At 42.8% G+C, this 70,920-nt stretch overlaps 2 protein-coding genes across 8 annotated transcripts; both read right to left on the bottom strand.

Moving 5' to 3' along the window:
- Positions 1 to 13,695: 13,695 nt before the first annotated feature.
- VEZF1 (vascular endothelial zinc finger 1) lies at positions 13,696 to 30,473 on the bottom strand. Of its 6 annotated transcripts, none has more exons than XM_054535660.2 (7): positions 30,028 to 30,153; positions 26,815 to 27,573; positions 24,803 to 25,497; positions 23,958 to 24,021; positions 22,690 to 22,873; positions 21,289 to 21,435; positions 13,696 to 17,057 (listed from the first exon to the last, which is right to left on the bottom strand). In XM_054535660.2, exons 2-7 carry the CDS (start codon positions 26,839 to 26,841, stop codon positions 16,630 to 16,632), a joined length of 1,545 nt encoding a protein of 514 aa, XP_054391635.1. In that variant the 5' UTR covers positions 26,842 to 27,573; positions 30,028 to 30,153; the 3' UTR covers positions 13,696 to 16,629. The 6 variants fall into 6 exon arrangements, with proteins under 6 accessions (XP_054391635.1, XP_054391636.1, XP_063574884.1 ...); XM_054535661.2 differs by having other exon boundaries at positions 22,690 to 22,891; positions 27,362 to 27,573; XM_063718814.1 differs by having other exon boundaries at positions 27,362 to 27,573.
- A 15,191-nt stretch (positions 30,474 to 45,664) lies between these two features.
- On the bottom strand, positions 45,665 to 51,567 carry SRSF1 (serine and arginine rich splicing factor 1). Of its 2 annotated transcripts, XR_002911928.3 has the most exons (5): positions 49,113 to 51,567; positions 48,512 to 48,696; positions 47,976 to 48,148; positions 47,098 to 47,775; positions 45,665 to 46,176 (listed from the first exon to the last, which is right to left on the bottom strand). XR_002911928.3 is itself a non-coding variant. In NM_001132865.1 (4 exon segments), coding segments are annotated over 4 exon segments (747 nt in total). In that variant the 5' UTR covers positions 49,307 to 49,415; the 3' UTR covers positions 45,667 to 47,580.
- Between the last annotated feature and the right edge of the window lie 19,353 nt (positions 51,568 to 70,920).

Here is a 70,920-nt window from a genome sequence, read left to right as displayed (position 1 = left end):
ATTAGCTAGAACTACAGGTGCACACCACCATGCCCAGCTAATTTTTTTATTTTTAGTAGAAACGGGGTTTTACCATGTTGGCCAAGCTGGTCTCAAACTCCCGACCTCTGCCCACCATGGCCTACCAAAGTGCTGGAATTACAGGCGTGAGCCACCGCACCCGGCTGTTTTTTTTTTTTTTGGTTGTTGTCTGTTTTGTTTTGTTTTGTTTTTGAGACGTAGTTTCACTCTTGTTGCCCAGGCTGGAGTGCAATGGCGTGATCTTGGCTCACTGCAACCTCCACCTCCCAGATTCAAGCGATTCTCCTGCCTCAGCCTCCCGAGTAGCTGGGATTACAGGCATGCACCACCACGCCCAGCTAATTTTGTATTTTTTATAGAGACGGGGTTTCTCCATGTTGGTCAGGCTGGTCTCAAACTCCCGACCTCAGGTGATCTGCCCACCTCGGCCTCCCAAAGTGCTGGGATTACAGGCGTGAGCCACCGTGCCCAGCCAAATTTTATTAATAACATTACCCCCTCTGCTCCTAGTGGAGTGTGCTGATGACCTGTCCGAGCACCCTACTCCCTCTCTCAAGCCCCTGACTGGCATGTGTTACTGCCATTGGACAAGCTGTCCCACAGCCACTGCACCTTCAGCACAGGGAGCCTGGAGTCCATCATCTCCACATCCTTTGCAAGAATTCTCTGTCCTGGATAAGGAGCACCTCCCATTCACTCAAGCTGCAGATGTTACATGCTGCCTTCCTCCCCTCGCACATTCAACCCCCTCAGTAAACTCAGGGCTTTCTGCTTCTGAGTTTCTCTGGAATCTGCCCCTTCTCTTCTGCCCTGGCTCAGGGCCTGCTGCCAGGGCTCTGCCTTTCAATCCATCCTCTTCAGTGCCAGCAGTTACTTTTCTAATGTACAAACCGGTGATGTCTCTGCACTGCTGAGCAGGATGGATGACTTCCCATTGCTTGGAGACGAAATTTAAACTCCTGAGAGAGGCCCTTCCCAGGCTGCCCTTAACTTCCATTCCAGCTCCTCCCATTTTCTGTCCTCATGCCACCCACCCACTCCCAGGCTAGAACCAGCCAAGAACAGGGCAGGCACCGTGGATCACATCTGTAGTCCCAGCACTTTCGGAGGCCTAGGCGGGTGAATCACTCGAGGCCAGGAGTTCGAGACCAGCCTGGCCAACATGGTAAAACCCTATCTCTACTAAAAATACAAAAATTAGCCAGGCGTGGTGGCAGGCGCTTTTGGTCCCAGCTACTTGGGAGGCTGAGGCAGGAAAATTGCTTGAACCTGGGAGGTGGAGGTTGCAGTGAGCCAAGATGGTGCTTGACTCCAGCCTGGGTTACAGAGCGAGACTCAATCTCAAACAAAGAAACAGAAGCAGCCAAGAACACTTGCTGTTTCCACAGACTGAATGTGAAGGTGATGGAAGCCTTTTGCTAAGTCTGTGGCTGTATGAAGCTCAGATCCCTGGAGCATATGACATTATCTACTGTGAGAATGAGGCTGATGGAGAGCCACTGGGCTCAGGCTTAGAAATGGTGAACTCTGATCAGACCGTGGGGAAAACAGCACATTTCCCTTCTGAAGTTCCCCCAGCCCAGGGCAAATGTCAGGGCATGAATGGTTGATAAGGAGAGCAGATAGTTGCGGCTTTGCAACCAACCACATTGTCCCTGCCACCGTGAGACCCACTCCTCCTCCTAGGACTACCAAAGACAGCTTAAGTAGGCTGGAGGTAGAAAAGCAAGTGGTGTAAACTTCCAAATAATTTGGATAATCCTGACCCTTTCTCCTCTGACAAATTTAATCAAGGAACTCAGAGGAAACTTGCCACCTCGAACTCCTGGGCTCAAGAGATTCTCATGTCTCAGTTTCCTGAGTAGCTGGGGCTACAAGCCTGTACCACCGCACCCGGCTATTTAAAGAAAAAAAATTTTTGTAAAGGTGAGGTTTTGCCATCTTGCCCAGGCTGGTCTCGAGCTCCTGGGCTCAAGCCATCCTTTCGCCTCGGCCTCCCAAAGTGCTGGGATTACAGGCATGAGCCACTGCGCCCGGCCCAGCCCAGGAAACTTTTAAGGAACTGGTAACATCACTTGGGGATTTGAAAGAACACACAGGTGAACCGTGGAAGCAGTCGCAAAAAATAAATAAATAAATAAGCAAACAACTCCGTTGTGAGATAATAGCTAGACGGATGCCTGTGGGCTTGCCAATTTGATGCCTATCTGAAAGGATTCCTGAGGACTTTCACCCCTTCCCCAGGGTGCCAGCACCAACATCATGTCTGTAAGCCCTTCTTCCTTTGCATGAGTAATTGCTCCCTTGCAGTCCCTGTGTCCATCCCGCCAGCCTATAGAGAGAGAGTGCGTGCCATTATAGTTGGTCTCTTCATGAACTCCTGGGAGGTAAGGGATGTTTTCCATCTATCTCAGTGTCTGCACCCCGCGAGATTGAGTAAATATTTGCCAAAGGCCTAAATTCTAACAAGTGGGTGAGACATGCCCTGTTTGCCTTTATAAAAACCACTGTCTTCCCCTTGATTGGTAACAGTTTGTGAGGCTCCAGGGATCTTGCCCCCCTTGTACAGAGGCTGCCAGCTTGTCCACTACAAGGCCGTGGGGTGGAGATTAGACCTAGATAAATGGAATCCCATGTAATAATTAAAATTGTTCTTAAAGAATAGTGAGGCCGGGCGCGGTGGCTCACACCTGTAATCCCAGCACTTTGGGAGGCCGAGGTGGGTAGATCACGAGGTCAGGAGTTCAAGACCAGCCAACATGGTGAAACCCTGTCTCTACTAAAAATACAAAAATTAGCCGGGCGTGGTGATGCGCACCTGTAGTCCTAGCTACTCGGGAGGCTGAGGCAGGAGAATTGCTTGAATCCAGGAGGCAGAGGTTTCAGTGAGCCGAGATCGCGCCACTGCACTCCAGCCTGGGTGACAGAGGGAGACTCTGTCTCCAAAAAAAAAGAAAGAAAAAAGAAAGGAACAGTTAGTGAATGTAAAAAATGTTCATGATACAATGTTGGGGGAAAGCAATGCTACAAAACAAAATGCAATTATCCCATTTATTTTTATTTGGTAAAAATAAAATTTTTTTTGTAAAAATAAAAATATAAACATAAAAGACTTGAAGAAAATATACCAAAACGTTAACATCGTTAGATGAGGGTTTAAAGATAACTTTTATTTTGTTATCAGTATTTTTCTGGATTTTCTGAATTTCCTACATTATACATACATTGGCTTTATTATTGATTATGTATATATGTCTGTATTTAGCCTTCAAAATCATTATAATTGGAAGGAGGAAAGTTAAACATAAATGACTTTCCTCCATAATTATTCTTAACTTAAGCTATTTCCTTTTTTTTTTTTTAGATGGAGTCTCACTCTGTCACCCAGGCTGGAGTGCAGTGACACAATCTTGGCTCACTGCAACCTCTGCCTCCTGTTGCCCAGGCTGCCCTCAAATTGCTGGGCTCAAGTGATCCCCCCACCTCAAGCCTCCCAAGTAGCTGGGGCTACAGGTGTGCACCAGCATCACCTTGACTTGTTCCTCATCATTCTAATACTGAATGAATGATGCCTGTTTTTCTTATTGTCGTTCTTCCAATTCCAAGAAGGGATACCTGAGATCAATTTGGTCTAGATGCTCAGATCTGGTTCTTCCCAGAAATGAAGCTCCCTAGAGGAGGTTGTGAGGTGGAGCAGGATGAATATTCCTGTGTGGGACTTGGGGAGCAGGTGCTGCAGGTGGAGGAGCCGCATGGCCCTGGTGTCCTGGGGAAGGATCCTCCCTTCTTGGGAGGGAGGGAACCTCTGCTGGGCCAGCAAATGGTCAGGGAAGGAGGAGAGAGGAAGCTGGCACTAAATCATTGACCCCTGAACAGGGTTCTGGGCACTAGCTGAAATGTCAAAAATGTTTTACTCTTTGGAGGAAGAGCCTCACTTGGGTTGCACAGCAAAGTGGTGGGTGGAGGACCCTATAGAGGGCTGACTGATGTCTTCAGAGTAGCTTGTTTCTTAAAAAGAGAAAAGAGAAACCTCCTCCTGGAGGCAGGGCTGAGCCTCTGGGGCAAGAGGACCCTGAAGCTACCGCAGGACTGAGTTCTTAGGAGCCAGACCCTCAGCCTCAGGCTTCACACTCCAGTCTATAGAGCCTGCTCCCTTTAGGGTAGGGAAGGTAGAGCCCAGGGCTCAGTTCGGCTCCGTTCTACAGTCAGGAAAGTGTCACATTATCGTGCCAGGTTGAGAAGCACAACAGGAGATGGTAGCATAGACAGGCACATCTCCCACTGAGGCACAAGAAGGCTGAACTGAGATTTAAGGGAGCAGGAGGATGTAGTCACCCGTTTCTTTATGAATTCATGGATTATTATTTTCCTTCGATGGTGTATAATTTGTTATTATCATTATCTATTTTGGCTTAGATTGTTTCAGACTTGGCCATGTGCCAACTCCTGGAATTCTGCTGCTGCATCCTCATCTTCTTTCAGCACTTCCGTACTTTCTTGTGCAAAGAGACATTTCAACCATCGTGGTAAAGACTTAATTAGATCATCAATGAATGCTAAATCTAAGATGAAATTTTGTTGAGGAGTAGGATACATAGATGGTCTTCAAATGTCTCCCCACAGACTACTTATTAGTTGCAAGGGAAGGGGAAAGTAATTACGTGATAGAGAAAATGGGTAACACCTTGCCCAGTGATCAAAGTTAACATCATGTATGAAGGACAGAGGCACATTGTGCGTCTCCAGATGTGATATCCTGAGGACACGTGGCCTATGCAGTATTCCCGCTGAAAATGTAGAACTTCATCTCTCTCTCTCTCTCTCTTTTTTTTTTTTTTTTTTTTTTTGAGACATTCTCACTCTGTCGCCAGGCTGGAGTACAGTGGCACGATCTCAGCTCACTGCAACCTCTGCCTCCTAGGTTCAAGTGATTCCCCTGCCTCAGCCTCCTGAGTAGCTGGGACTACAGGCACGTGCCACCACACCCAGCTAATTTTTGTAGTTTTAGTAGAGACAGGGTTTCACCATGTTGGCCACGATACTCCTGATCTCTTGACCTTGTGATCAGCCCACCTCCGCCTCCCAAAGTGCTGAGATTACAGGCGTGAGCCACCATGCCTGGCCGGAACTTCATCTTAATTGTGAGGAAAAACCAGACAAATACAAAATGGAGAATGTTCCATTAAAAAAAAAATAAGGCGGGGTCTGTATTTTTTTTAATGCCAGTTATGTACATGTTCCAGATTTATGGAGGCTAGACAGACATGACAACTCAAGAGTGAGCAGTCTAGAAGGATTTGAACTTCTCTCCCTCATCCTACTGGGTAGGTGGCAGTGCCCCTTTTCTTCTTAGGAAGGAAAGAGGAGGTCAGGCCTGTGCCAGGCTTGCAGCTAGAGAAGAATGAACTCTTTGATTGTTGGGATGATGAGATTATAAGGGGAAGCTGTACAGATGCCTTCTCTGGATGTAGTGAATATGGGGAATGAAGGAGATGGAATAACCTGATCCTAGACTAGATCTTTTACTGGAATGGAGAAAATGCTGTAAAAGACATAATTAGGGCCAGGCTCAGTGGCTCACCCCTGTAATCCCAGCATGTTGGGAGGCCAAGGCGGGCAGATCATGAGGTCAAGAGATCGAGACGATCCTGGCTCACAGTGAAACCCCGTCTCTACTAAAAATACAAAAATTAGCTGGGCGTGGTGGCACACACCTGTAATCCCACCTACTCGGGAGGCTGAGGCAAGAGAATAGCTTGAACCCAGGAGGCGGAGGTTGCAGTGAGCCAAGGTCATGCCTCTGCACTCCAGCCTGGGCGACAGAGCAAGACTCCATCTCAAAAAAAAAAAAAAAAAGAAAAAAGAAAAAGAAAAGAACATAACTACATCACCTAATAACTGGAATAAGGATGGTAGATTAAATAAAAGTATTATATAAATGTAAGTGTATAAAGTTAATAACTGTGCTGTGGTGTAACAGCATATCTCTATTTTTAAGAAATACACACAGAAATATTTAGGGGTAAGAGCTATGATGTGTGAAACCCTGGAATGGTTCAGAAAAAAAAAAAAAAATTGGATAGGGCCCCATATGGTGATTAAGCAAGGGATAAAATGTTAATAATAGGTGGATTTGGGTAAAGGGTATATAGGTATTTCTTGGACTATCTTCACTTTTCCAACTTTTTGTAAGTTTGTAATTGTTTCCAAATATATATTGAATGTTCCAGGCTCACTTTGTGTTTTCCCTGCCCAAGCTCTGCAATCGGCTTTTTCTCCAGGAGTCCTAGCGAGCAGGAACTTTAGCCACATTTTAAAAGTAGGTGAATGAGAAGAAGGCTTTCCTAGTATATGGAACAGCATGATTAAAGACAAAGAAATATGAAATACAAGTGTAAATGGTAGAAAGGACTGCCGGCGAAAGTCGGTGAAAGCCTAACCCAGCAAAAGGTCTCGCGGGATAAAACCATGGCCTTGCCAGGCGCAGTGGCTCACTCCTGTAATCCCAGCACTTTGGGAGGCCGAGGCAGGCAGATCACGAGGTCAAGAGATCAAGACCATCCCTGCCAACATGGTGAAACCCCGTCCTACTAAAAATGCAAAAATTAGCTGGGTGTGGTGGCGCACGCCTGTAGTCCCAGCTACTCGGGAGGCTGAAGCAGGAGAATCGCTTGAACTTGGGAGGCGGAGGTTGCAGTCAGCCAAGATCACGCCACTGCACTCCAGCCTGGTGACAGAGCAAGACTCCGTCTAAAAAACAAAACAAAACAAACCGTGGCCTCACCTGGGTATGCAAAATGCAGCCCCCACAGTTCCCATAAGCCTGGTCCCATTGACTCGTACAGCTGTGATTTGGATATGGGATACAATAAACGGACAGATTCAGCCATCCCTGTAGGGGCCAACACTGCATTTGGGGGCACGTCATCAGCGGAAACCATAGAACTGAATTGTATCTATTTACATCAAATGAGTACAGCTACTGTGCAGAGTGCGGAAAGTGAAGCAGCATTCGAGGTCCAAAACTCCAGCAGGAGAGAAGCAACGCTTTCTGTGAATGAGATACAGGCCGCCGCCCGCCCAATCAGAACACGGGAGATATCAGCCAATCCCGGCCCGCCGATGCTCTAGTATCGGGCGGGGCCCACACGCCCAAGAGTTGTTTGTCTGCCTCGGGTCCCCTCCAGCCCTACCGTTGGAGGAAAGAGACGGAGAGGAGGCCAGGAGGCCGGCAGGGTAGATCAGGCCAAATGGTGGCGGGCGCCAAATGGTGGCGGGCGCCAAATGCCAGGCCAATGTGGAGCCAGTTTAGGCTCCACAGCAGGGTGACCGATCCAGCCATGGCAACACTCACATTTGCTTTGTCCCCTGCGGGGCTGGTTCCTCTCTCGGATCAGTGAGTCCCTGACGCCTTTGGGAGGGGAGGTGGAGCTGTGAGGGCTGAGTCTGGACTGAGCGGGCTAGAAGCATTTGGGCTTCTCTCCCTCATCCCACCTGGCTAGGTGGTGGTGTTCCTTTTCTTCTTAGGAAGGAAAGAGGAGGTCTGGCCTGTGCTGAGCTTGCAGCTAGAGAAGGACGAACAACTCTTTGATTGTCAGGACGGTGAGATTGCGGGGGGAAGCTGTACAGGTGCCTTCTCTGGGTATAGTGAATGTGGAGAATGAAGGAGATGGAATGACCTCTCTGAAGCAGGATGCACCATCCCCAGATATGCACATATCGGATCTCCCAGCCTGGTGACTCTTCCGTGGTCTAATCTGAACACCTCTGGCCTGCCACACCTCTGGTCAGCCTCCAGTTAGCTGCTTTTCAGGAGATGTGCCATCCGTCTCATTTTCTCATTCCTCAGATGAAGCTTGTTCCCTATGCTGGATGCCAACCCCCAAAATCTGAGGTGAGAAAGCAATGCAGGAAGGCAATTCAGCTCCTTTGCAGGTCTGTCAGAGGATGCAGTTGGTGCCTTAGAGCAAAGTGATGCTGCCATGACCCAAACTGGAAATAGGAGGACCAGATAGAGATGGGCTACATTGAATTCGAGGCTCCATCCTCTGTACCAGGCCCTGGGCTAAGCCCTTTACATGCTTCAGATTAAAACTTTACTAGGAGCAGGTGCAGTGGCTTATATCTGTAATCCCAGCACTTTGGGAGGCCGAGGTGGGTGGATCACCTGAGGTCAGGAGTTCAAGACGAGGATGACCAACATGGTGAAATCCTCTCTCTACCAAAAATACAAAAATTAGCCGGACATGGTGGCACGTGCCTGTAATTCCAGCTACTCTGAAGGCTGAGGCAGGAGAATCATTTGAACCCAGGAGGCGGAGGTTGCAGTGAGCCAAGATCGCACCATCACACTCCAGCCTGGGCAACAAGAGCGAAACTCCATCTCAAAACAAAACAAAACGAAACTTTACTAGGTTGGATTTATTGTCATGCTTATTTTACAGCTTAGAAAACAGAGGACAGAGAGGCTACATATCTTGCTGAAGGTTACATAGCGTCAAGTGGCACAGCTTGGATTTGTACCCAGGCCTCTCAGATTCCAAGTTTCTGCTCTTGATCATAACCCTAAACTACAGCACCTCCCAGCTGTTCCTTATGCCAAATCGCCCTCTGCTCTGGATCCCCTGCGGGCCCTCCTCACTTACCTTGGTGCTTACTCCTGTTTCTGGCCTTGGTACTTTGTTCCTTGTTGTGTTTCAGGTCTCCTGGACATTGGGATTCATCAATACAGGGCAAAATCAGCAACAATCACAGGCTGCCATGAACCCACTAATTTGGAATCAGAGATTTAGGAATGTAGCAAAACTTTTGGAAGCTATGGTCCAATTTGGAAACTAGCCTCCCTTCTGGGGGTGCTAAACTGCCTCCACCTTTATTTTGATATCTCCCACCTATTCCTGCTATACCAAGGAAGAATAAACTAACTGCCTGACATTAGTTCAGGCAGGGGAAGTTTTCAGAGGAAGCAACATTTAAATTACACTTTCTGCATGTCTAGGGGTTCACAGTGGAGAATGTTGGAGGGCTGGTTATGGGGAGGGCATTCTAGGCCTAGAAAACAGCGGAAGCAATGACTCTGTCTCCTTTCTCTCTCTCTTCCCAAAGACTCCCCCCTCCCCATTCTTCTCCCTCAGAGGTGCCTGATAGCCACAGAGTCTCTGGTGTTGACAAAGTGACAGAACTTCCCTTACGTTGACAGGGCCACCCTGGAATCAGGACCTACTCTTTTGGGACAGAGCTCTGGGATTTCAGGAAAGGGTGGTACCCTACTTCTTCCAGCTAGAAGTGGTTCACAGTTCCCCACTCCTAATTACTTGAATCTTGCCTGTTTCTTCAGCTACTGATTTTTCTCCTTTTTTTTTTTTTTTCTTTTAAGACGGAGTCTCACTCTGTTGCCCAGGCTGGAGTACAATGGTGCGATTTTGGCTCACCACAACCCCTGCCTCCCGGGTTCAAGTGATTCTGCTGCCTCAGCCACCCGAGTAGCTGGGATTACAGGCATGCGCCACCATGCCCAGCTAATTTTTGTATTTTTAGTAGAGATGGGGTTTCACTATGTTGGCCAGGCTGGTCTTGAACTCCTGACCTCGTGATCTGCCTGCGTTGGGCTCCCAAAGTGCTGAGATTACAGGCGTGAGCCACCGCACCCGGCCTTTTCTCCTTTATCTGGTGAAGAAAAGCACATCGTCTTTCCTGCCTATTGGCTGAAACAAATCATCACAGCTGGCTCGGACTAGCAGCCTGTCTCCAAGTTCCTTGAGTAATCATGTCTAGCCCAGGGCAGGTGCATGGAGAGGGTGGTTAGGGTGGGAGTGATGCCACAGGTAGCACAAGAACATTTCCTCCAAAATGTCTCTCTTCCCTTCCTTAGCCTCTTCCTAACCTCCAAGACTCCCCTTTTTCTTCCTCCATATACATGCAAGACTGATTTCTCTCTAGCTCTTTTCCTGCCACTAACAAAGATAAGAATTCTTTGGCTCATGGGCAAGCACCTTGGGGAACCAAGCTCCTTCAAAACAGATCTGTCTGGCTGACTGTGTAGGGATAATAAGCCTCTGGCAGTCCCCAGTTGTCCCTAAGATTGGCAAAGACCTGGCTTCCCATCCCAGTCTTTGAGGATGGCTCTCTTCTCCATGGGCAGCTTCTAGAATTGGTACATCTGTCCTAGCCTAGCCTGAGCACTGACTGCCAGAGAGAGCTGCTGGACCAGTCATTGGAAGGGCATATCGCTCCCTTTCATTCCCCTTGATCTCCTCATCCTCTCAGCTGTCATGCCAAAAGAATAGCTCACTGGCCGAACAGAATATTTTCCTCAAATGTCCTTCTTTAGTTTCTGACACAGCCAGATGCAGGTGGACCTCACTTTAAGGAAACTCCATTCATGAGAGTTCTTCCTACGTGGTTAGCAGTTACATACATTACAAAGGAGTCGTGATTTTAAGTTCTTATTTTATGTAATCTTGAAAGAGCTATTTAGGGGTTGGGAGGGAGGTGGGATGTCAATTTAAGATAGAGATGAAGAGGACTTCTGAAATTATGATGCAAGTCAGTAGTGACAGGAGAATCTTTTTTTTTTTTTTTTTTTTCCAGGCGACAGACAGAGAGACTGAGACATAAGGATTGCTTGAACCTGGGAGGCAGAAGTTGCAGTGAGCTGAGATTGTGCCACTGCACTCCAGCCTAGGCGACAGAGCAAGACGCTGTCTTAAACAAATGGGCCGGGCGCGGTGGCTCACGCCTGTAATCCAAGCACTTTGGGAGGCCGAGGCGGGTGGATCACGAGGTCAGAAGATCGAGATCATCCTGGCTAACACGGTGAAACCCCGTCTCTACCAAAAATACAAAAAATTAGCCGGGCGTGGTGGCGGGTGCCTGTAGTCTCAGCTACTCGGGAGGCTGAGGCAGGAAAATGGCACGAACCCGGGAGGCGGAGCTTGAAGTGAGCCGAGATCGCGCCACTGCACTCCAGCCTGAGCGACAGAGCAAGACTCTGTCTCAAAAACAACACACACAAAAAAATGAACAAAAAACCACCCTGATAGTTTTTGTTGTTGTTGTTGTTGGTTTGTTTTTGAGATGCTGTTTCACTCTTGTTGCCCAGGCTGTAGTGCAATGGCACGATCTCGGCTCACTGCAAGCTCTGCCTCCCGGGTTCACGCCATTCTCCTGCCTCAGCCTCCCGAGTAGCTGGGACTACAGGAGCCCACCACCACGCCCGACTAATTTTTCTATTTTTAGCAGAGACGGGGTTTCACCGTGTTAGCCAGGATGGTCTCTATCTCCGGACCTCATGATCCTCCCACCTCAGCCTCCCAAAGTGCTGGGATTACAGGCGTGAGCCACCGCGCCTGGCCGGGTAGAGAATCTTAAGTATAAAACTTCCTTCTCTTATCATGTCATGATAAAAACTATAAGGGCGGGGCCGGGCATGGTTGCTCACGCCTGTAATCCCAACACTTTGGGAGGCCGAGGCAGATGGATCACCTGAGGTCGGGAGTTCAAGACCAGCCTGACCAACATGGAGAAACCCTGTCTCTACTAAAAATACAGAATTAGCTGGGCGTGGTGGCGCATGCCTGTAATCCCAGCTACTTGGGAGGCTGACACAGGAGAATCACTTGAACTCAGGAGGTGGAGGTTCCGGTGAGCCGAGATGGCACCATTGCACTACAGCCTGGGCAACAAGAGTGAAACACCATATCAAAAACCAACAACAACAACAACAACAAAAACTAACAGGGCGGTTTTTTGTTCATTTGTTTGTTTTAAGACAGCGTCTTGCTCTGTCGCCTAGGCTGGAGTGCAGTGGCACAATCTCAGCTCACTGCAACCTCTGCCTCCCAGGTTCAAGCAATCCTTATGTCTCAGCCTCCTGAATAGCTGGGACTACAGGCTTGCACCACCACGCCCAGCTAATTTTTGTATTTTTAGTAGACATGGGGTTTTGCCATGTTGGCCAGGCTGGTCTTGAACTCCTGGCCTCAAGTGATCCAGGGCAGTTTTTGTAAAGTGATGTGTACTTGACCTTCATGGTCCAGGGCCAAGATCTGGGTTAAGTGCCTATCTTGGGAAGAGGAAGGCTAACTAGCCAACCCCTAATGGGTAGGTCTAAGGACAGGGCTACCTCATGCAAAGATCCAAAGGAAAGCCCACGACCCTTCATTCCTTTTTTCAGTACTACATGGGCCTTAGATTGCTCAAAGGTGGGCAGCCAAAAGAAGCTGGAATCTGGACTAACACACAAACTCTGTCAGTATTCTGCCCTGGATCATTACACACTAACCTGCCAGCCCCCTAATTTTTGTTTTTTTTTTTTTTGAGACAGAGTCTTGCTGACACCCAGGCTGGAGTGCAGCGGCGCAATCTCGGCTCACTGCAACCTCCGCCTCCCGAGTTCACGCCATTCTCCTGCCTCAGCCTCCTGAGTAGCTGGGACTACAGGCTTCCATCACTACGCCAGGCTAATTTTTTGTATTTTTAGTAGAGACAGGGTTTCACCGTGTTACCCAGGAGGGTCTCGATCTCCTGACCTTGTGATCTGTTCGCCTTGGTCTCCCAAAGTGCTGGGATTACAGGCATGAGCCACCGTGCCCGGCCTAGTCCCCTATTTTTACAAGGGGAGATTTTCCAGTAATCTGCCAATGTCAGGCCAGCTGTGGGGGAGATTTACAGACCCAAACCAGGGACAAAAGGCATTCTTTCAGGATACAAGACTCTTTAAGGAGAAATTGGAATTGGAAAAAGTGCAAGACTGATGGCCAGACCTATTAGGGCAGGGAGGAGAAATTGATTATTGTCCCATGAACAGATTGGACTTTTTGGTCCAATGATCCTTGAGGATACTGAAGTGAAAACCTCCACTATCCCCTCTACATCCTAAACCCAGGTCTATTCAGAGAGGACCAAACTACAGGGCCCCTTGAGAAGACTGGAGACACCTAAACAGCCGGGACTGCAATGATTAACTAGCAACTCAGTGAAATAACACTTCCCTTGTTCCCAGGACAAACACAGCACGAAGAACACTTTCCTCCAGCTGTGTTCACTGAGTCACTAAAGGCCTAAGACAATTATACAGGAAGTTTGGAAGGCCTCAATTCTATATAAAACAGATGTAGGTATCCAAAACTTTTTCATTGAATGAAGTGTCACATTCATCCTGATTTGCTGTTTGGTGATACCATCACTCGTCCTATCTCCCTTAACAGCCTCCTTGGAGGCAGCAACCATGTCTTAATCAACTTTTCATGCCCCTTAGTGCCTAATAGTGCCTGGCACATTGTTGGTCCTCAGTGGACATCTAATAAATCTAGTTGAACACAAATGGGCAAGGGACCCAGCTTAATGCCCCTTTCAACTAAGGAAATTGGGTCCTAGAGCATGAGAAGAAATGTTTTAAACCCATCTTCTCTTTTGGGTAGGACAGGGACCTAAACTTGTGGCCACTACCTCCAGTCCTAGCTTCCTGGGCCTTACCTGAGCTGCTTGGGAGGGTGCACCTACCAAAGGCAGTCAGTCTGGTGCCCTTCCACCCTCCAACCAGCCTGATACTGGTCCCTCCCTCTCTCTCCAACCCAATACTGAGATGTGCACACCTGAAAAGAAAGTACTTGAAAAATTTCTCTATTATCAGAGCAAACTGATGAAGCTTCTGAGGTATTAAACAATCCATCATAACATTTGTGACCGGTTAACTTTAATTTTCAAAATAAATCTGCAGTATTTTGCATGTTAGTAATACAGTGCTGGTATTGACAGGTAAAATCATCATCTGCTTACATAGAAACCTTCATTTAGGAGCACACCGTAGGAGGGGAATGGATACACAATAAAAAGCAAACGCAGGCCAAGCAGCGAGCCCTAGAGCGTAACAGGCTGGATGTCAGATTTAAGGATTATCTAATACAACTGTTTAGCTGCCAATCTGATAAAGGGGAAGCTCTCAACCAGGTTACAACCAGAAGGGAAAAACATACTCTGCCTTTTCGTAGAGCAGTGGCCGTCGTGCCTTCAACACCTGGTTGAATCAGTTCATCAACATCGAAACTCAATTCCAGTTCCAAGACACAGGAGAATTTCATCACACAACCTATTCAGTCCCCCTTTTCAGTGGCCCACCCAAAACCCCCTCCTGCCATCGACTCTCTCCCTCCCAAAAGAAGACATGACGTGGCTTTATTATTGCAGACAAGCTTCTTAAGTGAATAAAGAATGCATACAAAATAGTATTTTAACTGAAGTCATACAATGAAGTCTCACTCCTGTTTATTACACAATGAATCGATAAAACAATTATTTCTAGTATATATCTTTTTTTTTTTTAGAACTAATACTTTCAGGGTTCTGACAACCACATTCTAGCTTAGGGGTAGGGCCCACACCTGCCCCCACTGAGGACTGCTCCTTGGACCACTGTGGAGGAAGCCTGGGCTGTCTGAATCGTGAATTATGACTGCCAGCCCACCAGAGATAACAGATCCCAGCAGGCAGAGCCAGAACCCAGTTTTGGGTCTGCATGCCAGGAAATGTGAACTTCCTCCAAATGTGGCCACTGTGCCTCCCAATCCAGGCCTCAGCAGGGTCATTCTTGGGCTTTCCCTACACAAGTCCTTCCAGTAGTCCACACATAATGCTCTACATATTAAAAACAAACCATTTTCGTACTGTGGATAAGAACAGTTGTAACAAAGTCATAGCTACATATTTTTCTCTACATTTTGTTTATTGAGACAAACTAATTAAAAGGCACAAACATAGGGCATGTTTACATGGACATTATAACAAACATATACAATAAAAGTGTAGGAATGTGTTGCCTTCCTGCTAAACAGAAAGTTCCTAAGCTTTTATATATACAAAAGTTGTACAATTTAATGTCCTAAAGTACAAAAGATCATTTATAAAATTATTTTACACTAAGTACTATTTATTTTATTTTTTTACTATGTAGTTCAACCCCCTAGAACTGTTTTGTATAATGACACACAGATACCCGTCCCTGATGTAGGAAGTCTGTCTCAGATGCAAGGTGTTTTGATGCTTGAACTGACACAGTAGGGTATAAACGGAAATCATCCAGTTTGATAGTCAGTCCTGCAAACATTCTGCAAGATTAACACAACTAATTTCCATTTCTCTTAACTGCAATGATTAGAAAATGAAAAAAACCAAAAACATATTGCAACTTAAAAAAAAATCACAGCGTCTTGGTTTAGTTAACTTTTTTTTTAACGCAATGCTTTAAAAACAATGTGTGGCATGATGGTGTAAAGAGTATCTGTTTCCCTAGCTTTTGGTTTCTACTTTATGTACAGAGATAAAATATCCTGCTAAGAAATAAAAAGCACATGTCTCAACGTGCATAATCATTGCTGGGTTTCTACAGGGAATGCAGACAGCTGTCTCCCTGAAAACACCACAAAGCTGATACAAGTGTTTTCTCAAAGAAAAAAAAAAGTGATGTCTATATTTACAAAGTTGAACAAATCTGCGCAATACTTAAGAAACGGAAGGAGAAATTTAAAAAAAGATACACTCTGCATGTTCTGAAGGGGCATATACTACCTAGTTAGTGGTTAGAATAAAAACTGTATACAATTTAATATAAGACATAAACTCTAGTGAGCAACTAACACATCTGTCCCTGTTGTAATATCAACAGGCTCTGATTGGGAGAGAGAGGGGCATATCACATCCCAGTGCCTCCAGCGTCTTCCAATTTAAAGCAATATATTTGAACTGTTCCAAAGTACTCCTTGGCTCCTAAACAGGAATCCCACTGGACTCTGTTTGTTAGGAGCCTGCCTGTCCACACACTTGACTTCTCCTCTGTCAGTTGAGGCTTTTCTTAGCAAAACACAATTTGTAGATTTTTTTTAATTTTTTTTTTTTTTAAAAAGTCAACTACAATGCTATATTCCGTCGGGATTAATATGCTGAGCAATATTTACATCTCCAAATACCAGGTCACAATCCCTATTATACGTTGAAGTTAGAATGATAAATTATCATATGCTTTGCATATCAGAGCTGGTATCACCTTTCCCATAGGGAATGCTGCCTGAAATTAACATATTCCCAAAGGTAAAATGCATATTCTCTGAAATGCATTTTATTATGACAATGCATGTATTTACTCATAAAAACAATAAACACAGACAATTCTACACTAGCTCTCAATCTGTGGATTTAAAATTTCAGGTTAAAATCAGCCATCCACCTTGTATAGGGAGAAGAGTTCTGCTAGTGTTTACAATAAAGTGATTCCTTGGGATTAGAAATAGTAATGCTGTTTTTTTTATTTTGAAGTGGGTTCTACTTATGATTGGTTTTAATTCTGGCATTTCATCTTGCCAACTACTATCCTGTTTAAGCAATGCTGTCAGCTAAAAGGAATTTCTGATTAAACTAAAGTGGTCCAGTGATAAGTTACATACACACCCTACTTTGAATAATCCCAGCCAAATTGGAGAAAAATGCTACCACACTCTTATTAACTAATGTAATAAAATCTCCCAATTTCATGGTTTACTTTTTGCTTTAATCAACTAAAAGTTAAGTTGCTGGTAAATATTTACTTTTACCCATATTTTGATTTTATAATACTGTTTACCAAGGCGGTGATGTAGGCAAAGCTTGGGGCAAGAAAGGCATGCTCTCTACAGGTCTCATTGCTATATTGAGAGGGGCGGCTAATGTCATAGGTGTGGGTAGATTCATTGGAGATGTGATGGTGACAGGGTGTGCTATATTCACTGGGGCAGTGACGGGGGTGGGGAGGTTGACCGGGGTAGTGAGTGTTAAAGGAGAGGTCATGGATAATGGACTGGTTATAGTTACAGGATGCCCTATGTTCATTGGGCTGGTTATGTTAACTGCACTTGAAACATTTACTGGACTTCTCATGCTCATTGCAGCTGCCACTGTGACTGGGTTTGACATAGTCCCAGATGACACAGAGGATGTTATATTGAATGGAGTAGTGAGAGTCACAGGTGTCGTAGCGGCCGTGGAGGTTTGGCACAGGTTAGCAGCTTCTAAAATAAGAAGAAAAAGGGCCTTTAGATTCTCAAAACAGTGAGCAAAATTCACAGTTTCTGAATCAATTTCTTTTCATTAAAAATGTCAAACATTTAATAAATCAAATTCCAGTTTTCTATCAAGCGGTCAACAGAACAGAGGATCTTTCTGAGCACAAGCCTTGGGGCCAGGGATCCCAGTGTGTGAATCACCTTCTGATGCTATACCTCCTGCAAGGACTTATGCAACTTGTTTAGCCTTGCACTTTAGGTTTCAAGTTCAGATTTACTTACCTACCTCACAGTGATGCTGAGAGGATCAGTTAACTTCTGCAGTGCAGGGCTAAGTGTTCTCACTACTACTTCATGCAGTTCCTCTGAGTTCTAAAAACTTTCCCGGGAAGAGCCAACCTCCAGCAGGCCAGGCTAAAGAGCTTGTTTACACAGAGCTGGGCCAATGGTTACACAATAACAGATAATCAGAAAAATCTTCTAGTAAGGCACACTGTAACTAGCAGAGAGAGGTGTGCATACTCAATAAGTATGTTAAAGCCTGAGACATGAAGCCACATTCTGTTAAGGTTTTAAAAATGCATAATTGGGGAATGATAAACAAGCTATTTTAGTATCATCTGTTTGTTTCAGTTTTAGAAATATGTTTCAGTTAAATAATCTTATTCTTTCTGGTTATGTTTCTTAACTACATTAGGAAAGAAAAAAATACTCCTCAGTAAGTTCATGTTCTCCTCACTCCCATTTCTTCGTTTCTGATGTTGACACAATCACCTATTTTATGCCTAGTATCTTTAACTCTACATATTACACATACCACCAAGCATACCAAAGAGAACTAGCTAGGCAAGGAGACCCTGCAGTGAGTTAGAGGACCCTGGTCCTTCTTATCCAACAAAACCTGGACACTTTTTTTTCTGAGACAGGGTCTCCTTCTGTTGCTCACGCTGGAGTGCAGTAGCATGATCACAGCTTACTGCAGCCTCAAACCCTCAAGGCTCAAGCAATCCTCCCACTTCAGTCTACCAAGTAGCTGAGACTACAGGTGCATGCCATCACGCCCAGCTAATTTTTGTGTTTTTTGTACAGATTGGGTTTCGCCATGTTGCCCAGGCTGGTCTCCTCCTAGGCTCAAGCAATCTGTCCACTTCAGCCTCCCAAAGTACTGGGATTAAGGTGTGAGCCAGGTCTAGACACTTCTTAAAAAATACTTCCCTTCAAGGTGATACCCCCAACCCACCCCTCAACAAAATTCAGCACCAGAAAACAGCAGTAAAATGATGGGTAGGCTAGCTGTGACTTGACTATCAAAATGGAGAAATATACTTGAACTAAAGATAGAGATCTGTATATGATCCACAAAGGTCTTATCACCGCAGGGGGACCCCTGAGTCAAGCAGCCCTTACTTGATCAATACAATGTAACTTTGGCATACACCATTCTCCCTATCAGGGATTCCCAAACCTGGCTGATTATCAAAATCAACTATCTAGAGGACTTAAAAAACAAAAACAAAAACAAAAACAAAGGACTCCAGGAGAATCAATAGTGAAATTTAGATGGAACTTGGGAAATGTGTATTTTTAAAAAGCTTCCCAGACAATATGATTGTCGATCAGGTTTGAAAACTTAGGTTACCTTATTTAGGCCTAATATTTAAAGGGACGTTGTAGATTCAAGTTTAGATTTTCAGGTCAGGAGTCTCCTCTCCTCTAAAATGTGACATTTACTAATATGAATACAGAGGTTTCTAAGATCAGTGGTCTTTTCAAGAGAGATTCACGCTATGAATGGGAATACAATAACATTTTGTTTCATGGAAGTCAGAAGATGAGCTAAACAATCAAGTCTTATTGTGCAAGCAAACTGAAATACAATACCAAATAGAGGAGTACACCGAGAGAGAATGAGAGAGAAAACCAATTCACTTTAAGGTGCTGGGAGTATTGCTGAGGATATTCTCCACCTGCTTTGACCAAAGAATTTTTACCCTCTTATCTGCTGACCCCCTTACCTCCTCCTCCGTGTTTTCTTTTTAATCTAACAGTGTCCTTTTACTATGACTTAAACATTTTTACTCCTTCTCTAAGTAAAATACCCTTCATAATATACTTTCAACCCACTATACAATTATCACAGCACTACACTTTTTCCTCCCCATTGCCAGTCCCCTCTACCCATTCTAACACAAAAGTTTATTTGTTTTGTTTTTTTTTTTGAGATGGGGGGGTCTCAATCTGTTGTCCAGGCTGGAGTGCAGTGATGCAATTGTAGCTCACTGCAGCCTCAAACTCCTGGGTTCAAGTGACCCTCCCACCTTAGCTTCCTGAGTAGCGGGGACTACAGACACGCACTGTCACGTCCGGCTAATTTTTTTTTTTTTTTTTGAGTTTTTGTAGAGATGGGGTCTTGCCATCTTGCCCAGGCTGGTCTCAAGCTCCTGGCCTCAAGTGATCCTCGTACCTTGGCCTCCTGAAGTGCTGGAATTATAGGTGTGAGCCATCACATCTGGCCAAAACATTTTATTAAAATAATGACAAATCTTCAGATGAAAGCTAGGAACAAGCAGCACCTGAGGAATGATGAAAAGCCTATACGGACTGCTGCATTCTTTTCTTCCAATGCCAGTAAATGTATGAAAAAGAATGCTGACGGGGCCCGGTAGCTCACGCCTGTAATCCCAGTACTTTGGGAGGGTGAGGCGGGCAGATCACCTGAGGTCGGGAATTCGAGATCAGCCTGACCAACATGCAGAAACCCTGTCTCTACTAAAAATACAAAATTAGCTGGGCGTGGTGGCACATGCCTGTAATCCCAGCTACTCAGGAGGCTGAGGCAGGAGAATCGCTTGAACCCGGGAGGTGGAGGTTGTGGTGAGACAAGATCATGCCATTGCACTCCAGCCTGGGCAACAAGAGCTAAACTCCATCTCAAAAAAAGAAAAAAAAAAAAAAAGAATGCTATTCCTTTTATTTTTATCCAAGTACAGGAGGTTTAGAGATCACTCTGGCCAGGTGTGGTGGCTCATGCCTGTAATCCCAGAACTTTGGGAGTCTGAGGTGGGTGGATCACTTGAGATCAGGAGTTCAAGACTAGCCTGGCCAACATGGCAAAACCCTGTCTCTAGTAAAAATACAAAAATTAGTCGGGTGTGGTGGCATACACCTGTCGTCCTGGCTACTTGGGAGGCTGAGGCACAAGAATCACTTGAACCCAGGAGGCGGAGGCTGCAGTGAGCCGAGATCACGCCATTGCACTCAAGCCTGGGCGACAGAGCGAGAGACTCTGCCTAAAAAAGAAAAAAAATAAAAATAAAAACAGAAGGGATCACTCTGAGGAAGGGAAGAGCCACACTACATGAAAGCAAAAGATGGAAGAAACTACACAGAAAAGGAATTACATACAGAGGAGCACACAGATAGAGGATTCCTTAACATTTAACATAGTAAGACATTGCAGAGGTGGAGGAGGAAGAAGGAATTTACAAATCTGTCCTTTGGCTCATGATACACTGACAAAATGATTCATTTGAAATGGCTGCACAATAGTCCAGAAGCCAAAGCTGTACTAGTAAGTTGAAAAGTACGTTGAAAACTGATACCCCAACTGATTCGTTAGAAGATATACACATGAGAGAAAAGCAAACCATTTAAAAATTTTTAAACAATTACAGTAAAGTCCTCAGCAGCAGACTAGACATGTTAAGGCCAGCCAGTGATAGACTGAAGGAGATTAAGGGTGTGACCAGGAGAAAAGACATCAACACTACAGAATCTGAAACATGTAATAAATAATACAATGAAAAAGAACACTAAAGAGCAAAAATAGCACAGTGTAAGAAAATGAACTTATGTACACACAAGGATATCCACCTCTAAAAGTGGGAATATTTTAGAAAGGAAAAAAAAGCCCATAATGCATGGAGGTTGACATCAAATTGAATATAAAAATGCAACTCTGAGCATAGCAAAGGACCAAATTTGGATCCAAGTTTGTAGCAAAAAGTAAATCAAAAGAAAGAACATGATAGGAAGTACTGAGAACTTTTAATTCCTAGTAATAACTTATCTGGACACTTTATTGCCAATAATACCAGATATTTCCCAGCATGCACTATTTCCATGTTTCCATTAAGCTAGATTTCCTAAAACTGTGTCTTCTCTACTTTGATCACTTGGCATACTAAATGAAAACACTTCTCTAGCCATATTTTCAACACCGGAAGCTGTGTCTTACCTTTCTTCCTTGCTTTAACAGCTTCTTCCCACAGTCTCAGTGTTTCTACTTGCTTCCCTGGCCAGCTTGTCACATGTTGTTGTTGCTGCTGCTGCTGCTGCTGCTGCTGCTGCTGCTTTTGGTTACTGGTCTCTTCACTCATGCATGCTATTACAAAGACAAACCAAAAACACTGTATTTACCTGTAAAACTTGCTGTTTTTTTCAAAATTGACTTCTCATGCTTCTGTGATCTTAACCATTTAACCTGATAGCTCTTAGTAAGTGCATCTTTTTTGCTGCTGTGTCTATATTGGTCAAAATAAACAAACACTAAAAAGTCTAGAGAACTAGTGAAAATCAATATAAAAGAGAAAAGGACTCTTTGCTATAAAAAAAAACCATCAAAAAAAAAAAGCAAGTGTCTTTAAAAATGGAAGTTTGATAATATTAATATAGGACTAATCAACATTCAACAAAATTTTTTATTTGACCACAATAATGTACACTAAAAGTGAATGTTTATAGGCTGGGTGCAGTGGCTCACGCCTGTAATCCTAGCACTTTGGGAGGCCGAGGCAGGTGGACTGTCTGGGCTCCGGAGTTCGAGACCAGCCTGGGCAACACGGTGAAACGCCGTCTCTATGAAAATACAAAAAAAGCAGCAAAAGTAGCCGGGCATGGCGGTGTGCACCTGTAATCCCAGTTACTTGGGAGGCTGAGGCAGGAGAATCACTTGAACCCAGGAGGCGGAGGTTGCAGTGAGCCGAGATTGTGCCATTGCACTTCAGCCTGGGCAACAGTGTGAAGACGCCATCTCAAAAAAAAAAAAAAAAAAAAAAAAGAAGTGAATGCTTATAAAGTACAACATACTAGATAACAAACCCAGTGTACTTACAAAGAAGTAAAAATGGATAGATTAACACACATTAAGCTTTCTTCCCCATTCTCTTGTAGCCACCTATTTTTTTGAGAATTTGATGTTTCTACTGCATAAACCACATATATGATAGAATAAAGGATTAGGAAAATGCCTTCTTCTAGTGGTTAGGGCAATCTTAAAAGAAAAAGCCTGGGTAAATGCAAGTATTCTATCTTCAACTCTGAATTTAAGGCAAGCAAAGCATTTAAACCGCAAGTGGATATGATATCTCATTTCTCTATAGATTTGGGTTTGAAAAGCAAGCTTATTAACACTGCTTTCACCTTAAAGGTTATTATTAGCTTATCAACACTGTTTGCATACATGAAAGTAAAGCATAGTTCTGACACTAATATACTCTGTCCATTGTTGCCTGTTTGCACATGTTGGCAATAGGAGGAAACATGCAAGGTGAATATTAATACCTTTGATACATTATGAAAACATGCATATTTCACCAATCTGAAATATAAAAGAAATAAAATCTGAAGCACCACCTACTTTTACTGATGCCTTGTTTACATGTATTACAGTTGATACTTTGGCTCTGCCCATGAGTCTTTAAGTGGCTGGTGATGTATGCTGCACTCAGGAGCTTCCCACAGATGTTACATGATACCTTGCCTTCGTGGCGCACCATGTGTGTCCGCAGTCTGTCTTTGGTGGCAAAGGCAGCAGTGCACGTCTGCATGAGGGAGGAAAACTTTTTTTAAATATAGACTATCCTGTTCTACTCATTTTGAAGTACGTTATATTCTATGCATTACCCTATCCACATCAACAAGCTAACTAGTTGAATTTTAATTGCATGTTACCTAGAATCATAATCATAATACAACACTTGATAAATTTTAGACTCTTCCATTTTGAAGGAAGAAAATACATCAACACAGAGTAGCACAAAAAATGTAAGCTTTAGGGTAAGTTAAACCTGGGTTTAAGTTGAGCTCCACAATTTACTAAACAGTGTAACGTTGAACAAGTTGGTTAACCTATCCAAATGCTTCTTCATCTGTAAAATGGGGATAATAACATCTCTCACAAAATTACTGGTGGATTAAGAAGAGCCTGGTATACACAGCAGGCATTCATTCAATGACACTAGCTTCCTTCCTCCAATTAGATCTTTCTTAGAATTCAAATCATTTACTTAATAAAATCAGTCATTAACAAACTTAACTGAAAGATGTACTAAAAGACTTCCAGCAACAAACTAAAATTACCAATGCCTAAAACAGTCATTTGATTTAGCAAAATTCTTAATGTTTTCATTATTATAATTGATGTCAAATAAAATCTTTAACTGGAATAGATTTTTAAACAACTAGAAAGTGCTCCAATTTGGTAATAACAGACAAAAATCCAGTAAGTGGTATCATTTGGGAGAAAAATTCATTATTTTCTCCTATTACAGTTAAAACAACTTCAATAATCAACTCAGAAATTAAAGCCCTTTATTCTTTTATTCATTTCAAATACACAACCACCTTTGCAAGACTGTAACTTTTTTTCCTAACAAAAAATACTATCGCCCAAAGAAAGGGAAATATAGCTTAAAAAAAAACAACACACTTAATTTTTTAAATGATCTTGCTTTACAGAAATAGAAGTTGTCAGTTATATTTTACAAAACTAGAAGTCAAATCGGCCACATTTACTCAGGTCAGTGATTTTAAGACTATTCAAGAATGGTGAGATTCAACTGGCTCAGACCTTCTGGATAATGTGCATTAAGTGCTACACTAAGGATAAGTCATTTTAACTCTTACTTGGCATTTGAAGGGTCTTTCTGTTGAATGGACATGTTTTACATGACAGCTTAAGTGGTCAGGCCTGTAAAAAAGAGAGTTTCAACAGAAGATATAATCGAACACACAGAGAAATGCTACTTATGTGATGCTTACATGCTTGGCAGATTGGGAAGGGGTGCATTTTAGGGAAAGCTAGCAGAATTACCAATCTCCCTCCCCCAGTGCAAGTCTCCTTCCCTCTCTTACCATGAATAAAATCTTAGGCCTCTACCTGTTAATTTTCTCTCCTAGTCAACATCAAATCATATTAGGTCTTGATTCTTTACAATTACAAAATACCCGAAGTTTTAGTCTTAACACTTGCCAGAAACAGCTACAACTATATTAACTCTAAAAGCTTTTATAAATGAAAATTAGTGAAATGCTGGTGCTCTCGGAAAAATGAAAAAACATTCTAAAAGTTTAATTAAGAATATCCAAGGTCATCCCAACTTAAAAGAAATGTTACTTTAATTTGCACAGTGAGCCTCATGTCTAGTCCCCCAACTGAACTGAAAACTGGTGGTTTTGCAGTGATAAGTATCCATGTGCCAAATGAAAGCCTGAGTCCACCGAGGCACTTGTTAAGTGAAAGAAACAGGTTAATCACTATGTCACCACTTGTCAATCACACCAAACTGGGGTTAGACCTGGAGGTGTTAATACTTCTTTATCTATCACCAATCTCCTCTAATAACACAGGTCTGCCCACATCTGTTCTCACATAAACATTCTAGATCACATGGAGACAAAACTGAAGTACACTGATACCATAATGAAGCAAAGCAAAGCAAAGCAAAGCAAAGCAAAGCAAAATGCAGTACCTTGAGAAGCCTTTCCCACAAACACTGCAAGTATAGGGTTTGGTGATGCCTCCTTCATGGGACCTCACATGGTAAGTCATCCGGTCCTTCCTCTTGAAGCGCTGATTACAAATAGGACACTCGAAGGGCTTCTCATCTGAATGGGAGAGCTTGTGCCGATTGAGATGGTACACATCTCGGAAGGCCTTCCCACACATCTCACAAGCATGGTTCTTCTTGACAGGCTTACTGGGTTTCTTGACAGACTGGGTCACTGGCATAGCTGTGGTGCTGGCACTGCTACTGGGGTTGGTGCCCGAGGAAGATGTAGTGACTGTTGACAAGATGCCTGCAATGGTCGAGACCAACGAAGTTCGGCTGCTGTCCCCAGCGATGGTAGAGATAAGGGGAACCACTGTGGTGGGGGTTTTCTTTGGCCGGGACACCAACTTGATCCCTGTGTGGCAGGATTCGTGGCGCCTCAGGTGATAGCTGTCCCTGAAAGCTTTACTGCAGTAAGTGCACACAAATGAAGTTTTGGGTTTTTCTTTTTTAATCCCAATGGCATCCTTTAATGTTTCTGGTGCACCCTGAGGTTTCTGAGTTATTGGTATTGGAAGCAATGGTTTCTGATCAGGGGGCTCCACGGCAGAGCTCAGGAGGGGCAGCAAGCTGTTCTGTGCTGCCTGCTGTTGGTGATGGGAAGCTTCATGGGCCTAAAACCAAACATTTACACTTCAGAAACTCAGCCTCTCACAATGGCCTTCGAAATTCAACATGCTCCAGCAATAGAGACCAGAAGAAACAGTCAAAGAACCTATAAGCTACTTTGCAGCGGTAATCCAGCAACCACCTAGTTACTCTAACAGCTCACAATACAAAGCATTGAACAATCACTGTGCAGACACAAAACTTTTCCAACTAAGTTGCTGACAGTGATCTTGCTTTTAAACAGCTGACTAAACTACACACTATCCTGGTTCATAAGGGACAGACCAGCTGATGAAATCAGTTTGCATTAGTCTGTCAGTGCTGAAACCAAGTTTAAATAACTTACTTAAAAAAACCACTCCAGATTTAAGTATTTAATAGTACCTTACTGCAGCAATACACACATACACACTCACATACACGCAATAACACAATCATCTATTTGTCTATTATCCAGAAGAAAAGCATCGTATCTTTCTATCAGAAAACTCAGATTGAGGAAGGGGCTGTTGCTAAGTGATGAAAGACATCTGGTTCTCTAAATACATTTGCTAGTTGTTAACTTTAAGTTTTCACTTCACTCTACTAAAAGGTTTGGTTGAAACAAAATCTGCTATTAAGCAACCTGGAAGGCATCTGTGAAGGTAGCCCATAGCAAAACACCTGTCAGTTGTTTCTCAGGTCATTTAATTGTATACTGAAGTCTGCATCTTTCAGCAACACTATCTGTTCAAATCCCAAACTCTCAAAGACAGACTAACGAAAAAAACAAACTATAAACACTTAAATTCCTTTCATATTCATCTTCTTCCGCAGTTGTAGGGTTTCAATAAAGTATTAGACATTTGCTGTTATGATGTGCTTCTCCACTCCCAAAACTGGAGGCTGCACACTGGAAATTCTTTTAGCCGCAATGAAACCAAAATTTCACCATGGATCAGGTTCTTGACATTTATGAGTAGTTACTCTCTTGGTTCTGATACTTTCAAAATTCTCCATACTGATAAACATTTAGGAAATGATGGAAAAAATTCCTGAAATAGTTCTTCCTAATATGTTGTTCTTTACCAACATTATTTTTGAAACTCTTGACAGTGAGCCCAAGCCCCTATGCTTGAGTTTTGTAATCCTAATAAGATGCATACACTCAAGAGGAGTTTCAAATATTTTAAGCATACAATGTCCTACTAGGGGCCCATCCCATCATCTTAAGACACTTTAGACAGTTATTTACCCTTCTTACTCTATAACCACAAGTCCCACAGCTAACTTGATTAAGGACAAAAAAACAAGGAGAAACACACACACACACACACACTCACAGCTCCTCCTCTGATGGGTAAGAACATCTACCACACATTGCTTCCACGTTTACTTGATGGCGGCATAACAGTTAAGCCTGGAAGTAGTCTCCCCCAAACGATTAGGAGGTGTGGTATCCGGAGTTCTCAGTTTCAATTTAATAATTTTGATGTAATCACCCTTTGAGTCCTGGAAGCATTCTCAGAAATTATGTGGTTACTTATGAGTCTCTTTCTGGACTTACTGCTCCTAGCAAATTACAGTCCGCTTTTAATCTGATTTGTGAAGCTCCTGTAAATGTAAGGGTCTATCTACCCAGGTGACATCAGTAGAAACTTTACAGAATTTGGACTCCAGTCGTAACCCCTTTTCCAACCTGGCTGTAGGATACTCAAGTTTCCATACAGTATACAAATAGTTAATAGCTGAAGATATACAATTTCAAAGGCTAACAGATCAGATAATAGGGAATGCAGATCTTCTGGACAAAGTTCAGACTTTTAGCATTTAGAGGCATTTTTCAACTCTAAACAACCATTAGTACGATGGAGTACTAAAAGCACTTACTGCCATTTTACCAATTCAGATGTCTGTGGCAACATAAAGTATTTTTACAGCATTGCTGAAGCGCACTCTCACACGAGGGTCACACCAGGTCCCTGCTTCTTGGGTGAAATGCTGTAGAACCACTACAGGAATCACTCTCTGAGGATTCCTAGGATCCCCACACTTCTACATGAAGCCTTCTAAGGGGGAACTGGGTTTTCCCAACTTGTTCTCTGGGGGAGAGACAGAGTAAAATAACAACCACGGCCAGCCTTCAGTTAAGTGATTTATTTTAAAAATATAACTTCTGGGTAGGCTTTTATTTGACTAGCATCATCAAACCAAAGCTTTAATTTTACATCCCATCTCTTTCAACTGCAAGGCTTTTTAACCCTGCCCAAGCTTTCCTTTTCCTGGGGCTGGCAAGAAACAAAACAGAAATGTTATTTCATCACCCAGGGTAGTAGGATATGGCACCATGAAATCTCCAGTGCCAGAGGGTAAAAGATTTTGTACTGAACAAATTAGCATCGGTGAGTCATATCTTGAATGCCCTGTTAGAAGAATCATCCATCAAACATTTTAATAGCTATAGCTTTCACTTTCCACCAAGTTATCTGGAAAGCAAGCAGGTATTAAATTGTTTCAAAATATAAATTCAACAGGATGCTCCAGGAAACAAACAAGATAATTTAACTCCATATCCCCAGTGAAAATTACTTAAAACCAGAACTGATTAAGTCTATTCATACCTTTCCATAGAAAAGACTGAAATATTCTCTTTACCCATTCAACTGCTCTCGGCTCTAAATTTTAAGTTTTCCAACAAATTTCACTGCACACATTGCCAAGCCCAGGATTAAATATTTGTTTTTATACTTCTCCATCAGGTGGAAAAAAAGATTTTAATAGCTGAAAAAAATTAAATAATATAAAATCTAATTAAAAAGTTGATCAATAAACGCTTGGCATTTGTTTTACCCAGGGGAAAAATAATCTTTAAAAAAGTATTTCAAAAGCTTTTTCAACCAGCTTTCCAAAGATGCGTTATGGGTTTTTCCTTTACATGAAGAACTCTTTTTTTTTTTTTCAATCTCTATAGACACCATGCTTAATATGGTTTTTAATCACATGAAAATCACTTCAGGGGCCCATCAATCCCATATTTTAAAATAACCATTTGAGCTTTTTTCTGGGGAAAGTATTTGCCACCTTTACACCAACCTGGATGGATGCATGCTAGTTATATATCATTTCTTTTCCAATGCATTTTCAAGTTGGTTTATCACATTATTAGCAAGCTCATCAAAGTACAATAAAACAACACTGATCAGAATGAGAAAAGGGGGAAGTTCATGAATTCCATGTTGGGTATTTTCGATTTTAAGAAGCCCAGATATATTTCCATAACTACTTAAAGATCAAATTGCCCACATTTGAAAAAATATGTCTTAAAACAACAGGCCAGTCTACACAATAGGTAATTTCTGAGTTATCCAATTCTCGATATTAACTCCACTAGGATGAATCCAGTGGCTGGGAGAATAATTTTTTGAAAATTCTGCATCCGTTCCTGTTAGTTCTAAAAGGTATCAAGCGCCCCAGCTACGCGTTTGGGATTTCACGAAGTATTCAAAGGAAAATAACTCAGAGAGGCGGGAAGAACGCACTTAAAAGTGACGAGCTTCCTAACCTCCTCCAGTTCCGAAGTTTCCCCGTGAGCTCATCGCTACTGCCCACTGAATGCTTCGTTTTGCAAATAGAAACGAAGTAGGAAAAAAATAAGTTCCAGCCTAGATCTGCCAAACAGGGGTCCCCCATCTAAAGTGGGCGGGCAAGAGAATTGCCAAAACAGATCGGCTACAGTCACTTTCAAGTTTCTTGCAAAAAAGCGAAGACCAACATCCCAGAGAGTGACTCATCTGGGGGCTTTGTAAGCGGACTTTGTTTGCTCTCTCCACTTGGTTGGAGGAAACGTTCGAGGTGGGCGAGAAAGAAAAGCGCTTCGGGAGAAGGTCGGGCCTCCAGGAGTCCCGGCCCCCACCGCTCCCCCCCCGCTCCGGGCCGGCCCAGCTGGGGGATTCCCCGGGCTGAATGGGACGGCGGGAGAGCTGGACAGAGGGAGAAGGTGTCAGCTGCCAAGGCTCGGCTGAGACTTGGGAAAGAAAAAATGTAAATCCAGTGAAAAAGTTTGGGGAGGGGACACACACTTACAACATCCGCCCCCCCCAACTGGGTAAACACGAGAGGGGTGGTGGCGGTGAGGGGGAGTGGCGGGGAACCTAGGGATACCCGCTATTCGCGGGGACACGGGAGGGGGTCAGAAAGTCAAAACACGCACGCACACACACAAAAAGACGAGGAAGGTGAAAAGAGAACAAGCGAAAGATGGATGAAGTGGCGGGGAGGAGATTCAGGGCAGGACCTGGGGACCTCCTCACCCCACCGTGCGGGACCGTGCCGGCACGCAATGGCCCAGCAGCCCGCGCTATCCAGCGGCCCGGCGCCCTCCTTTCTCTGGGCCGCGGGGTGGTGACAGCGACCGGCCTCCTCCCTTCCCCTTCAGAGCGGGAGGGAAGGGTGTGTGTGAGTGTGTGTGTGTGCGTGCGTGTGTGTGCTGGGGGGCCCCCGGGTTCACCCCGAGGCCTGCTCTCTCCCCCGCACCCCGTGAGGCCGCCTCCTTTCACCTCAGCAGCCCCGCTCCGCCGGGGCGGGCGGGCGGGCGGAAAAACAAAGAGGGATTAAGGCCGGGCCGGAGAGCGGAGCCGGGAGGGAGGGGAGGAGGAGCGCCCGCCCGCCCGCCAGCCCGGGGCCCGGCCCCCCTGTCCCCCCCGTGCCCCCCCGGGGGGGCCCCCAGTACCTGGAACAGGAACGCGGTCCAGTTGGCCTCCATGGCTGCGGCGGCCGACCCCCCTCCTCCCCACTCCCCCCGCTCGGGGAGCCTCCTCAGCCGGAGGAGGCGACAACAAAGCGGCGGCGGCGGCGGCGGCGGCAACGGCAGCGGCGGCTCCTCAACATGGCAGCGCCGAGCGCGGCCACTTCCGGTAACCTCCGGGACGCACCACCGCGGCGGCGAGCGCGGGCGGGGGGGGAGCCCCGGCCCGGCCGCCGCCGCCCCCAGTCGCCCGGACCCCCTCTGGGCGTCCCCGCTGCTGGCTCGCCGCCTCGGAGCTCAGCCAGTGCCCGCTGGCGGTGGGGTCAGGGCCCCCGCGGGGGGGCTGGGGTGGGGCCCGGGGCGGGGATGGGGCGCGGCGTCCCCCCCCGCGGGGGTGTGTGGTGCTGCGGTCCGTGGCTCAGGCAGCTGGAGCAGGGGGGAGCTCAGGAGAGAAGATGGAGGACGCCAGGGTCTGGCGCTGGCCCGCTGGGCACAGCTGGGCCGTCTCCCGTGACTCAGACACGGTGTCCAGCACCGCCGCGTCCCTGTTAGACCCTCAGCGGAGGGCACAGGCCACGGCGGACACCCGGCTCTTCAGTCGCTCATGCACAGCATGGTCCCCACCTCCAAATTGGGGGAAGCCCTTTCGACTTCGAGTCTCTCTTCCTTCTGGCATTTCCTCCCTGGCCGGCTAAGCCCTCTGCGCTCTCGCTATGATATGCGTCTCATGGCGAGATGGCCTTCCAACTCAAGCAGGGAATCCCACTGGGGTGCAGCCTCAGATCCTCTCAGTGTGGAGGGAAACACTTCCCACGCGTAGAGATGTCATTACTGGGTTATTCTTGGGTGAAGGGCTGAGCCTCCCCATCCTCCCCTTCACTCCAAGATAGGATGTGAAATTCTATCCCAACACCCCTCCTCTCCCGCCAAAAATAAAAACAAGTGAGATAGTATAGACAAGAAATTATTTTAGTCCTTTAGTACAGTCTGTTTCCTCCTTCACCCCCAGAACAAAAATCGAACTTCTGGTTGGACAGCGTCAGATGTCACTGAGGTGACCCCAGCCTCTGTTTGCAGTTCCAAGTCTTCCGTGTAGGCGTCACTGCTACTGGAACTTTGTAGATGAGGAGCCTGTATGATGATGTCCTGAACATTTCTATCCTCTCCTCACACAGAGGGAAGCTACTGGGAATATCAGAGACAAGCTATTATTAAACAAGTGTCTCTAGTCCAAGACATCTCCTGTGGCAGGGAAATGAGGGGGCAGGCTGTATCAGTGATATTTTTATAAACTCTGGTTTTAGAAAAAATTCTTCAGATGGACGCATTTTAAGACTTTAACGTTTTCCAAAACCAAGTGAATCTTATCCCCTCCATTTATCCCCCTCCAGACACTTGTAATCAAGGTCACCATCTCCAACTTCCCCCATAGACAATAAAAATATGGCTGGAGAATTCTACTGTAATAGAAAACCAAGGAGATACAGTAATTTGACAGTGTGTTTCCTTTCCATCCACTAGACAAGAATACCCCCTCCCATTCTTTCCTCCCCTCAGTCACCAGAATGAAGGGGCTGGAAAACGTTGGTCTGGTTCCTTTTAGAGCTGATTCCCCATTGGATACTGCCTGGAGGCCTTGGGGATGAATGAGAAGTTCTGCAGTTTGGATCAGTAGCAGAAGCAGGTAACACATCAGGAAACCGGTCAGCCTAAGATAGGAGGGGACAGAAAATGATGAAAGAGTTTCTGATACATTTATCAGCTAAATTGCTATGGGTGACCCCCATGTCTCCTGTAATGTCCAAACCTAAGGAATTAACTAAAGAAACTAAAACCTTTGTGTTCTTGCTCTGACCTTGGACAATGGAATTCTTTTTATTTTCATTCACTGGATAGCAAATCTGCTTCTTCCCTGCCTTAACTCACTCAAGGTCTCTGTGATGCACTCCTGAGTTTTCCTCCTTCCCTGCATAGTCTTCTCCTCCCTAGCCTACTGCCTTTCAAATTGGTGAAAATGAAGCTTCAGGATTACGAAAACTAGTACTTAATGAAGACCACTATTCTAATGACAATATCGCTGGACTCTTTTGAACTTGTTATGCTGGGATCTAGAAACCCTTTCCCCAGCAATCTTTCACACAGCACCTCTGGGAAAGGGTTTCCCACTAACAGGAACTAGCGGTCAAGTGGAAACAGGCCAGTTCTCATTATTGAAGAGCTAAGATTCAGAAGAATTACTTTTCTTGAGGAAAATGGCTAATTCTATTTCTATCCATAAGACAAAATCAGAATTGTTGATTGCTCCTCAAACATTCTTTAAAAAAAAAAATTAACCTTTTAAGTTCATCTAAATTTTAAACACTGAGCTATTTTCCAGAAGGAAAATATTCAGAAGTTTGAAACAAGTACTCAAAAACAATCGGTTCCAACTGTTAGAGGAATATAATGAAACCAATATGATCAAATGTTCCATCCCTACCTAGAAGGGGCTATTTCTACTTTTAGGACAGACAATTTCTCTAACCAAACAAAAAGGAGCTCTCTCCTTAAGTGAGCTTCCACAGACTATATACTGGGGTCCAGTCAAAAGACAGATGTCCAAAGACAGGAAATTCATCTTGATTATTGTAAACAATTTTCGGTGAGTGAATAAATGGTATTACCTTCAGCCATGATGAATAAAGCGTCTAAGCCAAAAATACAATGTGCCTACATCTACCCAAACAAAAGTCAGATCCCCAACTTGCCCTGTTCAGGTTCCTCTCTCCTCCTCCCACACTCCAAGTTGTATATAACCTGTCACCTAACCTTTTAGGGTCTCAGCTTCCTCATCTGGAAATTAGAACAAAATATCTACCTCACAATGGTCACCTGTGGATTTAATGAGAAATATATGTAAGATGCTTAGAACATTTTCCAGAAATATAACAGATGTGAAATAAATATTTTTATTGGTGTTATCGAGTGGTTCTAGATTAACTTTGGGGCTGGGAACTCTGCACATAAGCTCTGAGCCAGTTAATTATTCCTTTCACTTTCGCCAAGTGACAGGTTTTCTCCCATCCATTTCTCCTTCAAAGAGCCCTAAGGTAAACGGGCAAAGGGCTAATGACACATAACAAAGGAAGATGCCTATTAAAATCTGTTGTTCTAAACACAACTTTTAGTAAACATTAGAAAGCAACAGGATATTTCCTTCCTCGTTTGGAGAGAATTTTAAAGTCCTGTGAATACATTGAGGATGTGGATTATAGACTTAGAATCCTAGGAAAAGAAAGTATCTCTGTCGTTGTCAATTACCTGTCCCCAGCTAAGACTGCTCCACAAACTAAAAACAAATCCAAAACTTTCAGTAGGGAATATCTCTAGTTAGAAGCTTCAAATTGGCAAGTTAATGGACCAACTCTTTATGCAAAAAAGCCAGAACTGACAATTAACAAATTTAATAGTAAAAATCAAGATTGCAATATTTAGAAATACCAAAAAGTATTGGCCAGAAAGAAATAACCCTTCCATATCAGCCTCAATACAATCAGGAGAAAAAGCAACATATTTTCAAAGTGACACCCCCCCATCCCCCCTTAAATACTCCAAACTCCTCAGGGAGGAAAGCAGAAGTTATCTCCTCACTGCCTGAACTGGATAAGCACACTAAGGGCTTTGAAGCCATTTGCCTTTTGCCTTTGACCCATGTGGTCAGAAGTCAGGTTTGTGTTTCAATTCTACCACCTGAAGTGTCACCAGGAGTTATTTAACTGGCAAGGTGAGGAAAGGGAAACAAGAATTCTTTTTCCTGAATACCCATTTAAGTTCCTTGACAACTGGAACAAAGTCATAGAGAGCAAAGGGACAATGTAACAAATCTACCCATTTTCCTAGTAGACACTGAATTCAACTGGTAGTCGAGGGCTTTTAATTAAAACATTTTATTGTTTCTAAGAATGTTCACACAATCCAAGACTTCAAAAATGAGTCTAAAGCCATGGAAACACATTTATCACCTTCATGCTCGTTGAAGGACACTGGCAAAAATCAATGCTAAACCTATCAGCTTCATCCATTAAAGCATTTGCATAGAAAAACTAACTTCCATTTTACAACTATTTAATAACAGGGAGAATATCCAACAAATCCCAAGTAAAATAGCATAGACCACAAGGAAAGAAACTAAGACAAGTCGAAAATACACCAAGTAAGAAATTCAATACAACTGGAAAACATACTCATAGGCACCAACATTCCTCCTTTGGACACCTGTTCCTTACTGCCCTCAGATGCCCCAGGACAGGGTAATAGCTGAGCATGGAAAAAGTAGGTAATGGGTCACACAAACTTGGTGGTCCTGCACCAAACCACAAAGATTAGCTCAATTATAGCATTGTGCTAATAGTAAAAATAGTAAAAAAAAAAAAAAAAAAAAAAGAAAAAGTAAAAAAATAAACTAAATTCCTACACAAAGTTTCTCGGGTACAGAGGCGAACCTCTTCTCATTGGCTATAGCCTCCACCCCAAATACATCCCACCAGTTAAGAGGGATAACACTAAGCAATGCTGTTAGTGTCATGTGTACCCATCTACATCACCAGAAAAAAAATACTGTTCATATGCAAAAAAATTTACTAATTGTTAATGCCTGGCCAGATGTTCTTGTAAAGAGCAAGGCAGGGCAAAAACATGTTATCAAGTGAATACTCTATCCAAACTCCAAGACAAACATCTCTCTCCAGTTTTTCTTCAGAGTCAATTTGATCTTCAACTGAGGGTCCCTCCATTCTTGGCAGTGAGAAGAACAGTGAATAATGAAAACAGGTGTTCAGAAACCTATGCAGTATACTCCCTGGGTAAGGAAGGTGAGCAGCAGTGACCTAAGACACTGACATGACCTCATGACTAACAAGACCAAACTTTGAGAAAGCTGCTCCATTCCAGAAATCAATGCTAACAGATGGCAACACAAGGCCTAGATAAGATCTGGCTTAGGCTCCAGAAAAGGGAATTAACTTTTTAAAGGATGTTTCTTGACCTTGAGAAGTAGAAAGTGCCTAAAGGGCCAGATGTGGTGGCTCACATCTGTAATCCCAGCACTTTGGGAGACCGAGGCAGGTGGATCACCAGGTCAGGAGATTGAGACCATCCTGGCTAACACGGTGAAACCCCGTCTCTACTAAAAAATATAAAAATTAGCCGGGCATGGTGGTGGGCATCTGTAGTCCCAGCTACTTGGGAGGCTGAGGCAAGAGAATGGCGTGAACCCGGGAGGCAGAGCTTGCAGTGAGCCGAGATTGTGCCACTGCACTCCAGCCTGAGCGACAAACCGAGATTCCGTCTCAAAAAAAAAGTGCCTAAAGTTCTACATTCAGTCATCTGGTCCAGGCATAAAAGCAGGTGAAGGGGCCTGCTGAGCTGCTTATTAAAAGCTCTACACATGGACAACAGCTGTACTCAGCATTTACTCTTTAAGCTGTGAATAACACATCAAGCTTACCTGCTGCTGTCCACAAATACTACTTGAAGCACTTCACCCTTGGTTGCCTGAGTAGTGGCAGAAAGCTCTCTGCTAGGCCTGAGGGAAGACCAGAATTCCTAGAGGACAGGATAGATTTTGACCCGATGAACAATTATTAAGGTACACAGGGAAGAATCTAGATTTTTTTAAGTATCTTTGGTCTCTAACAAAGCACACAAGGCTCTATTCAACTAGCTGACAGAAGTTAATTAGCCCTCTACCCCCAGGGCCTGACCCTGCCCTCTGCTACCTTTTTGTTTTACTGACCTTAAGTAAGTCCCACCTCCTCAGCTTCACCTCCCTCCTCCAGCTGTTTCCTCTTATTTCTGCAGCTTCCTCTTCCCACCTCTCCTTTCACTTTCTCCCCTTTCATTCAGAAATAAATGCTCAGAGAGCAGATGGCAAGTAGTCAACCCAAGCCAGTGAAAACACTTCCTGAGCACCTGGTACAAAGACCAGAAACACACTGTGGGTGCTGGAATACAGAATACACGTTATCCCTGTCTTTTAGCAGTTCCTACTTTAAAGGAGAAAGGCACCATATACTTATTCCTCACATATGAAAGGATATTTTCAGGCCAATTTATTTATAATATGGGACAAAATGATTGTTTACATCAGAACTGACTTTTACTCCTACAGTAATTTTTCCGTGGCCTCCTACACAGCATATCTAGTGAAACTGATTCTGAAGCCTGATGAAGCCCCATGTATGTTCTATACACTTTAGCTGAGGTGTTGCTCTAATCAGTTAAGAAAAGCACATGAAGAGTCCAAGTTGGTACTACAATGTGTGACTAGTCTTCCCCCGAGAGAACTGAGAAAATTCAGGTAAACTTGACTATTAGAGGGTAGGTTTGGAGTTTGTTCCATTGATCTCCTTAAAAATGGTTTAGGAGTTTGAGATAAAACTCCTGTGGGAAACAAGGAGAAAGGGACGGGGCACAAATCCACGTCTCAAATCAGTAGGTTACTCTTTAGCTGTTTCTCCCAGTGGCTTGAAGAGCCCTGGTAAACACCCAGTACTCGATATATCAAATGGACAGCACTCAGAGACAGCTCAGGTACAGCCCCACGTTCAGGCTGTGGTGAGAATTCCAACCCAGAAAGATGTAGTGAAGATTTCCAAAGGCCAGCCAGGACACCCCAGGCACTAACTTCCCAGTTCATAATTAATTTTAATCATCTTGAATACAAAACAAAGACCTCTCTAATGTTGACTCTCCTTAGAAAAATGGCTTGTGTGTAGAATTATGCCAGAACTATTATGGAAGCATTAGTATTTCAGTAAAATAATTACTGAGCACCTACTAAATGCCAGGAGCTGTACTGTCACTGGGGATACTTCTAAGAATCTTCTCTACCGAAGAAACCAAGCCTTGCAAAGAAATAATTATAAAAGTTACAGACATTTGTACAAAGTGCTTAACGAGCACTGGGAAAGGAAATTTTTAAAGGGCTATTTGCTCATTTGTTTTCACATAAGTGATAGTTTTGACACTGTAGATTACCAACTAGGGTTGCTGAATACAAAAACTCATACCTAAGAGATAGTATACGTAGGCTAAGTGTAATGCAAACATTTTTATTGGAAACTGGAAGTTACCACACATTGGCTTTTAAAACTTAAATTCCCAGAGCGGGTCATTTTTGTGGATCTGTTACTAATACAAATTTAAGTGTATACTCAGCTATCAACACAAATGCAGATGTTTTAAACATTTGACCTCTCACAGGTTCTTTTCTATGATTTTTTTGTGGGGCTGCTGCGTAGTTATTGAGTGGCTAGCCAGGCCCCGGCCACTGTGTGACCTGTCCTCCTGTGGGGCCAGCCTCAATAGTAGTGGTCAAAAGAGGGCCAGGGCTTCTCTGAGAGAGCTGGCTGTGCACTGCACACTGGAGAGCCAAGGAGCTAGGCATCCCTCTTTCTTGCTGCCAAGCTCTGGAACACGGCCACTGTGACTAGATGTAGTCCCACTCTAGAACCACCCTCAGCACACAGGGTAAGAACATGGATCAAACACAGCACCATGGGACACCCTGCTGGCATCTGGTAGATATTACAGGTGTTTCTCACTTGGGTCAGACTTTTCTCCCCGAGGCCTCCCAACTGCAAAAAGCAGGCTGGCTTTAAAAAGCAACGTGATAGTAAAACAAGAATTTCTCATCACAAGACCTGGATTCAAGTTCTGGGCCTGCCACTTTTAACACCTTTGGGCCTATTTCTTCAAACTGCAAAATGAAACTAAATACTACGTGAGAATTAAAATGAGCCACAGTATCAGGACTGGGCGCAGTGGCTCATACCTGTAATCCCAGCACTTTAGGAAGCCAAGGTGGGAGGACTGCTTAAGCCCAGGAGTTCAAAAACAGTCTGAGAAACAGAGCAAGACCCTGTCTCTACAAAAAATATAAAAAAGGTAGCAAGGGTATAAACCTTTGAGGTTACTATTCTAAGAATATGCATGATCTGACTACAGAACACAGTGTCTCAGATTTAATCTATGTGGCACACCTGCCTAAGATTTCAATAATGTATTCACAAACATTTATTAAGGTGCAGGTACTAGCATTCTGGACATCTTAGAAGAAATATCAAAAAGTTTAAAACATAGCCTTTGGAGAGCCGGGCGCGGTGGCTTATGCCTGTAATCCCAGCACTTTGGGAGGCCGAAGCGGGCAGATCACGAGGTCAGGAGTTTGAGACCAGCCTGGCCAACATAGTGAAACCCTGTCTCTACTAAAAATACAAAAAATTAGCTAGGTGTGGTGGCAGGTGCCTGTAATCCCAGCTACTTGGGAGGCTGAGGCAGGAGAATCGCTTGAACCCAGGAGGTGGAGGTTGCAGTGAGCCAAGATTGCGCCACTGCACTCCAGCCCAGGTGACAGTGCAAGATGCCGTCTAAAAAAACAACAACAAAACAAAACAAAAAACCCAGCCTTTGCTCTCAGTTTACTATGTAGCTGAGAAAAACAAAGCATACATGTTAAACTAGAGAACAGCTTAAGGGCAACATGTGAGCACATGCACATACAGCACACTTTTTAAAACATGAAGAAAAGCAAATAAGAAACAATGCAATTAGTTTAAGAATGCTTCAGTCGTTAGGTGTGATTATTAGGGTGAGATTTTTAATGGCAAAAGGAATGGGGCTGCTTATGGGATTTATGGTGTGGGTGTTAAATGTTAAAATGTATGAATGCTGGGTCTCTTGGTTTTGAGAGAATTGTTTAAGCTAGCTGATCCTATAAACCTAAAGACCAGGGTCAGGGTCCTGAAGTAATGCTTACGACTCCCAACCCAAGGAATAATATACATACTATCTAGTCTCTTCACAATACATTGTTATGTATTAATCTCTTTATGAATAGTTACCAAAAACAAAAAAAGAACCAAAATGATTCCATCCCAAAGAGAAATATGCAGGAATTCTCACTGAGGCAATACCACTAAATTCTGAGGCAACTTAAAGCTTCCTCTGTAAGAAGCTTAAAAGAGAATGACTGAAAAAGGATACCTAGGAGGCAACTACTTAGCCTTTTAGGAGACAATGTCATCAATTCTTGATTATCTGTACTGAAAGTGTGCACAGCTTACATCAAAACCACTTAATTTGGTCTTACAATTGGTCTTACTTTGCAAGACCAATTCTGGGAGCAACATTTAATTATTCAATTATACTTGGACTTAGACTAGCATTTAGATTAATTCAAATTTTCTGGCTTCACATCTGAGGAGTTATTAGTATTAAAATACCTTCTCCAATAATCCACGCATTTAACGAATAGCTTGTGAAACAGACTTCTACAGTGCTTTGCTTTTAGGGAGTACTAAATTCTTTCCATCTCGCCAATCAATATTAAAACTATCAGCACTGCATTTAGCTCATTGGGAAATATAAATATATTCAGTTCCTGGGTCTGTAGAGTTAAAAAATATATATATTTACCAAATCAACCAGGGTAGGGGAAGATGTGATTGAGAACAGGATAAATTGGAAAGGTAGAATATAACCCATTGTTAACTCATATTAAGGGAGTGACATGTTTTAAGAAACTGGAGTCACTGAAACCAGCTCTAACACTTCAGTAATATGAATTTGGGTACAGACAAAAATGCTGATACGGCAACTGGAGATGGGAAGACAAATCCAAACAGCATCTTGAAGAACTCTATTTGGCAAGTAAACAAATCTCTAGGTTAGTCTCAATCATAGATGCGGTGGCACCCTGAAGACACAGAACTTGACTATCATCTTGCTGCAAATTTACTATTTTTAGAGTACAAAGGAGCCATTTGAGTTTTCTTTGGAATGTGCTCGTTACACTGTGAACCAACATTTTACATTTCTAGCCTTAAGTTGTGGATGTCAGCCAGGCGCGCTGGCTCACACCTGTAATCCCAGCATTTTGGGAGGCCGAGGCGGGCGGATCACTTGAGATCAGGAGTTCAGAGACCAGCTGAGCCAACATAGTGAAACCCTGTCTCTACTAAAAATACAAAAATTAGCCAGGTGTGGTGGTGGGCACCTGTAATACCAGCTACTTGGGAGGCAGGAGAATCGCTTGAACCCGGGAGGCGGAGGTTGCAGTGAGCCGAGATTGTGCCACTACACTCCAGCCTGGGTGACAGAGTGAGACCCTGTGTCAAAAACAGACAAAAAAAAATGTGAATGTCACTCTTGGTGTTATTTTATAGTTCAAATTTCTAGGCATGCCACCGTTAAGGGTAGAAGAGATTCACCCAGCATTTCCCAGTCCTATCTAAAGGTTATACCTTCCCTTTTGCTTGACTGATCCTATAGTCTTATGTATTAAGCCTTAATAATTGTTGAAAGCTTATCCCAAAATGACATATAAAGACTCCTCTAACACAAAGCACCTGAGGGAACAATTCTACCATGGTTTTTCTTAGCACTTTACAATCTCCAGGTTTAGCACTTTTCTTTCTACAAGGAGAATTCCGAATTTTCATTTGCCTATTTGTGGCTTCAGAGTGCGTCTTCAAAAGTTATTTAAAAATTATCAAAGAGACACCAAAGCTAACATTTACAGGATTAAAGACAGGCTTCAATCTAGTTAGTGCCCTTTCAGCTGTCAATCCAATTTGCAGCAAGACTACTAGTTAACAGTAACTACCTTCTGTAGCCTTCCTTGATACTCAGTGTTACCTTAGCAGGCAGGGAAATCCCCTACTGTGTAAACTTGATTATTTTTCCCCCCACAAGAAGTCCACTTTGTCCACTTTTAGTGCTTTATTCTTTGAAACAGACCGATTTTCTAAAATTAACATTTTAAGGCCAGTTGTTCCACACCTGTCTTCTGGATGACTAAATCCCATCATGTGGGCCTAAAAGGTTTAGTATTCTCAATGACAATTTATACTGTAAACAGGGGACAAGTTTGTGTCCTTTCCATTTTTTATAAAAGAAACCTGGAGAGAAAGCGGTGATGGGAATGACAGATACTAAAAAGTGTTAAATTCTCAGTAATTTTCAGCTGTTAATATGGCATTAACTACTGTGTGTACTGACTTTTTGATCACAAGACAACCTGCTACTTAAGTGAGGTCTAGAAAATAGAAAACAGCTAAGTTGACACAGAAGTAGGATTTTAAGACAAACTTTAAGAACCTCTTAGTAATACTGAGAAATAAGATCATCACACCTGAAACTGTCACTCCATAAAAGCAAACTGCAGGTCTCTAAAAGCATATTCATTTCTTCTAGTTCATAACCAAATTATTATGTCTAGTTTTCCCCAGCACACCTAACTCCTGTTCCCAATTCTCACATTCATGGCCTTATTATTCCATACCTGATATACAAGGTAGGCAGAAAAACAAGCAGACTTATGTCTTCAGTTATTTTCTTAGTCCCAGAACCTAGATTTGTTACAAAATGAGTGACTGTAAGGTAAACTCTACTGAAAACCTAAATGGATGCAAAAGCTGAAAAGGGGACGAATTTTGCACAAAAGATGGGAAGACAAAGGTAAAGCTGCAAGAAAACTTACCCAAACCATCTAACTTTAGAGCTGATACAGAGAATCAAGGTAGTTAGCTGGTCTCCACTTTGTTGTATGTATCTATAATGGGGATTATTTCCTGCTTAATTTTGTGTTATAGCTCCCTCTAGTGGCTAAGTGATTTTCCCTAGCACTTACTCCAATGGAGAGCAGTACAGCATGTTGTTTAAAAAAAAAAAAAAAAAAAAAATTAAGACCTATTTCTACAAGTTGTTTTTGTTCAAAGTGCATTTGGTGGAGATGAGTATAGCATCCTAGAGAAGCTGTTTCCACTATTTTCATGTCCACAGTTCTACCAATAGTTGGCACTTATAAGTTGTCTGGTGACAGAAGTCTGATGCTTTTTAACCCGATGCTTGAGTATCAAGCTGAACTAAGTGTTGTTTTGCTTACCTAAATAGTAAACTTCTTATGAAAAGTCATGTATGACTTTTCATCCCCTGAAATCCCAGCCTAGCACCTATTAAAATGTTGTAAATTACAAATGTTATATCTGCCTAAATTAACTTCTATGACAAAGAGTCATTCAATTTTTATTCTGTGCATTAATGAAGCACGGAGTGATTTTTATAATAATTAAAAAATCCTTCCTTTAATCACTACAAGCTCACAACCACCCTCAGGGTTGTTAGGCATTAGCTTTCAAAGCTACCAAGAAGCACTGTAAAGGTCTCAATAACAGGAATAAGTACTGGTTTAAGTATACTATAATCTCTTGGGGTTTGTTTAAAGCAAGTTACTTTTGGCAGCATTACTATTCATTCAATAGACAATCAAGATAGACATAATGAACAGATGTTTCCTTATAATCTCTTTACTTCATGCCAATCCCAGCTTTTCCTATAGGATCTAATTGATCAATGTTCCTTTAAGCACTGATACAGAAACAATAACTCAAAAGAATGTTGTATTGTACACTCTAGGATGCCTGAGTATTTGCTTCAATGGGATATAATTGTTGAGTCCACTATTACAACAGAATGTAAAGAAATGTGGGCCATACCTTTTTTTCTTGTGGCTGCTTCAGCCTAAAAAGATGGGGGAACTTAAAATTCAATCAGTAAAGGATTCACAATAACAGGTTTTTCAGTCAAGACACCCCAGTTACAGACAAAAGCATTAGGCCTGTGTATGCTAGCACAGTTCCTACAATCCCTTATATGAACTCTTTGGAGACAGACATATCTGGGATTCAGAGCTGTATGCACTTTATAAGGTACATATATACCCTGTATTACATAAAACCCTCAGCAAAGTCCGTGGCAACTGTGCAATGAATAATGAAGTTCAACAGGAAACAGTTTAGTCACACTAAGTGCAAAATGAAGGCAGCAATTCTGGTCAGGGTTCACATTTAATTAGCTCAACAACAAAATCTTTTGTTTTCATAGTTTTTGGATTTCAAAAAATGGATGAGACTGTAATCTGTTTTCTGCGTTTGCACTCTTCATACTGTGATGGAAATAATAGTGGTTACGTTACAACAGAACTTCAGTCTAACAATTTTTCATCTTTTAATACTATTTATGGTAAATACATATATATAACTTACTTGCAATTTAAATTACAAAATTCATATACAAAGTAAGCAAAAAGGCACACATAAGAAATTCACCTTGACCACAGAAATGTGAAAACACCAGCCCTAATGACCAAGACAATGTTTCAAAGACAACACCAAGAAAAGTTGAGATTCTACAATAAATCATATTAAACGCAAGCACTATGATGCAGATGTGAGCACTGAATATTTACTAAAGCATAAAACTTAGGAAAAATCATTTTATGGGGAATCTATTCATATTCCAAACAGCATTTTTAAAAACATTAAACTTAGCTTAGTTTTAAAAACAAAATTCAGACCCAAACAATCAAGAACCAGAAAATGGGTTTCTTACCTTTTGTTTCCAGTAGGATGTGGGCTGAACAGCAAGGTGGGTTATTCAATCTGATGTTATGAAAAGTAATTGCTTCTTAAAGAGACTTAAGTTTTTCCTTGGTTAGAAAATAATTATAGGCTCCCTAAAATATTCTAAGGGGACATAAATAGGGAGAAGAGGGGGAAATTCCAAGACAGCTTTTGTAGTTTCAAAAGGGTGTAACTTTCTTCTAATAATTGCCAATACGGATAGAGACCTAAAGGTCAATTTTCTAAGACTATAAATAGGAGCAGTCCATACCTCCCATCACAGCTTTTAGCTGTCTGGTCATCTTAATTACAAAACCTATGCCCCTTTACCTTTCATAAGTAAACATTAGGGCCTCTCTAATCTTCAAATTCAGCCTGTATAACAAGGAATACTGTCTCATTTCAATGTGAGGTTAGAATTACTATAACTTTTAGTAGAGCACATCTTTCAACTTTAAACACTCAAACTTGAGTGAAGGCCATTTACATTTTTTGGTCGTTTCCGAAACATTCAATGAACACAAATGAACCAAAGTTTGCTTAAGTCTAGCTCACATTAACCTTCCAAAATTATCATTAATCATTTATTTTGCCTTTAATAATCTGATGAATTTTTAAAATGTTCTACACATAAAACTTCTTAGAATTTCAAGAATGTCATGTAAAATTATTCAAATTTTAAACAGTAAATCTGCCTTTTGGCCATTACATTGAATTCTTAGATAAAAAGAGCTACATCCTTAATAAATTTACACTAAGTACTTAGTGAAATTCTGCATTCAACTTATCCCCTCTTCCCAACATTCCACAACGTTCATTAAAATCTACCGATTGGGGTGACCTTACACATTTCTTCCACTACCAAGATTTCTGGTTTTCCGTAGGTTTTTAATTGACACCCGAATTATCACCTTAAATTCAACTTCCAACTATGATTAGCACCCAAGGGAAATGTTAAAGTCTAGTTATTTATTTTAGGTCCCCTCCCCCAACCTAAATAGTATCAAGAGGCTGTCAGTAGACAAATATAAAAAGTAACAGACTAAAAGTTTTTAACAACCGCTTTGGTAGAGAACACCAAAGTTTTTGGTACAAAATAATCTTATGGTTGAGAAGGGCTTATAAGGCAAAATTCTAAATGCCCAGCTTTTTATTAGCAATGATTCATCCAAAGAAGCAGTTAATCTTGTGTACTCTTCCCTTTCAAAAAAGAAATGAGACTTGTGTTAAAAGCTCTACAGGCTGAGCATGGTGGCTCACGCCTGTAATCCTAACACTTTGGGAGGCCAAGGCAGGCAGATCACTTGAGGCCAGGAGTTTTGGGACCAGCCTGGGTAACACAGAGAAACCGCATCTCTACTAAAAATACAAAATTAGCCAGGCAAGGGTGGCACACACTTGTAATCCCAGCTACTCAGGAGACTGAGGCACGAGAATCACTCAAATCCAGGGGTGGAGGTTGCAGTGAGCCCAGATCACACCACTGCACTCCAGTCTGGAGAATACAGCGAGACTCTGTCTCAAAAACAAAAAACAGTTCTAATACATCTGTGCTAATGTTAACATTTAATACTTACCTTTTTTTGAGATGAGTTTCACTGAGAATGTCAAAAGCTATCTCCAAGTGAACATTAATTTACTAGCCATCAACCAATTTTGCACAAAAGCCTATGTTGTCTATGACCACCAGAAAATAAGCAGCATCTATAGTTTTTTAACCACTTTATAACAAAGTAGAGAAGCTTATCTTTCAGATGCTAGATCCATCCCCCACCGTCATTTACCAAGTTACATACACAAATGCCTTATTCTCCCCTTCTGCTTTCCCCTGAAGACTTTTACAATTAACAATAAAGATGGCTAATACCATTAGATTGCCTTTTAAGAACTTTTAATTTGCTAACACATTAACACAAGAGTCAAAATCTTATCTTACTTAACAATTTAAAGATTAACTGATAGACCCAGTTAGAATCTTACATGAAGAGGAAAAAGGACAACCATGCATAGTTTTTTAAAAAATGTTTATTTTTTCAAAGAAAACGGCAATAGCCAATTGGAAACCTACTTATTCTTCAACTCCAATTTTGTTTTCTTTAAATTTAGAAGTGACTTACTGATTTACTATTTTAAACAAACCCCCCCTTTCCCCTTTAAATGTTTACCATCTACTCGTGCTGAATCCTTCCAAGGAGATTGCTCCAGCGTTTATCTCCAGGTCCTCGCTTTGCTCCTTTTACCAAAAAACGCAAAACACAATTCCATCGTGCATCTTAAGGGCTCCAATCGTCAAAAATAGGAAAAAAAAAAAAATCTTTGGAATAGCCAATTAAGTTGAATAAAAAAATCCACACGAATGCGGTTTGGTTGGGGCAGGAATCCACTCCTATGTTCCTGGTAATCTGATCCCGCTCCATGAATCCTGGTAATTCATCCTCCCTATCCTATCCACATTATGATTTGAATCCAATGATCCAGCTCCAAGGATTGGGATCCAGTGAGCCCTCTCCAATCCAAACCTTTATAACCAGCAAAACCAAAAAAGAGGAGGCAAAATGTTAGATACTGTAATCAAAAAAGGTTTCTGGGGAATGATGAGTTATGTCTGTCATCAGTTTAACAGATGCACATCAATAACTATCAAATTCCCCAAAACAAGTTTCTGAATGGTGTTCAGATAAATTTTAGAAACTTAATCATCATAGAGACTAATTGGAAGAAGCATTTTGTATTTACAGTTCAACTGATAATGCCAACACTTGTTACTGTACAGCGTATTACAGGTTTCGTGGTTGCAAGAAGTTACGTAATTTAAGTTTACTGGCATTGCTACCCACCTAAGTCTAAAACTAAATCTAATGCTCCCATTTGCAATTTAATTTGTAAATTAAAGTCTTTTAAACATATGAACCAATTATGAATATTAGTTTAAAGGGGAAGGTGAGACTTAAAAGTATTCCCAACTAGATTATCTACACCAATACATTGGAACTCTATATTTTGCTTTCATTTTGTCTTAAAAAAATGAAATAGCAACGCTCTATCAGTCACACAGAGGACATGCAGATTTAGCAGTATTGATATTATACTCTATCTTGTTGGATTTAAAGACACCCTGTACCCACATGTACACCAACAGCAGGTCACACATTAACAGTTGTAACTAAGTACTGTGACAAATTAGCCAGTTCTTCCCACATTAGTCCCTATTAAAACAAAAATGGGGGGAAGGGAGCAAAATAAGTTGCTACAAAATGGGCAATATAATTTTGCCACAATTGCCAAGGTTTAAAGAGCAAAGCAATTGTAGCTAAAGATAACTGAATAAAATGTTTGCAAGTGTTTTAAGGAAAATGTATATAATCATTTTTAACCCCTGCCTTTTAGTATAAGGTCAATACTGCCAATTTCATCTGTGACAATAGCACTTGGAGTCATACCATTGCCTCCATTATTGATCTGATCCTCCTCAATCCTCCTTTTGACAATCCTAAAATGATTGAAATGTGCTCCACAATCCTTAATCCAAAGCATTCTTAATCCATCTCTTCAGATATGTCTACAGAAAGACACATGAAAAGCAAGATAAACATAAGAACTTCCCCAGGTAAGATAACCACAAACACCCCCAACATCCCAGTTCACACAAACCAGGGCAGATAGACATTTACACAATATCACAGTCTGAAGAGTATGGAGTTAACTAAATTTAAACAATCCTGTCTATGACATCACTTAAAATACAATTTATCAAAGACACGAAGGGAATGTAGATGTTAGGAGCAAGGGGATATTACAAGAATGCAATTCAACACTTTAGCCCATTCTGAACAAAACAGTTTGAATTAAAAAATGAAAAGATTGTACTGAATAAAGGAAAACTGTATACAACATGGGTTCTACAAAAAGTGTCACCAATCATCTTATGTACGAGAGCGAGATCTGCTATGACGGGGAGAATAGCGTGGTGATCCTCTGCTTCTCCTTGGGGAGTAACTGCGACTCCTGCTGTTGCTTCTGCTACGGCTTCTGCTACGACTACGGCTTCGAGATCGAGATCTTCCATAACTTGGACTTCTGGGCCCATCAACTTTAACCCGGATGTAGGCAGTTTCTCCCTATTGGATAGACAGAACTTTCCATTGAAAGATCTAAGCTTTCATCTATCTTCAGGCATGCTGAATGAATACAATGTAACTAAAACCAGAAATCTGGCAATTTACTTGGACACCCTTGCCTGAATCCTTACCTTCAAATTCCACTGTTAAGACCACTGTATCCAATTCTGGTCAAAGAAAAGAATACGTGTATAACCTACCTCATGAGATCTAAACTTAGTGTTATCCAGTTTTCGAACTGCATAGGTCATATCTTCTTTCCGTACAAACTCCACGACACCAGTGCCATCTCGGTAAACATCAGCATAACATACATCACCTGCTTCACGCATGTGATCCTTTAAATCCTGCCAACTTCCACTTGGAGGCAGTCCTGAAAAAGTGATTTTTTCTTAGTATCAATTATCTTAAATTTCACGTTAAGCTGGTAAGGTACATCAGGACAAAAAGTACTTTAAAGTACTTAATAGGTGTACCTAAGTGATACCAGGTAAAGAGCTGGTAAGATTCTGGAATCCAGAGTCTAAAATTATTTGTAACGATCTTCGCATCTAGTACCGCAACCTAATTTGGTAAATCACCACAGCAGCAATCCTCGTTTATTAAATTCACCCAAAAACTAAAGCAACTTAAGACCTAGCATGAAAAATTTGCAATTATTAAACCGGTCACGCAAGAGAAAAATTTTAGGTAGTTTTCGTCCCTTCACATCAATCCACACAACCAGTACACTCACCAGAGACAACCACTCTGTTTTCAGACCGCCTGGATGGGGGGCCATAGCGACCTCGGGGAGCTCCGCCACCTCCACCCCCGCCGCCGCCTCGGCCTGTTCCACGGCCGCTTCGAGGAAACTCCACCCGCAGACGGTACCCATCGTAATCATAGCCGTCGCGACCATACACCGCGTCTTCCGCGTCTCTGCGGGATCGCAGAAAGTAAAAGGCATGAGAAAAACCAGGAGGAGAAGCTCGCTCAGTCGGGAACCAACAAACCCCCCGCACATGCGCACCCAACGTGGAAGAGCCCACATGCGCCGCATAATAGGAATGGCCCCTCCCCCACCCAGAAACACGCCAGGCTCCCAACCACTACACCAGCCCTCAGCGCCTCAGTTTCCCGCTCCAGCCTGCGAATGGGCTCCGGGGACGTCCAAGGCGAGGCGCCAGAGAAGCCACACCAACTCAGCTCCTTACTCGACTCCTGCATGGGCGATACAGTCTCGCCCCAACCTCTCTAAGAGCCCCCGCTTCCCCGTTCTCTATGTTAAGGCCTTAGAGCCTTCCCCGACTACTCGGACCTATTTCCTCAAGGCTGCAAGCCCCATGCCGCCTCACCGCGGGTCCTCGAACTCAACGAAGGCGAAGGGCGGTCCCCCGCGGCGATTCTTGAGGTCGATGTCGCGGATAGCGCCGTATTTGTAGAACACGTCCTCAATGTCCTTGGTTCGGATGTCTGGAGGTAAGTTACCCACGTAGATGCGGCAATCGTTGTTCCCTGCGGGGCCACGAATCACACCACCTCCCGACATGGCGGTGACGAAAAGCGCGGACTCGAGAACAGGCCTTCCCACCAAGCCTAGCGCACGGCAGAGCGAGCCCGCAGCGGCACCACGTCTCCCGCGGCCCCTCCAAAATGGCGCCTTTATCAGCTCGGCGCACGGATATGGGGGGGAGACAGAGGAAGAGAAGCGGAAGGAAACAGCGATTCGATCCCAACACGCACGCGCGGGAGCGCAACGGGTGCTGCGAGGGCTACGCTCAACGCACGCGCACGCACGCGCGACGTCACCCTCCGCACGAAGGGGGAAAAAAAGTCCCCCGCGTTCCCAGCTTGGGGTGGTTTGCGAACAGAGTGACCAGCCGTTTGGTAAAAGTTAAATAACGAACTTTCGTTAAAGGAGCTAGTCATCCAGGTCGGGTCTTGAAGGATGGTCGATTTCCCCAGGAATGAGGACCTTTGAAAGCAACTCGGCGCCTTCAAAGGACTTTGTGAAACCTAGCCTAAAGCGTTGTCCCACCATGCTCTGCGGCGATAACGGCCTTTGGCGGGAAAGAGTCTCGGAGGCGGGGCCAAAGGAGGACGGCCCGGGCGGTTGCTCCGGAAACCCGGGTATCTTCGTAGAGTGCGTCTAGTCCAGAACTGAGTTGCTGGTGATTGAATGGAGAGCTGGGGCGTTGGTTTGTCTTCCCACCCCTGCTGCGAACAGGCCGTGGCTGCTTAGACAGATGTGTCTAATTTAGCGAAACCGATTTAGATTCCTTAATCCTCTTCATTAAGTACCGTTCCACCTTCTCGTTAGAATTTTGCATAGCTCGGTTCAGCACTCCTTGTGCTAGTCGCAGTGGGTCCGTATCCCTACCGGCAACGTGGTACCCGCGAACTAGAAGGGGTAACACCGTACCGCCTATGGGACCCACACCTTTTTATCTCTTGTTAATCGCCTGTCTGTGGGACTAGCGCAGAATGCCTGCAGAATGAATTGTTTCTGTTGTTTCCTTTCAAAGAACGAGAAGGAAGAAAGGGTGCGTGTGCAGTCCTTTTTTCAAAAGTTTCCCCTAAAAGTTACTGATACACCAGGTTTTGAAAATACCGGTCCTCTCAGGTAATAAAATGGAGCAAAATGGATATGAGAACCGTAACCACTGGAGACCGCGGTTGCTATTCAGGACTGTGATCCTATTTGCCTGCGGCATTGGGAGATAACATTTTACTTTTTTTTTCGACGTCTGAAATCTGGATTTTTATGTGAAATCCTGGGATTTTTAAACGTCGCTAATGAATTAAAATTCAAATCAGGCTGGGCGCGGTGGCTCACGCCAGCACTTTGGGAGGCCGAGGAGGTTGGATCACTTGAGGTCAGGAATTCGAGACCAGCCTGGCCAACATGGTGAAATCTCGTCTCTACTGAAAAAACAAAAAATTAGCCGGGCTTGGTGGCAGGCGCCTGTAATCCAGTCTACTCCGGAGGCTGAGGCAGGAGGATCGCTAGAACCCTGGAGGCGGAGGTTGCAGTGAGCTGAGATGGCGCCATTGCATTGCACTGCAGCCTGGGCTACAGAGTGAGACTCCTCCTAAAAAAAAAAGAAAAAAAACGGAGGGGGAAACAACAACAAATTAAAATCGAACCCTGCAGTCATAAATTTGCCGTAACAGATCTACACCCTGAATTTAAGGGATAATTTTCTTCATGTTATTTATTTACAGCAGTCCCTTTCTGCAAGGATGTGAGGCAACTTACAGAGATACCATAAAACATGAAAACTAGATGCGGCTGGGCGGGGTGGCTCACTCCTGTAATCCCAGCACTTTGGGAGGCCGAGGCGGGCGGATCACCTGAGGTCAGGAGTTGGAGACCAACATGTCGAAACCCGTCTCTTCTAAAAATACAAAACATTAGCCGGGCATGGTGGCGCTTGCTTGTAATCCCAGCTACTCGGTAGGGTGAGACAGGACAATCTCTTGAACCCTTAGGAGGTGGAGGCTGCAGTGAGCGGAAATCACGCCACTGCACTCCAGCCTGGGTGACAGAACAAGACTCCATCTCACAAAAAAAAAAAAAAAAAAAAAAGCTAGACTAAGAAATCAGAGGAATGGGAAAATAAGGGGTGGATTAAATGAAATAAGCATAAATTACTATACAAAATGCCTGCAGTGAAAGCCCGTTGAATTTGTTGAGATAGATTGCAAATTTTACTTTAGTCTTCCCAGAAGTCACGGTAAAGAAGGGTACAGAAGTATTGTGTATTCAAAATCCAAAGTGCCTTTGGGATAAAAATAAATAGGTCATTCAGGAGAAGGACATGTTTTCTTAATTCTAAAAGCTGATGAAATAATTTTACAAATGTTTCTCGGTGATCCCAAAATACAAATTCAATTTGAAATGAGCAGGGATGCTTGGTCTTGTGGCTGTAGATCCTCAGTATGTCCACAGATGACCTTTGGTAATCTTGAGCTTTCTGTAATATTTTCCAAAATTGTATGCATGTGTGTACTTTTTTCTGGGAAGAGGATTTGGAATTTTAATCCATAGATCCCAAAAGGAAAAAGAACTTCTGAAATTTGTCAAGGGAAGGATAGATTGCCTATCCTTCAGACCATCCTTCAAGTACATATATAGATGTGTGTTTGTGTGTGTGTGTGTGTATATATATATATATATATATATATAATTATTTTTTTTTGAGACAGAGTTGCCTTCTGTCACCCAGGCTGGAGTGCAGTGGCATGATCTCGGCTCAGTGCAACCTCTGCTTCCCTGGCTCAAGTCATTCTTGTGCCTCAGCCTTCCGAGTAGCTGGAATTACAGACATGTGCCACCATGCCCAGCTAATTTTTGTATTTTTGGTAGCTGGGATTACAGGCATGAGCCACCATGCCCAGCTAATTTTTGTATTTTTAGTAGAGACGGGGTTTCGTCATGTTGGCCATGCTGGTCTCGAACTCCTGGCCTCAAGTGATCCTCCGGCCTTGGCCTCCCAAAGTAGTGGGATTACAGGCATGAGCCCCCGCACCTGGCCAGTTTTTTTTTGGAGATAGGGTCTTGCTCTTTCACTCAGGCTGGAGTGCAGTGGTGCAATCACAGCTCACTGCAGCCTCAACCTCCTGGACCCAAGCAATCCTCCCACCTCAGTCTCCTTCGTAGCTGAGACTACAGGTATGCACCACCACTTCAGACTGATTTTTGTATTTTTTGTAGCGATGGGGTCTCGCCATGTTGCCCAGGCTACTTTTGAACTCCTGAAGTCAAGCAATCCTTCCATCTCGGCCTCCCAAAGTGGGGGGATTACGGGCATGAGCCACTGTGCCTGGCCAGAGCCTGATATGTTTTTAAATGAGAAGGTGACCAAAAAAGATACTATTTCAACAAATCGACTGTTTCTAGCATTGTTCCATTAAGTGAATGGCAGAAAAGAGGAGAGTTTTTAAAAACTTGCAGCCTGTTGATTCTTTCATTCAACGGTTATTTGCTGAACACATTTTCTTTCTGTTCTTTTATACATCAGTTTAAATTTATGCAGGCAAAGCTTCTGTTAATTAATAATAAGTCAATGATAACTGAAGTGATAAGTGAAATCAGTAGTTTATAATTGGATAGTTCATTTTAAGAAGAGATGAGACAATACACATAGGTACTTTTAATTTCAAGGTATTTTCATTCCAGAAAAATATAATTGAATTTGCTTTTTGTTTGTTTGTTTGAGATGGAGTCTCACTCTGTCACCCAGGCTGAAGTACAGTGGCAGGATCTCAGCTTACTGCAACATCCTCTACCCAGGTTCAAGTGATTCTCGTGCCTCAGCCTCCTGAGTAGCTGGGACTACAGGCATATGCCACCATGCCTGGCTAATTTTTATATTTTTAGTAGAGATGGGGTTTCACCATGTTGGCTAGGCTGGTCTCGAACTCCTGACCTCAAGTGATCTGCCCACCTTGGCTTCCCAAAATGCTGGGATTACAGGCATGAGCCACTGCACCCAACCTGAATTTGCTTTGATTTATTCTTGTCTAATTTAATGCAGTAATTTCTGATTTTGTTCAGTTCAGCACAATACAAGTAAAACTTAATTGAGAGTGAATAGGACATTCTTATTTCTCTGTTGGCATCTTTTTTTGTATTTGAATGTAACCAACTGTTCTGGAGTTGATGATGAGGTCAGTATATGGCAGGAAAAGTCTTGACGGCTGTTTTATCAGGTCTCCCAGGATGGCGTTACCTTTGTGATGATTACAATTAAGGATGTTACCAGTTATCCAGTGTTAACATATTTCAGTCCACAAGAGTAAAACATCAAAAAAGCAAGTAAACAATTTATTTGGAAATAAGAACAAAACAAGGTGAATCATTTTGAGGGATATTTCATTCAGATCCTGAGACCTGATAAACGATCCCTGCCCCCACAACAAAGTATTTCTCTCCAAGACAGGAAAATTCACAGCACCTGGATTCTGTGTCTCTGTTCCTGGACAGTGCTGGGTAAAGACTGGCAATTATCTTTCTACAAGCTAATCTTCACACAGTTCTCTAAACAACATACTAGATGGTTGATTCCTTTTGTGCTGAGCAAATTACAACCACTTCCAGTTTTGCCTCCTAAGATTACATTCTCATCTTAATTGGAGTTTGAGGGTTTTCTAAACTCCTTAGTTATACATTCACTGGCAGTTTTATGAATTGCTCCCACAACCAGCTGATTTAGTAAGCATGGACTTTACCAACTTCATTGTTGGAAGCAACCTAATTTTTAACACTATTGCTGTTTATTAAAAGTTCCTTCCTCCAAGAGAAACTTTTTAAATACTTTTGATTCAATCCAATAATCTCAGGAGGAGACTTTTAAAAGTTCATGGAAAATGTGTATTATGAACAAATCATGCATGGATTTCAAAATTTTTTTACACCAAAATAAACTCGTACTAGTTACAACATGTATGAACAGGATTTAGTTTGAGGTACTAAAAAGAATAAGACATATGTTTGAAAAGAGCCCCTATCAGAGCAACATGTATTCTGTTAAAATTGAAGCAAGGACAAACATCAAATTTATGATGAACCTTGGGTGAAAGAATGGTGAAATCATTAATTCTTTACCAAAAGTGTATGGGCACAATGCCACAAAGAAATCAGTATTTTATAATTGGAGAGTTCATTTTAAGAAGGGATGCTGGGCGCGGTGGCTCACGCCTGTAATCCCAGCACTTTGGGAGGCCGAGGCAGGCAGATCACCTGAGGTCAGGAGTTCGAGACCAGCTGGACCAACATGGAGAAACCCCGTCTCTACTAAAAATACAAAATTAGCCAGGCATGGGGGCACATGCCTGTAATCCCAGCTACTAGGGAGGGTGAGGCAGGAGAATCACTTGAACCTGGGAGGCGGAGGTTGCGGTGAGCTGAGACTGCGCCATTGCACTCCAGCCTGGGCAACAAGAGCAAAACTCCGTCTCAAAAAAAAAAAAAAAAAAAGGGATGAGACAGTGTTGAAGAGGAAACCTGCAGTGGCAGACTACCCACATCAATTTGCAAGGAAAAAATTAATCTGGTCATGCTTGAAGGCAATAATAAATACAGTGGTCCGTTTTCAAGACAAAATGCCTTACATGGGCTTAGGTCAGCAAACTACAGAAGAAACAGAACATACTAGACCCCTGCTTGGATAGCTGATGCCTGCTTGTCGGCCTCCCTCTTCCCCCGCACTTCTCCTTCCCCGCTTAGTTGCCTTCACCCAAACCAAAAAAGTTTAGTCTAAGATGAAAGTTTACTAGTCTGCAAAATAGCTCATTTTGTCTTCTCTTATCAGCCTGCCCAGCTACTTAGGTCATAAGTTAAATACTTGAATTGCCCCTGAGCTAACTAGGATTGCAATGCATTGTGGGCTGCAATAAAATGCAGCAAGACAACCCTAAACAAACAAACAAACAAAAAAACCCTAAAGCCCCTACCCAACAATTAATAGTCAATGTCTGGGAAGATTGTGACCCCATAGTACTCAGCCTGTGAGAAACCAGGGGAGGGCCCTGCACACTAGGGGATAAATTGCTTGTTAAAAAACTGTGCTGGGAGCTGGGTGTGGTGGCTTACGCCTGTAATCCCAGCACTTTGGGAGGCTGAGGCAGGCAGATCATGAGGTCAAGAGACCATCCTGGCCAACATGGTGAAACCCCGTCTCTACTAAAAATACAAAAATTAGCTGGGCATGGTGGCGTGCACCTGTAGTCCCAGCTGCTCGGGAGGCTGAGGCAGGAGAATCACTTGAACCTGGGAGGCGGAGGTTGCAGTGAGCTGAGATCGCGCCACTGCACTCCAGCCTGGTTGACAGAGCGAGACTCCGTCTCAAAAAAAAACAACTATGCTGGGGCCTGGCGTGGTGTAATTCCAGCACCTTGGAAGGCTGAAGCGGGTGGATCACCATATGTCAGGAGTTCGAGACCAGCCTAGCCAACATGGCAAAACTCCATCTCTACTAAAAGTACAAAAATTATCTGGGCATGGTGGCAGGCACCTATAATCCCAGCTACTCGGGAGGCTGAGGCAGGAAAATCACTTGAACCTGGGAGACGGAGGTTGCAGTAAGCCAAGATCGTGCCACTGCACCCCAGCCTGGGCGACAAGAGCAAAACTCCATCTCAAAAAAATAAAATTTAATTTTAAAAAAACTGCTAGGTGTGCCTGTCTATCAGACACCCAATCTTGCAAGACTGTCATTAAAAGTCTCACTTTCACTGTTCTCTGGGTCTCTGAGTCCATTCTTTGGGTTTGGATGGGTAAGTTTGTTTCTCACATGCTCTCATAAAAGATGACCAACAATTAATAGTGGAAACCAAAGCCAATACCATAGACATCTCAATTGGTTTGGCTCACACAATTGTAACTGAAAAATTTAGGCTGAGCAAATTTTCCACTCAAAGGTTACTAAAACTGCACACTCAGATCAGCTGCACACAAGAGCAGAGCTTTCCATGGAGATTTTAAACAAGTGTGATCAAGATCCTGAAGCATTTTTTTGAAGAATTGTAACAGGACATGAAACATGGTTTTACCAGTACAATCCTGAAGGCAAAGCATAATCAAAACAATGGATACTAGGAGGTGGAAGTGGTCCAGTCAAAGCAAAAATGGATCAGTCCCAGAGCAAAGATCATGGCACCAGTTATTTTTGGCTGCTCAAGGCATTTTGCTTGTTGACTTTCTGGAGGGCCAAAGATTGATAATTTGTGCTTATTATGAGAATAAGCAGATATGCTTATTATGAGAAAGCCAAAACTTTAGGAAAAAAAAAAAAAAACTGCCCAGGAAAGCTTCACTGGAGAGTTCCCCACCATGACAATGCCCCTGCTCATTCCTCTCAAGCAAGGGCAATTTTGCAAGAGGTTTAATGGGAAATCATTAGGCATCCACCTTGCAGTCTTTATTTGACTCCTTCTGACATCTTTTTGTTTCTTAATCTTTAAAAATGTTTAAATGGGACCCTTTTTTTTTTTTTTAATAATAATGTGAAAAAGGGCTGGGCACGGTGGCTCATGCTTGTAATCCCAGCACTTTGGGAGGCCAAGGTGGGCGGATCACCCGAGGTCAGGAGTTCAAGACCAGCCTGGCCAACATGGTGAAACCCCGTCTCTACTAAAAATACGAAAAATTAGCCAGGCGTGGTGGTGTGCGCCTGGAATCAGCTACTCGGGGGGCTGAGACAGGAGAATCACTTGAATCTGGGAGGCAGAGGTTGCAGTGAGCTGAGATTGCACCACTGCACTTCAACCTGGGCGACAGAGTGAGACTCCATCTAAAAAAAAATGAACAAAATAAATTTAAAAAAATTTAAAAAGTGAAAAAGAGTACATTGACATGGTTAAATTCCCAGGACCTGAAGTTCTTTAGGGATGGACTAAATGGCTGGTATCATTACTTATGAAAGTGTCGAGCTTGATGGAGCTTATATGGAGAAATAAAGTTTTTATTTTTATTTTTTAATTCCATTTTTTCCATAAACTTCCTGAAGTTTCCTCATATTAGTGTCAGCACCATACTTTACCCTGGAAATGATTACTTGGGGGGTAGGAGAAGAAAGAAATTCAAAGAGTTAACTGCTATAAGAGCTGAAATCACGAGATACTTTTTTTTTTTTGAGACGGAGTCTCGCTCTGTCGCCCAGGCTGGAGTGCAGTGGCGTGATCTTGGCTCACTGCAAGCTCCGCCTCCCGGGTTCACGCCATTCTCCTGCCTCAATCTCCCGAGTAGCTGGGACTACAGGCGCCTGCCACCACGCCTGGCTAATTTTTTGTATTTTCAGTAGAGACGGGGTTTCACTGTGTTAGCCAGGATGGTCTCAATCTCCTGACCTCGTGATCCACCCGTCTCGGCCTCCCAAAGTGCTGGGGTTACAGACATGAGCCACCGCGCCCGGCCACGAGACACAATTTTTCAGTGATTTGCTTACTACTCCAAACTCCACCTGTGGTGATAGTTACATAACTGTGCACGTATTTAAAATCATGGCATTGTCTACTTAGAGCAGATGAATTGTATGGTATGTAAATTATAACTCAGTAACTTTTTTTTCAAATGACTGGGGGAAGAAATACCTCTGTATCTCCACAGTCAGAAAAATCTCTCTCCAGTACCAGTCCTCCAAAGGCATTATTGGGAGTGGGGGAAGTCCAAGAGTAATTTGCACTGAAATATGACTTTCCTAATCTGGAAACTCTGTTTCCAACATTTTTTGTGCCAACCCTACTGTCTTTTGAGTGGATAATTCTTATTTTTACTCCTAGGTAAAGAGACACTTAGAAAGGTTGGGATTACCACTCGATTCCACTGTGTACAGGAGTTTACTTCCAGAAACAATTCACTTGCAAGATTCTCTGTTGTTCCCTTGCTCCACTTGATTCAGGGATAAATGTTCTCTGAAAAGGAAAGAAACCGTGTATTTTAAATTTTCATTTATATTTGTCTCGTCTTCTTTAGTAAATTATATTGAGGACAGATTTCTGCTGTAACTCCCTTTATTACCAGTATATTATCTGTTAAAATGAATATTATTGACTATTTACTGACTGCTCTTTGAAAAAGGTGGGAAGTTAGGTGAGCAGAATGTTGTTTCTATGGAAACTTCATCATGTTGCTGTCAGTGAATAGGCACAATGGGTATAAGGATATTTTTATTTCTTTTCATTTTTTAATTTTTATTATTTTTTTTTAAGACAGAGTCTCTCTCTATTGCCCAGGCTGGAGTGCAGCAGTGCAATCTCAGCTCACTGTAACCTTCACATCCTGGGTTCAAGCAATTCTCCTGCCTCAGCCTCCTGAGTAGCTGAGATTACAGTTGTGCGCCACCACGTCTGGTTAATTTTTTATTTTTTTAGTAGAGATGGGTGGGGGGGTTTGGTCTCGAACTCCTGACCTTGTGATCCACCCACCTCAGCCTCCCAAAGTGCTGGGATTACAGGTGTGAGCCACCACACCCAGCCTGTTTTTTCACTTCACAGTATAATAAAGATGGCCAAGCCGGGTGCGGTGGCTCATGCCTGTAATCCCAGCACTTTGGGAGGCTGAGGTGGGGCAGATCACAAGGTCAGGAGTTCGAGACCATCCTGGCTAACACAGTGAAACCCTGTCTCTACTAAAATACAAAAAAAACTAGCTGGGCGTAGGTGGTGCACGCCTGTAGTCCCAGCTACTCGGGAGACTGAGGCAGGAGAGTGGCATGAAACCTGGGAGGTGGAGCTTGCAGTGAGCCGAGATTGCACCACTGCACTCCAGCCTGGGAGACAGAGCAAGACTCCGTCTCAAAAAAAAAAAAAAAAAAAAAAAGATGGCCACCTTTTAAGCCCAAATAAGTCATCTAATAATATACTCTTAGTAATTTTATTTTAGGACTTGCCCACCTCGTTCTTTCATTCATTTTGTTTCATCTTTGGCTAATTCTTTCCATCTTTATGGTCCCGTTACTGATAATAATAGAATATGACTTTGACAGGAAACAGCTCTTAAAATGATCTATTATGGGCCGGGTGCAGTGGCTCATCTCTATAATCCTAGCATTTTGGGATGCTGAGGCAGATGGATCACTTGAGATCTGGAGTTCAAGACCAGCCTGGCCAACATGGCAAAACCCCATCTGTAGAAAAATACAAAAAATTAGCCGGGAGTGGTGGCATGCGCCTGTAATCCCAGCTACTTGGGAGGCTGAGGCAGGAGAATCACTTGAACCCGAGAGGTGGAGGTTGCAATGAGCTAAGGTCGTGCCACTGCACTTCAGCCTGGGTGACAGAGCAAGACTCTGTCTCAAAAAAAAAAAAAAAATCGATTATGAAAAGATGTATTTTCACCATGTTTTTCTTTTCTTATTACTACTATAAGTTGCTCTCCCCTTCTTTCTGCCTAGTTCTTTCTTTTTAAAATCAAACTCCAATTCAAATTATACATTTCCTAATTAGAGTAAGTGGCTCTTTAAGGTCCTATAAAAACATATTGCAGACATACTTTATTTGCTAAAAATGCTACCTTTGTTTTTGTGATTCTTTTTTTTTTTTGAGATGGAGTCTCACTCTGTTGCCCAGGCTGGAGTGCGATGGTGCAGTCTTGGCTCACTGTAACCTCCACCTCCCGGGCTCAAACAATTCCCCTGCCTCAGCCTCCCAAGTAGCTGGGATTACAGGCACGCGCCACCGTGCCCAGCTAATTTTTGTATTTTTAGTAGAGACAGGGTTTCGCCATGTTGGCCAGGCTGGTCTTGAACTCCTAACCTCAGGTGATCCACCCACCTCGGCCCCCCAAAGTGCTGGGATTACAGGCCTGAGCCACCGTGCCCGGCCATTTTTGTGGTTCTTATGCTGTGAGTCCTATATAAATGTTAGCTATCTTTATTAATAGTAATAGTGGTATTCTATGTTACTACTACTATCAAGTATGTTAGAAAATTAATTTTGATAAATTTTTTAGTTTCAAGTTTTGAGTATGTGACAGTTTTTTCCTCTTTACTCTTTTCAAAAGGTATTCCAGATTAGGTGAGCTAAAAATCTCTCAGAATTACTTTTGTGTATTTACTTGCAGGACCATTGCAGAGCTTATTAGACCCAGAGCACTGGGTCAGCAAACTACAGTCCTCTGACCCATGGCCTGTTCTTTGGAATGCCCATGAATTAAGAATTTTTTTATATTTTTCAGTGGTTAAAAAACACACAAAAGAAGAATAATATTTTGTGCATGTGAAAAGTTTATGAAAATCAAATTTCAGTGTCCATATTTAAGTTTTATTGGAACACAGCCATGACCACTTGTTTACATATTGTCTATGGCTGGTTTCATTCAACAAAGGCAGAGTTGAGTAGTTGCAACAAAGACTTCATGGCTCTGCCGGGCGTGGTGGCTCATGCCTGTAATCCCAGCACTTTGGGAAGCTGAGGCAGGTGGATCATGAGGTCGGGAGATTGAGACCATCCTGGCTAACACGGTGAAACTCCATCTCTACTAAAAATACAAAAAATTAGCTGGGTGTGGTGGCACGCGCCTATAGTTTCAGCTATTCGGGAGTTTGAGGCAGGAGAACCGCTTGCACCTTGGAGGCAGAGGTTGCAGTGAGCTGAGATCTCACCACTGCACTCCAGCCTGGGCGAAAGAGCAAGACTCCATCTCAGGAAAAAAAAAAAAAAAAGACTTCATGGCTCACAAGCCCAAAATATTTACTATCTGGCCCTTTACAGAAAAGGTTTGTCAACCCCTTACCAAAAGGAAAATAATAACCTGCTTCTGTCATTTGTGCTTAACCTAATTCAAATATTCAGCTTTGTCATGCATGTCCTTTTCCTCTTGCAGATGTTTCTGTCATGGGTAATATATTATTAGTTGTAAACATAAATAATGAACCTTTTCAAGAGATAGGTTGCTAACACGTGTTTCATCAGTCACTACTACAGTTCGCTGATAAGGTACTGAGAGCTGGTGGAAAGAAATTCTCCTGCCCATCTGCCCAGCCCAGAAGAGGAGGTGTTGCTCTACTGCAGTTGATTTCTTTTTCTTTCTTTCTTTTTTAAGTCTAGTTGATCAAAATTGCTCGAGGATGGCAGGTTTCTGTAACTATTCTTGCATTGAAGTAATGTGGCACACAATGAGTCCATGACAGGTTTTGTTCTAAGTAAATATTAGTGTCCACTCACTATGGAATTTGCAAGTGAAATTTCCAAAATGTTCATATTGTTTTTCTACAATACTGGGATCATTCATTCTCAGGCTGGTGCTGGTACCACCACCCTGTCCCCAGGAGGCTACTAGATGTGTTTACAGTTTACAGTCCAGACCCATGTCCAGGGGGTCCGTCCTTGTTTGCCTCCCATCTGTTTCCATGTGGCCAGGAGCCACTCTGCTCACCAGCTGCAATTCACTCCAGGTTAATTTCTGCTCCATCAAATTAAGATTCCAGGGGAGAAAAAAATTATTTCCCCTGGCTCTGAGTCTCCAGTTTTTTGGAGACCTGAGAGACCCTGTTTACAGATACACACATGCACGCACGCGCGCGTGTGCACGCGCACACACACACACACACCCCCACCCAGGGAAGCACGTGCCAGTAGTTCTAGCTACTCAGGAGGCTGAGGTGGCAGGATCACTGGAGCCCAGAAGTTCCAGGCTGCAGTAAGCTCTAATTGTACCTGCACCCCAGCCTGGCGACAGAGTGAGACTCTGTCTCGAAAACAAACAAACAAACAAACAATATATATATATATTTGCATTCAGAAAAAAGGTTTCTTTATAACTTTTCCCGAGACAAGTGAGTGTTGCTTTAAATTTGTGCAATTGAAGAGCCCCTTTAGGCAGACTTCCTAACACAAAGGAAACAGTCTCTTCTAAATAATTATTCAGGTTTTCCACCTCTATAGATACAATAACTGCTTATCATCTTAGTATACATTTTCTTAGCCTCAACCAAATCCAGGCTAGGAAAATTATAGGCATTTGCCTGGGCACCTTGTTAATAATGTTATGTCATAATTCTAGTAAGTTTCTTATAAATTCTTAATTACTTTGCAAATACACATAGGAAAATATGGGGCTCTATTTACATTTCCCATCTGACAATACAGCTTTAAAATTCTCTAGCTGCTCTTAAGAAAATATACTTCTCTAGATATTTATACAGGAATTTGTGTTGCCACAAATTTGAATGCCAAAGCCATGCCCCCAACAGATTCATTGTCTTCCCCAGAGGGCATCAATCATTGTTGAGCGTTTGTCTAAATAAAATACTTGTTTGAGAGTGTGGGCGACATGGTGAAGCCTTGCCTCTACAAAAAATACAAAAATTAGCTGGGCAATGTGGCACGCGCCTGTGGTCCCAGCTACTTAAAAGGCTGAGGTGGGAGGATCGCTTGAACCTGGGAGGTGGAGGTTGCAGTGAGCCAAGATTGCACCACTGCCCTTCAGCCTGGGTGACAGAGCCATACCCTGTCAAAAAAAAAAAAAGTACTTGTTTGGAGATGGTATAAATTAATAGAGGTTCTCACCAGGCATGTTTTGCACTGTACTAAGTTATTAATACTAAAACAGTTTCCAAGGTTTACACCACTGTAAATAGAAAATAAAGATACCTATTATCAGTCAGCTTCTGTTAGATAAGGCTGCAGTAATAAACAACTCCAAACATATCAGTGGCTTAAGAAAATAACCGAGGTTTGCTTCTTGCTTATGTTACATATCGGTAGCCATGAGTTGGCAGAGGCACAGCCCATGTATCTTATCACTAAAAGGCATGAAAGTGCAGCAGAAAGATGGGCTTTTAACAAGATGGATTTGGGCTTAAATCCCCAATACCACTTCTTACTTGTGTGATCTTGCATGACTCTCTTAACCTGCTTAAGCCTGTATTTCTTCACTTATAAAATGGGGTCAATAATAGCACTTATAGAGCTGTTGTGAAGATTAAATGAAATAACATGGAAATCAACTAGTCATTGAGTGCCCTGCACATAGTAGCACTCTATGCTCTGCGCTACTCTGTGCCCTGCACCATAATAAACAGTGGTTATTATTAAGGCTGCAAAAACCTATTCCCTTGCTTTTTCAACATTTGTGGTTAGACTGATCAACTGTACTCTTCTTTGGAAGAAGGAATAAGATGTGAAATTCAAGTCAGTCTGTCTTATGACTAATTAGATACTATGAGGCTGGGCGCAGTGGCTCATGCCTATAATCCCAGCACTTTGGGAGGCTGAGGCAGGCAGATCACTTGAGGTCAGGAGTTCCAGACCAGCCTGGCCAACATGGTGAAACCCCGTCACTACTAAAAATACAAAAAATTAGGCAAGCGTGGTAGTGTGTGCCTGCAATCTCAGCTACTCAGGAGGCTGAGGTGGGAGAATCGCTTGAACCCGGGAGGCAGAGTTTGCAGTGAGCAGAGATTGCGCCACTGCACTCCAGGCTGGGCAACTGTGCCCTGCCTAGTTTTTCTTTTTTAAAAACATTAATTTTTTTTAAGATGGAGTCTCTCTGTTGCCCAGGCTGGAGTGCAATGGTGTGATCATAGCTCACTACAGCCAGAAACTCCTGGAATCAAATGATCCTTCTGTCTCAGCCTCCTGAGTAGCTGGAACTACAGCTGTGCATCACCATGTCCCACTCCTGGCTAATTTTTGTGTTTTTCGTAATGAGGGTCTCACCATGTTGCCCAAGCTGGTCTTGAACTCCTGACTTCATATGATCCTCTTGCCTCAGGCTCCTGATTCACTGGGATTACAAGTGTAAACCACTAAACCCAGTAGTTTTTCTTAAGTCTTAAACTCAATTTACAAATCTTGATAATTATTAATCTAATCCTATGTTATATAAGAAATGAGATTCATTATTTTTACTTGTTCTGTGATTAATATTCAATTAACACTTATTTTAAAAAATACTTATATGTAAAAAATTAAATCCCAGCCAGGCACAGTGGCTCACGCCTGTAATCCCAGCACTCTGGGAGGTGGAGGCAGGTGGATCACCTGAGATCAGGAGTTCAAGACCAGCCCGACCAACATGGTGAAACCCCATCTCTACTAAATACAAAAAATTAGCCAGATGTAGTGGTGCATGCTTGTAATCCCAGCTACTTGGGAGGTTTAGGCAGGAGAATTGCTTGAACCTGGGAGGTGGAGGTTGCAGTGAGCTGAGATTGTACCATTGCACTCCAGCCTGGGCAATAAGAGCAAAACTCTGTCTCAAAAAAAAAAAAAAAAAAAAAAAAGATTAAATCCCTAAACATTTAGCATATTATATAAGTAGTTCATTAACTTTTATTAAATATTTCAAGTAATTAAAAATTTAATATGTCTTATTCTCTCAAACACTTCAAATTCCTAACAAGGTTCATTAGTCAGGGTTCAATGCAGGAAACAGAAACACTCTAGTTTTTTTTCTTTCTTGAGATGGAGTTTTGCTCTTGTTGCCCAGGCTGGAGTGCAATGGCGCGATCTTGGGCTCACCTCAACCTCTGCCTTCCGGGTTCAAGCGATTTTCCTGCCTCAGCCTCCTGAGTAGCTGGGATTACAGACATGTGTTGCCACACCCAGCTAATTTTGTATTTTTTTAGTAGAGACAGGGTTTCTCCATTTTGGTCAGGCTGGTCTGGAACTCCTGACCTCAGGTGATCCGCCTACCTCGGCCTCCCAAAGTGCTGGGATTACAGGCATGAGCCACCTCGTCCTGCCTACTCTAGGTATTTTAAGCAGAAAGGGGTTAAATACAGTAGATTAGGTTAGGTATTTAGAAACTTTTTGGAAGAGATGGAGGGGTGGGCTCTAGGCATATCTCTGGCATGACTCCCAGAATGTTGCAAAACTGGTCTATCAAGAACGATGCTTCCTTTGCCACAGACAGAAAAGTGGAGATCCGGAGGCCAAAAGTAAACTATTGGGATCAAAAGATTCCTGGCATACTGACCAAAATGCCATTCAGAGATCATAAAGCCAGGATCAGGAAGCTGTAGAAGCCGCCACCACAACTGTCTCATCACTGAATTGCGCTATCTGGCTGCCAGTGCCGCAGTGGATTCTCAACACCAAAGATAGAGACCGAAGCCGAAATGTCACTAGCACTACATACTGTGTAGCATCAGGAAGAGGGACCTTGCCGCTTTTCTCCACGGTCTTGTTTGGTAATTGTTGCTCATATACATGTTGTGATTTGTCTAAGTGAATTGAAACCTTCCTGAGGAAAGGTGTTGTGACTTTTTAGTTTTCAGCCCGAGGCACAGGCAAACAGAAGTTGCTCAGTAAATGGACTTTGATGGTTGGGTACTCTCTATTTTGATACTGTCATCTTGATGCCTTGGGTTTTGATGGATTATCCTCATCTTCCAGATTCATTAGCTCAATTTTCAGTACACCAGCCAAAAACAAATGAGCTTACACAGAAAGCACTATTGTAATGGGAAAGGATAACTGGGTCACTTCCATTGGCACTTCCAATTCCAATTAGAAACAGAGGCATACATTGCAGACATTACTAAGTAGCTATTTTGCTGTGGATAGTAGATGTTTGGTAGTGGTTGGCTGTAGCTAAAAGTTTTAGTTTGCTGCATAGTCTACCTGTAGATCTAATTGGTGTAACTTAATTTACACCCAGAATGCTAGCTGCACAAGTGTGTTGGGAATGACACTCATGGCCATCAAGTAAATCTGATATAAAGAAAAATGTCCTAATGTAACACTACTTACCAATCCAATAATAACATAATTGTATTTAGAAAATTGGGCCGGGTGTGGTGGCTCACACCTGTAACCCCAGCACTTTGGGAGGCCGAGGCAGGCAGATCACATGAGGTTGGGAGTTCGAGACCAGTCTGACCAATATGGAGAAACCCCGTCTCTACTAAAAATACAAAATTAGCCGGGCATGGTGGTGCATGCCTGTAATCCCAGCTACTTGGGTGGCTGAGGCAGGGGAATTGCTTGAACCCGAGAGGCGGAGGTTGCAGTGAGCCAAGATTGCGCCATTGCACTACAGTCCAGGCAACAAGAGCGAAACTCTGTCTCAAAAAAAAAAAAAAAAAAAAAAAAGAAAATTAGGGGTTGGGTGCAGTAGCTCATGCCTGTAATCCCAGCACTTTGAAAGGCTGAAGTGGGAAGATTGCTTGAATCCAGGGGTTCAACACCAGCTTGGGCAATATAGTAAGAATATGTCTCCACAAAAAATTTAGATAATTAGCCAGCATGGTGGCTCACGCCTATAGTCCCAGCTACTCAGAAGACTGAGGCAGAAGCATTGCTTGAGCCCAGGAATCCAAGGCTGCAGTGAGCTATGTTTGCACCACTGCACTCCAGCCTGGGCAACAGAGCAAGACAACTGTCCCTGCCCCATACCTCCCCTCCACTCCGCTCCCCACAGAAGAAAACAAAAAGGGCTTTCAACATTACAGTGAGCTATAAAGTAAAAAATGAATGAATAAATAAAATTAAATTAACCAAATTGTCTTTAATTTTTAAAAATTAAAATCACAAATATTGGCTGGGTGAGGTAGCTAACACCTTTAATCCCAGCACTTTGGGAGGCCAAGGCCGGAGAGGATCACTTGAGCCCAGGGTTCAATGAGACCAGCCTGTGCAATATAGTGAGACCTCATTTCTACTAAAAAAAAAAAAATTATCTGGGTGTGGTAATGCACACCTATAGTCCCAGCTACTTGGGAGGCTGAGGCAGGAGGATTGCTTGTGCCCAGTAGTTTGAGGCTGCAGTGAGCTATGATTGCACTGCCACCACTGCATTCCAGCCTAGGCAACAGAGCAAGACCCTATCTTGCAGAAAAAAAAAGAGGGAAAAAGAAAAGTAAAGAAAACTAGTAAGGAGACACTTGAGGTCTTGAGCCATATAGGAAAATAGAAAGTAGAAGGGGAAGTGATGGGTGACTTGGCAAGCTGGGAGAGTCACAGAAGGGCAAATGTGGGCACCCTAAATAACAAGCTGGTTCCCTCTCAAAACCCATAAAAGGCTCAGAAACAGATTCTAGGTACCTGGGTAGGTGGGGCTAGCACAGAATATAAAATCTCTGGAAAAGTTTGATTTGACAAAAAGCAGAAAGACTACAGCCAGAGATTTCCTTTCAGTGAAGTCCCACCCATATATATGGTGCTTTCAATCAACTTTTAATGCCTTATAAATATGAATAGCCAGCCTAGGATTGCTAGATGTTTAAGGAAAATGTCCAATGAGAGAGATTGAAGTGAACACAGGGTAAAAAGAGGGTTCAGAGAAAATAGATACAATGTGAGGTGCAGGAAAAAACTTCAAAGAAACTATAATTAGTTTCCCCAAATGGATAAAAGATAATATATCTCTACAAACTAGTAACAGTAATATCTATCTATCTATCATCTATCTTTTATACATATGTGTACACTCTCACACACACATCCATGCATTCATGCATATGTATGTATATATATTAAAAATCAGGGAATAAGAGAGAAGCACACTTTAAAATTCATAATATGATAGAAAAAATTAAAGAAAAACTAAACAGAAGAGTTAGAAGATAAAATCAAGCATGCTTCTTAGAAATTAGAACAGAAAAGCTAAATAGATAACACTAAGGAGAAAAAAGATTAAAAAAAAAAGATTCACAAAGTTTAAAAACTACAAATGGGCACTCCAAAAAAGCAGAGTGGTAGAGAAAATATTATTATTAAAGAGAGAGTACAAAAACATTTCCAGAACTAAAGAATATTAATCTTCAAATTGATAAGGCGCAACACCATGAAATCTTAGAACATTATGGATTAAGAAAATACCCTAAAAGCCTTTAAAGAACAAAATAGGTTACATACAAAAAACAGGAATCAGATGTCATTAGATTTCTCAACAATGTAGGGAGCTAAAATCAACAATAATAATGATGGAGCAATTTCTTTACATTTCTGAGTAAAAATTATTTTTAATGTTCAATTCTAAATCTAGCCAAACTCTCAATCGTGAGTGAAGCCACAATTTTCAGTGGTGCGTTTTCTATTTTCTTTCTTTCTTTCTTTCTTTTTCTTTCTTTCTTTCTTTTTTTCTTTCTTTCTTTCTTTCCTTCTTTCTTTCTTTCTTTCTCTTTCTTTCTTTCTTCCTTTTTTCCTTTCTTTCCTTTCTTTCTTTCCTTCTTTTTTGCTTATCTGTGACTTTTGCCCATTTTTGCTCTTATTATTAAAGTGCATTTTCCATTTACTATTTCTCCAGAAGCTGCTGGAGGATATGTTCCACCAAAATAAAGAAACAAACCACGAAAAAGGAAGACATTGGATGCAGGGAACAAGAGGTTTACAGAGAGAGACAAAGGAATTTTCAGCATGATATCAAGGAACAGATCCAGGACAACGATTCTATAGCTTCGTTAGAGGACTGCTTTATTCTATTTTATTTTATTTTATTTTTTGAGACAGCATCTGACTCTGGTGCCCAGGCTGGAGTACAGTGGCGCCATCTCAGCTCACTGCAACCTCTGCCTCCCAGGTTCAAGTGATTCTCCTGCCTCAGCCTCCTGAGTAGCTGGGATTACAGGCACGTGCCACCACACCCAGCTAATTTTTGAATTTTTAGTAGAGATAGATTTTCACCAGGCTAGTCTCGAACTCCTGATCTCAGGTGATCCGCCTGCCTCTGCCTCCCAAAGTGCTGGGATTACAGGCGTGAGCCACCACGCCTGGCCAAGGACTGCTAGTTTAGATTGGAGAGGTGACAGTGGAAAACTGCAGGTGTGGTATCTCTGGGCAGGAGGTGGGGAGAGAAGGAACTGGTAGATCATCTGACAGCATTGACCAAATGACCATGTAAAACTCGCATGAAAACACTTCAATGTTGGGTAGTGTTGCAAGATTTAACTATAAGTTTAAGGTAATCTAAGTGCATGAAAAATGGGATTGATACATTCATACAGTGGAATATTGCTTAGCCATCAAAATAAATGAGTTATCAAACCATGAAAAGACATGGAAAAATCTTAGATACATATTGCTAAGTGAAAGACACCAGTCTGAAAAAACTACATGCTGTATTTCAATTATATGACATTTTGGAAAAGGCAAAATTACTGAAATGGTAAACAGATCAGTGGTCAACAGGGTCTCAAGGAGGAAAGTTGAATAGGTGAAGCACTCAGGATTTTTTAGGGAGATGAAATGATTCTGCATGACACTGTAATTGTGAACATGAGACATTAGGCATTTGTTAAAACCGTAAAACTACTATACAAAGAGTAAAGTTTAATGTATGAAAATTTAAATCATTTAGGAAGTTGGGGGAACTCAGCATGAAATGCAGAATGTGACAAAGGAATCTAAATGTGTTGCAAACATACAAAGCAATCTTTCCAGAGAGGATGGGGGAATAAGGGTCTGACCTCTGTAACTTTGGAAATGAGTGGAGTCTGTAATTATAAGGCAAAAGGCATTCTATATAAACACCGTAAATATACTAGTTAATTAAAAAAAAAAAACTAGTTGTTTCTCACAGGGATACATGTAAGAATTCCAAAATCATTATACATGTATATTGGAATTGAACAATTAAGAAAATGGATGGCCAATGGTGAAAGTGGGGTTCTCCTTGTTAGAAGGAAAGCTTACAGACAAGCAAGAGGCAGGGGCTAGAATAATCTGTGTGGTAATTAGAATTAGAGAAATCAGCATGAACTCATGTTTACCTTAATATGGTTTGGATGTATGTCTCCACCAAAGCTGATGTTGAAATGAGATCCCCAATGTTAGAGGTGGAGCGTGATGAGAGATGTTTGGGTCCTGGGTGTGGATCCTTCATGAATGGATTGGTGCTGTCCTTGTGATAATGAGTGAGTTCTTGCTCAGTTAGTTCATGTGAGATCTGGTTGTTTAAAAGAGCCTGGGGCCAGGTGTGGTGGCTCACGCCTATAATCGCAGCACTTTGGGAAGCTGAGGCAGGCGGATCACGAGGTCGGGAGTCCCAGACCAGCCTGGCCAATATGGTGAAACTCCGTTTCCAGACCAGCCTGGCCAATATGGTGAAACTCCGTCTCTACTAAAAATACAAAAATTAGCCAGGTGTGGTGGTGTGTGCCTGTAGTCCCAGCTACTTGGGAAGCTGAGGAAGAAGAAGTGCTTGAACCCAGGATGTGGAGGTTGCAGTGAGCCAAGATTGTGCCACTGCACTCCAGCCTGGGTGACAGATCAAGACTCTGTCTCAAAAACAAAACAAAACAAAACCATGAGGATTTGATAAAAGGACTCCTAAAGCTCTTTGCCAGGAAGAAGGCCCACTGCCACCCAGAGAAGGCAGAGGCAGGGAGAATTGCTTGAACCCAGGAGGTGGAGGCTGCAGTGAGCCAAGATCACATGGCTGCACTCCAGCCTGGGTGACAGAGCAAGTCTCTGCCTCCAAAAAAAAAAAAAAAAAGAGTCTGGGACCTCCCACTTTCTCTCTCTCTCTTGCTTCCTCTCTTGCCATGTGGCATGCTTGCTCCTGCTTCACCATCCACCATGAGTAAAAGCTCCTTGGGGCCTCACCAGAAGCCAAGCAGATGCTAGTGTCATGCTTTCTATACAGCCTGCAGAATCTCGAGCAAACTGAATCTTTTTTCTTTATAAATTACCCAGCCTTAGGTATTTCTTTATAGTAATGCAAAACTGACTAACACAGATGGCTACATATATATATATTTATAAATATGCATA

Source organism: Pongo abelii, chromosome 19 (assembly GCF_028885655.2).
Source record: "Pongo abelii isolate AG06213 chromosome 19, NHGRI_mPonAbe1-v2.0_pri, whole genome shotgun sequence".
Lineage (NCBI taxonomy): Eukaryota > Metazoa > Chordata > Mammalia > Primates > Hominidae > Pongo > Pongo abelii.
Note: the sequence above shows the minus strand (reverse complement) of the source record. Positions and strands in the feature narration are given on the sequence as shown.

What these genes read in the sequence shown, in the direction of transcription:
- VEZF1 (XM_024235371.3), bottom strand. Translation starts at nt 30,233, where the DNA reads ATGGAGGCCAACTGGACCGCGTTCCTGTTCCAG. An exon ending in GGACCGCGTTCCTGTTCCAG is followed by an intron (nt 25,498 to 30,200) that starts GTACTGGGGGCC and finishes GTTTGGTTTTAG; the next exon opens with GCCCATGAAGCTTCCCATCA. An exon ending in AAAGACCCTTCAAATGCCAA is followed by an intron (nt 22,892 to 23,957) that starts GTAAGAGTTAAA and finishes ATTTAAAAAAAG; the next exon opens with TTTTCCTCCCTCATGCAGAC.